This window comes from Tachypleus tridentatus, chromosome 8 (assembly GCF_004210375.1).
Source record: "Tachypleus tridentatus isolate NWPU-2018 chromosome 8, ASM421037v1, whole genome shotgun sequence".
Classification (NCBI taxonomy): Eukaryota; Metazoa; Arthropoda; class Merostomata; order Xiphosura; family Limulidae; genus Tachypleus; species Tachypleus tridentatus.
The window spans coordinates 134,788,966-134,861,054 of NC_134832.1; the positions used below are offsets into that span (position 1 = coordinate 134,788,966).

Sequence of the window (72,089 nt, forward strand, 5' to 3'; positions counted from 1 at the left end):
CGGTATTGAAAAAAAAATAATTACTTTTCAAAACACATCCATAAATGCACGAGCCATTTTACCCCCTTTGATGGCAATTGCTGTCTCATTCCATCAGAATTTTGTCTAAGTCAGTGGTTCTTTACCTTCTTAACCTTAATTCGACAAACTAACCTTTCTTTAACCTTTCACTGAGGGGTAAATCTAAAATGGACACTACTTACTAATTACATACAATATTATCTACAAAAAATATATTGAGAGATTTTTTTCCGGAAAAAAAAAAAACTCCAAATGACTCAGTCCTCAGATTGAGGGCATATAACAGTTAAATTGTGAGTTTGATACTCGCAGTAAACTCATATAAATATATTTCATTTTGTAACTTTGCATATAAAATAGAGGTTTTATTAATTAACTAGTATAAGGTGCCTATTTATAAGTCACTAAATATGAGATTGATTTCTCAATTCTTTTCAAAAAGTTTTTATTTGTTTGCTTATTCCATAGAGCAAAACCACATTGGGCTAGCTGCCGTGTCCACTGCGCAGAATTAAACTCCAAATGTTAAGGTTGTAAGTCCGAAAGCTTAACATTGACCCATCGAGGGAAGCAAATGCATTTTAACAACAAAAAATGTTAATTAACGAAATGATCAGATATTTTCAGAGATATCCGACTGTTTATGATTATGAAGTGCAATGATCCACTTCAGTATTTCCCAACATTTTTCTGTTGCTGCCGCAGCGCCCCCTTGAGCAAACATGAACTGCTCATGCTCCATTTTGATTCTTTTTAGACCATTAAGATATTTTACAAAAGTGAAAACTCTAAGGCAATAATAGTCCATAGCATCTTTTAAAATATTTTATTGGAGTGATAGTAGAGAACGACATAAAACAACATTATTGTAACACGGAAGTGACGTCAATAAAGATATGCCTAATGAATGGACGAGAAACACTGGGGAAGGCGTCGGTTGCCACAAACACAACCACAAATTGATTTTTGCTCAAACATGTTGAAAGAAAAATCCATATTTCTCACAGTTTAATTTTAACAAATATGACTTTGAAACCCTCAAAAGTTTTCCCTCCGTCTAAAGTTTATTGTCCCTTGAATTTTAAAAAATGTACACTTTGGTTTATTTGCTTTTGTTTTGGTTTTTGAATTTTGCGTAAAGCTACACGAGGACAATTTGCGCTAACCATCCCCAATTTAGCAGTGTAAGACTAGATGGTTGGCAGTTAGCCATCACCACCCAACGCCAACTCTTGGGCTACTCTTTTACCAACGAATAGAGGGATTGATTGCCACATTATAACGTCCAAACGGCTGAAAGGGCGAGTACGTTTAGTGTTACGGGGATTCGAACTTGCGACGCTCGGATTACGAATCGAGTGCCTTAACCACCTGGCCATGCCGAGCCAGTTTCAGTGTAGCGCGAGTGTTAAATGTACTTAATTTGGAAGCAACAGTTTATGGTAGGTCTGTGTTATGTCACTGTTTTGGAATCTTACGTTGTGTTGTTCAACTGTTGTGAGTTTGTGATTCTTGTATTATTGTGTCATATTACTAGAACCTTCAACCTTTTTCTTGTTCTTTTAATGGATTATTATTGCATAATATCTTGTAGTGTGTACTTGGATGGTTGGCGTTTTTTGGCGCAAGGCAACTAGGCTATCTGCGCCAAATAACCGGTAAAACATTAAAAATAAAAGTAAAATTATTAAAATATGTAAAAATAAATAATGTTAAAACAAAACAAAGGCCAATTTTCGAATTATAAACTTAAATAGAATTTAAAATGCCAATGGTTCTTAATTTTTTTAAATACAACTGAAGTGAACAGTGTCACCATCGTCAATAACACTGTCCAATGTCTGAGGTGAATCCATAGTAAAAACATGTCTAAAATGGTGCCGTCACTCACGGTCGTAACGACAGCACCACAGTAAAATTGTGCTTTTGTGACTTAGTATCACACAGACCACACATTGGTGCATCAGTCCCAGATCAAAGAAAACGATGAGTTAAAAAGTGTGACCAATGCGTAAGCCTAGCTAGAGCAACCTGCTCCTTTCGATCTTTACGGAAACAAAACGGTCAATGAGCAACAGATTAATTGATCTGGGAAATGTTGTCATCACGTGGCCCGGTATGGCCAAGTGGGTTCAGGCGTTCGACTCCTAATATGATGGTCGTGGGTTCGAATAGGAATGGAAGGATGGTTGTTGCCAAATTATTGAAGAGATTACAACCATGCTATACAACCACGTTGACTAACTTTTAGAAGTGGATAGAGAGGAGCGAGCAATTTTGGCTCAAGGATGGTGATCTACTAGAGTTTGTTAAACATCAACAAGAATGAGAACCAGAGAGAGATAAGAGGAGTATCGACTAAGAAAGAGGAAGAAAGACAGAAAAAATGAAGGTAGAAAGAGGAAGAGAAGAGACTAGTAATACAGAGTACAAACTGAAACTACCAAGCTCAGCTAATGGCAAGATGGAGGATTTAAGAATGACAATGGGGTCAGGGTCAACTGACCCAAGCTGCTCAAATTTGATTAAAAGTAATATGACATGCTTTCCTGGTGAGGTATGAAAGATTCGCTCAACGTCATAACTGGAAAAAGATGAGTCGGCAGTCTTTCTTAGTCCCATCTCATAGATAATGGCCTACAAGTGTATATAGGCATGACATCAGAAAATGTCATTACTATGACAAATTAAAAGTGGCCTTGCTGAAGCACTTATGACCTTACTGAATAAGGTTTTTACTGGAAGTTCAGAAAAATCAACCCTGACATTTGTTTATTTCTTTCTTGAATTTTGTGCAAAGCTATACGAGCGCCATTTGCACCAGTCGTCCCTAATTTAACAGTATAAGACTAAACGGAAGGCAACTAGTCATCACCATCAACTTTTGGGCTACTATTTTACCAACGAATAATGGAATTGGCCAGCACATTATAACGCCTCCATGGCTGAAAGAGCAAGCATGTTTGGTGTAACGGAGGTTCGAACCAGCGACGTTCAGATTAACATGATAGTTCTGACACAGTAGAAACTGTAAGTTTGTGGCACGTCTACATCAACAGTTCATAAAGTAAACTGACATTGCCAAATGTGAAGATAGGTTTGAAGAACTGACACATTTACTAATACGTGAATAGTTCATGATCACGTGTTCCACTAACATTTCACTGCTTCGAAAAGAGAGAGCATTAAAAGATGTAGACGAAATGATTAAACTAGCATTTCAGTATATGGAAGCCCATGGAAGGTGTATAACTAAGAAGTCTAAGAATAACCAGTTAATCTCGAAACCAGGGGTGGTTGATCCGAAGGAGAATAAAACAAAGATGACAAGAAGTCAACAGACAGAAACCAGAAGAGATACTATGCTTGCTATAAAATGTGGCACACTGAATGTGAGTGTAAGTCCTTCACTGACAAGCTATTGCAAGAAATCCCAAACTAAAACAGTTGGAGCTACTAGCAAAAATGGTTCTGGCAAGAAACAAGAAAAGGGTGACTGTTACCATGGATGATGCTGCCAGAAGAAACAGAATAGAGACAATAATCAGATTCACAAGAAGAAAGAAGTGCTATCACCTTAATTTAATAGTTTATTATTGATGGTCAACACAAGATTACAAACAGGTTAACTGTTTCTGTGGTGATTGGAATATGTGACAAATATTGAGAGATGCCAACAAATCGCAATGTGCCAGTAGGTGAATGCTATGTCAGAGACAATAATATAAAAGTCCTATCAAACACTGGATGCAACAGTGAGAACCATTTTAGTATCTGACGGCCATATGTTGAGAATGGTACATCAGTGTGTGCTGATTGATGGGATAGTGGAACATTTGCTATAGCAAGAATAAATGTAGGCACTCCATATTACGTGGGAGACTTTAAGAACATGTGTATGAAAGTACCCATCTACAGCTTAGTGACAAATATACCAAACAGTATAAGCTTGGAGGAGCCAGACGGAAAAGAGGCAGGGGTATTTTCAGTCACCAAAAGAGCTCAAAAAAGAGAAGAAAGCAAGAAATCCCACCTTGAAAGTCTCGAAAGGTAACATCCCGAATGTAGGTTAATGGGAAGTGAAGGAAGCACAGAATAAAGACTACTCACTACAGATACTTTGGAACAACGGTTGAGAGAAAGTTGAGCATAGAATAAATGGGAAAGAGACTTACAGAATAGAGGACAAGAAGGGCAGTTATTCTGGAGAAATTAAATAGATCATAGTACCAACAGAATACTGGACTCAGCTGATGAAATTGACTCATTAGTTGATTATGGAAGGGAACCTAGGAAGGAAAAAGACAGCAAGCAAAATCACCGGCAACTTTTATTGGTTGGGGTCTTTAGTGATGTGACCAGATTATACAGGTCGTGTGACACCTGCTAAAGAAGAGTACCTGAAGGGAAGGTAGCTAAAGTGTAATTGGGTGAGATGCTTCTCATGAAAGAACCATTCAGTAAAGTAGCTATGGACATGATTGGACCACTAACACCTGTGTCTGACAGGAGAAACCAGGGAATGCTGAAGGTAATCAGCTATGCAATGTATTACCAAGAAGCCATAGCATCGCCAATTATAGACGTGGAATGAGTATCAGAAGCCCTATTGGAAGTGTTCTCCAAAGTAGACTTTCCAAAAGAAGTCTTGAGTGAGAGAGGTACCCAGTTTACCTCTCTCGCTGATACAGGAGGTGTGCAGACTTATTAGCACCAGACAGCTCTTTATCATCTTGTACAACCCCAGATGTACTGGACTTTGGGAGAGATTTAACAGAGTCTTAAAGAGCATGTTAAGGAATGTATGTCAGGAGAGACCACGTGACTGGGACAGGTATCTGCAGCAGTATTATCTGTTTACCGAGAAGTCCAAAAGCAAGCATAGAATTTTCCCTCTTTGAGTTACTGTATAGAAGAACAGTACGAGGTGTGATGCAGATATTGAAATAACTGTGGACAGAAAAATAAGAGTCAAAAGTGAGAAACACATACCAGTACGTGTTAGGTATAAGAAATCGATTAATAGAAACTTCTTAACACACTCAAGAGTTTGTATGCAACGTTAGGCAATCAGAAGCACTTTTATGATAAGAAGGCCAAGGACAGACACTTCATGGTTGACCAGAATATCTTAGTTCTACTACCAACAGCAAACAACAAATTCATCTGACAATACAGAGGACCTATGAAGTGGTTAACAGAGTGAATTATAAAGTGAAAATTAAAGGAAGTCCAAGATCTACTATGCAATCTGTTGAAAAAGTACTTTGGTGAGAAAGAAGATCTAATAGATGCAGCTATTAAGACAGATCTTTTCTGGTGTGAGTAGAATACTATAGGAAGTTAATCTCAAACTACGCTGAAGTTATTGCACTACTGACTAACCTGACCAAGAAAAATCAACCCACTAAGGTGAAGTGGAAACAACCACAGCAGACGGAAGTTGAAGAATATCAATCCTCAGAATGACAGACTTCAACAAACCATTCATTGTTGAGGCCAATGCATCAGACACTAGAATTTAATCATATTTGCCGTCCAGAAATTTCAGAACTACTTCCACAGGAAGAAGGTCATCATATAGATGCACCTTTAAGTTCTTACATAGATTTTGCAGTGAAAAATCGATAATGGGAGAAGCGTGATGTATAGATTGTACCTCCAACACTTTTGGTTCAACCTTGAAACCATCAAGGAAATTTCCAATATTGGTGCAGATTGTATGAGTAGATTTTGTGCATAAACTCTGAATGTAGTATAAATATATTGTAAATATTTTTTTTTGAAGAAAGGCATGTTGCTAGAAATGCACGACTGTTTAAGTTTAATGCGTTCATGATTTAAACAGTTTGAGTAGAGCTCGAGTGTTAAATTTACTCATTTTTTAAAGTAATAGTTTATCGCAGGTTTGTTTATGGAAGCGTCTTTGAATCTTATGTTGCATAGTTCAAATGTTATGTATTGACAATTGTTGTATTATTTTGCCATACTACTAGAACCTTCCATGTTTGTATCAATATTTTTATTGATAATATCCCTGAGTATGTATAACATTCTAGGCCTCTGTCAGGCTACAAATACGGGTCCGAAATGTAGTAACAGACTGTGTAATTAAGAGTTTAGCAATGAAGGACGTATTGTGATGGTTTTAAAAGTGAAATTATCATCGATTGTATTGTAATAATAGAGCAGAGAAGAATAATCCATCTTGTCAAATTGTTTTATAGAATAACTGAACCACCCTGTGTGGACTTTGACGAAAAAGAGACAATTATTTAGAGCTCCAGATAAAGTGAGATAACCACCAGTATAACCAACAATTATATATATATATATATATTTCACTTGTTTTAGTATATTGTTTTAAAGCTAGTGGACTGTGTGTTATTTGTTTATTATTGAAAGTTATTACCAATAAATCACAGACATCTATTGTGAAGAATACAGCCCATACTTAAAACCTAATAAATATTTTAAACCAACGATTATAATTTACCATGAGTATTGTGGAATAAAAATGAAATAAATAAATGAATGAATATATCTCACAACGAATCAGTGAGCACCCTGACTTGCGTGTAAGAACTTCTCTTTTAAATAGAATGTAAATGCACTGCCTATGTACACTTGAGCGTAGTTAGTTTAAAATAATCCTGAATATTCGCTACATTTTCGTCTACTTATAGACTAGGTATTTGTTAGATATATAAGACTGTTCAGTCCAAGTGTTATTATTTAGTTTTCATAAAAAGAATGTTAAAAGTTAGTTATTCTTTAACAGATTGTTAGATCTGAAAATAAAAGGCAGAAGACTTTCAAAACTTCGTCCTCCATACTTGTTTTTCTACAAGTTTTTGTTCAGATAGGGTTCGTTTGGCTTTTTTTTTTTAATTTTGCGCAAAAAACACGAGGACTATCTGCGCTAGCCGTCCCTAATTTTGTAGTATAAGATTACAGGAAAGGCAGCTGGTCATCATCACCCACTACTAACTCTTGAGCTACTCTTTTGCCAACGTATAGTGGGATTGACTGTCACATTATAATGCTCCCACGGCTGAAAGGGCGAGTATGTTTGGTGTGACTGTGATTCGAACCCGCGACCTCAGATTACGAGTCGAGTGCCTTAACCATCTTGCCATGCCAGGTCCTGTTCAGATAGAGATAACAAATTAAGTAAGTTAGTAAAAAGTGAAATTAAAAATGAACTTAGATGCGTGGTTGTCAATTTAGCCATAGAATAATTGTCTTGTGAAAGAGTGTTCGAAAATAATTGAACCCCCCTGTGTGAACTTTGATATAAAGGGTACAATAATTTAAAACTCTGGATACAACTGTGTTAATCAACAGTTATAGTAAGAATTTTGAAGTGAGTTACATAGCTTGTATTGTAACAAGAGAGATGGAGACAATTCGTTTTGTTAATTGAGTTATAAAGTAACTGAATCAGCCTGTATGAGCTTTGACCGAAAGAAGACAATTATTTAAAACTTTGGAAATAACTGTATTAATCAACATTTACAGTGGTGATTTTAAATTGAATTTCATAGCTTGTATTGTAATGACAGAGGTAGAGAAGGATAATTTGCCTTGTCATTTGAATTATAAAATAACTGAATCAAACTGGGTGTAATTTTGACGAATACAGCTCTGGGTACAAGTATGATAACCAGCATTGCTCTGACAAGACGTATTCAGCGTTTAATTATTTTTAATGGTAAAATTCTGCATAACATGTAATGACTAAGATATAATTAAATACACTTAAGTGCCTAACTACTAGAGAGAACGTAATGTCTGTTACATGAAAATTATAATTAAGCTGTAAAGAGGACTTGACACTTATCTTGTGCTTGAATATACTTAATCAGTAGACGGTAAGAATGAATTCCTTATGCACGGTCACAGTAAACTTTTACGCAGTACCTAATGTCCGTATTATATCCGATTACAGACCAAAGATAATATCTATTAGGTTGAGGCATAATTCGTGAGCGTTTTTAAATAATTTCATTCAAGCATTACATGCAATACTATACAATACTTCAATGCATGAACACATTACACCCAAAACAGTTATTATGATACTTTATTTCATGTAATACCTAGGTATATAGTATGCATTGTTTTAAACGAAATTGCAAGAAATTAAATGCGAAAAGCAGATGGTGTCGAAAATGCTCGATTTTGTCCACTTGACAGTCCATTTAATGAGCTGAAAATGAAAGCAAAAATTAAAGACATATGAAAATCAAACACACCATCTATTAGAGCAAAAAATTATCTACCAAATGACATGAAATATTTTGCGAAAGCGTTTCATTTATAAATATATTTGTTTAACTTGAAAAAACGCTCACGAATTATTCCTCAACCCAATATGTTACGCTGTACTACAGTTGTCTACGTAATGTTTGTATTACACTTACTATGAGAGCAGTGAAAGAGGGCCAGTTGCCTTGATCCAGCTTCCACCGGGACACACATAGACCACGGCCAGTCTCTCTCAAAATTATAGGAAAATGATCATTACCTCGTGAATTATTCTCAACCCTCCATGAAAAATGGGAGAATAGTGAAGGGGTGCAAACTGAGAGATCAACAGCAGTAAAGGACTGACTAGGTGGTGAAAATAAATAGAAGAACCAGTACCGAAAAGAGAAAGATTGTGATCAGAGAGTATACGCTCTATGAAGCGACTCCTCCCATCGATATCAATACCTCCCCAGAAGGGATTATGTCCATTAAAATCTCCCAGGATTAAAAAGGGAGATGGCAACTGCTCAACGAGAGCATCAAGGTCTGATTGATCATAGGTCTCTTAAGGAGTCAGGTAGAGAGAACAAACAGTGACGGTATGACCAAAGGAAACACGTGTGGTTACAGCCTCCAAGGATGTGTCGAGTGGCAAAGACAGAATGAGCACATGCTGATCAACCAATCACACAGCCTGTCATTGTTGTACAAAGAAAACTGTCGAAAGGTGATTGTATCGGCATGTTTCAGAAATGTTTCCTGTAAGGAAAGACATACAGGATGACAGGAAGCAATCAGTGTTTTGATGTCATCCAGATTAAAACGTAAACATCGAGAGTTCAATTGTATCACAGTGGCCATTTTTATTTATGTGTAGGCGAATTAGGTGGAAAACCCTTCTGTTCATGACTGTGTCTTTTTTCTTTACTGTCTTTATTTGGATTCTGCCCGGGGTCGATTGGGCAGGTCTTTGTCGTTGGAAGAGGATTGCAGCGACTGATGACGTAAACTAATTATGGTTTTGCATCTTAGGGCAAAAGAAGATTATGTACCAGAGGAAATAACCATACCCGGAACCAAAAGAAGTGGATCTTGGGGTTTTCTGGAATGAAAGTTAGGGACAGAGATGGGTGTTGACGTTGATTCGTCAACGTTTATAACCATGGATCTAAAAATAGTTTTCATATGGTTTGAGAACGATTATTTTGGAGGCATAGAGAGATCCGTCTGTACTCCCACTGTTGAAAGAAAATGTAATATAAAATATGAGGTACAGGTGTTACAGATGTTGAAGATTGCTGCTCACAATTTTCAAGACGTGGTCGTTTACCTACGGACTATTTTTTCACTATTTTATTTAAGTTTTTATTTGGAGGATCCATAATAAAAAATAATGTTTCGGCGCCCACTGACCCACTCATCATGAAGCCCTACGACGGAACACACTACAATGCCAAACAAGGACACTCTACCAATGCTAAGGTTTCGTGAGCACTATACCCAAACACCAGCATCAGATACAATGCCCACAACACCTGTTGAGAACATCCAACACTGATACTTGGTTGATCTTAGCCCAAGTGGACCAGCCAACAGCACCTGTAGCCACCCATCTACAGTAATTCAAGACCAAAGTGGTGAGTTTTGGTTGGACCTCTCAACCACCATGATCCTCTCCTCCCCTTCACAGGTTGAAACACATGGCAAACACGTGGGTGGATGTTTAGATCCCAGAGGAGGTAAGCTGAAAGAACAGAACCTTCCCTGGGAGGTCCCCTCACCACGTACAGGAATCCACACCGAGGGGAAATTCGTTAAAAGGAATTTCGTCATAAACGAAGGTTTTATTCAGTCTCTTTTATAACCACTTTTAACTGAAAAGAAATTAACGAGAAATATAAACATCTTTAGTGACCTATCAATTGAACACAGTTTTCGTGAAAACTCGGTGCCAGACTTATTTTTCAGCAGTCAAATAAAAAAATCCCAAATAAACGTTTGTTTACTTTCTACATTAATAAAGCCATCTTGTAAAATTAATTACAACATAACATTTTAACTTTGGCAACATATGTTTCAGTTTTGTGACTGTTTAAATTCAGTCAAAACTGCTTTATTATAATATTTCTTTTTATCGTAAAGTTGTTAACTTTCTTCCAGTGACGCCCTTGGTAGCACAGCAGCAAATCTGAAGGCTTACCCCACTAGAAATGGGGTTTTGATATTCATGGTGGACACAGCACAGATAGCCAACTGTGTAACTTTGCCCTTAACTACAAGAAATCGAACAGAAACTCTCAGTTTTCCCCTGGTGGCTCAGCAGTAGCTTTCACGGCTTATAATACTAAAATCAATTTCAATATCTGCGGTTGGCAGCGCACAGATAGCCAATAGTGGAGTTTTGTGATAAATAACACTTAGTCTGTTTTTGAATGTCTGAGTAGTAACAGAGAAGGTAGCGTACGATCTGACAAACATGTACAAGTTGTTATTCTGGTTAATATAAGTTGTTTTGAACATTGGTTCGTCAAAACACACATACAGACCTGTTTTGTAGAAAAAAGGTGTGTCTTTGGTATCACGACCCAGCATGGCCAGATGGCTAAGGCACTCGACTCGTAATCCGAGGGTCGAAAGTTCAAACCCCTGTCACACCAAATATACTTACTCTTTCAGCCGTGGGGGCGTTATAATATGACGGGCAATCCCATTATTCGTTGGTAAAAGAGTAACTCAAAACTAGGCGGTGGGGGGTGATGACTAGCTGCTTTCCCTCTAGTCTTACACTGCTAAATTAGGGACGGCTAGCGTAGAAAGCCCTCGTGTAGCTTTGCGCTAAATTCAAACAAAACCTTTGGTCATTTTTTAAAGAAACAGATCAGTGTTTTTATCTGTACTGGTACAGAGTCATGTTTCACACGTAACAGAAGTTGTATCGCGTCAAATTGTTCGACAGCCCAGGAATGGTATGAAGCCAAAAGACATTCGCAGAACAGTAGGGTACCTCAACTCTACTGTATCTAAAATCCTAGAAAATCCACTGGTAAACGGCGAGAAACCACTGCCAGAGATGACGTGTTTTAATCAGGTTAACACGAGAAAGTCGAAAGAAATCTTGCAACACGTTATTACAGGAATGGCGTGAATATGCTCATTCAAGGTTTTCAAGAAGAACATTGAACAAGAAACTGAACAGATAAGGTTATTTTGTAAAAAGGGCTATCTGCAAACCAATATTAACCAGAATTTATCACTATAATCGTGTTGCTTCATCAAGCCAGCATCCCAATTTGCAGTTAGAACTCTGATATATTTTCAGATGAGTGCTGTTTCCAGCTTGTTAAAGCTGATGATAGGATTCGGGTTCGTCGTTTGCCTAGACAACAGATGATAGAAGACTGTCGTTCCTACATGTGGTTCTCTTTGCTTTTCATATCCTTCAGGGAAATGTTAATGGTATATCCTATGGGCATCACATCAATACGATATTTCTGGGCCAGGCATGGCCAGGTGGTTAAGGCACTCGACTCTGCGTCTAAAAATCAAAATATTTTCTGAAATAAACATGCAAGTTTGTTAAGGCGTACGACTTGTAATCTGAGGGTCGCGGGTTCGCATCCCCGTCGTGCCAAACATGCTCGCCATTTCATCCGTGGGGGCGTTATAGCGTTACGGTCAATCCCACTATTCGTTTGTAAAAGAGTAACCCAAGAGTTGTCGGTGGGTGGTGATGACTAGCTGCCTTCCCTCTAGTTTTACACTGCTAAATTAGGGATGGTTAGCGCAGATAGCCCTCGTGTAGCGTTGCGCGAAATTCAAAACAAACCAAACCAAACGATATTGCTGCCATATGCTGGGGCAGGACTTGGCAATAATTTTGTGTTCCAGGATCACATTACCACTGTACACAATGTGCGTACTGTGCAGGATTATCTCACCCAGGAGAACGTTACGAGCTTTTTATGGGTAGCAAAGTCTCCAGATTGTAATCCCATTGTAAACTGTTGGGCAGAACTGAGCCACACAATTGTTAACCACGACCCCGAAACAGCTATTATTGCTAAGTTGCAGCTTCTTCTGGTGACAATCTGTGATGAAATCACAGTGGATTATATCAGTATCCTCATTGCCACCATGCCAAACCACTTCATGGAAGTTATTGCGTATACGGAAAACCAACATTGTACTAAATATTTAATGTGAACTGATATAAGGCGACAGACGCTTTTAATAAAAATTTAATATTATATTTTGTAATTATATATTATTTGTTAAAGGTTTTGTTCAGAAAGGTGAAATGCTGAGTTATGCATCTTTCTACAAGTGTCTGACAAAACTGTTTGTGTTCTCATTCGTCGTTCCTGATATCTATAAAACCCGTTTTATTATACAAATTACGTATGTATTTAATATAACATACATTTATCAGTTTGACAGCATGAAGTGTATTTGTATTCCATCTGAACAACAATGATCTTATTTGTTACAAAATATGGAAAGATGTTGGCGAATACTATATGTAAACACTTTAAACTTCGTAAAACATTAGCTTTGTCCATTAAAGAGACCTTTCAATAAAACCAGTTGTTAGAACTACAAGTATTTTAAAGGTTGTTTTTTTCTAGACTAAACATGTTACGAATCAAGAGAACAGTTCATTACTAATGACTAACAGCGGACATTTATTTGCTTTTTCTTCAGAGTTTTTCGTGAAGATCTCTCTTAACACCGGAATTCCCTTGCCAAGCATTCAGATTAATGACGAAAGTAGTTTTTCATTTTAGTTCAAAGAAAAGGCAGAACTTAAGAAGTTCAAGGAATACTTGAAGAAGAAAACTACTTTAGAAAAATTGGCTACCACAGCCAAGAACCGACATGACTATAGAAAACCATGACTTAAAGAGAGGTAGAAGTGTTGTTGGAAACGAAGCATCAGAATTCGTTAGAAAACTGTAGTACATAGAAGACTGTAGTAGATGCTGTTAAAAATCCCAGCTAGAGCGTTAATAAAAGAGCTAAGAAATACATTCTGAGGAATTTTGATGAGGTCTAACGTTCTGATACCAGCTTTATACGTTTGTAAAATTTACACGACTGACATCACATAGTGTAACAGTTGGTTCTAAGGTGCATATCATTATGGAAGACCACCTAAAGACTCTGAGAGATAAGCCACAACACTTGTCTCCATGTTGTCAAATACCGAAAACTTCTCCAAACCACAGAACAAAGTATTACTGTAACTGTATACTGAACACCCAATGTGACTGTGTTGACCACTGAACTGTAACTGTACACTGAACACCCAATGTGACTGTGTTGACCACTGAAACTACAGGGTTTATAACAAAGTATTACTGTAACTGTATACTGAACACCCAATGTGACTGTGTTGACCACTGAAACTACAGGGTTTATAACAAAGTATTACTGTAACTGTATACTGAACACCCAATGTGACTGTGTTGACCACTGAAACTACAGGGTTTATAACAAAGTATTACTGTAACTGTATACTGAACACCCAATGTGACTGTGTTGACCACTGAAACTACAGGGTTTATAACAAAGTATTACTGTAACTGTATACTGAACACCCAATGTGACTGTGTTGACCACTGAAACTACAGGGTTTATAACAAAGTATTACTGTAACTGTATACTGAACACCCAATGTGACTGTGTTGACCACTGAAACTACAGGGTTTATAACATCAACTTCACCTTCTCATTTCTCAAGTTCTCAAAGAAATAAGAGGAACTACGACAGAAGGTAATCTGTAACAATATTAAGCAATCTCCCGAAATAATAGATTCAGGCGTTAATTAATCTGTTTGTTTTTATCTTGAAACGAAAATTCAAAATACAGCTGTCACTAACTAACATTAGCCAGAATAACTTCTAAAAAAAGCTTCAGAATTTGCTCAAGGTGTGGGGAGACTCACACAAACTACTGTATTCTGAGTATTTCGAAGGACAATGAACGTATTCGCTCATCGTTAGCTCACCAATACCATTCAAGAATTAGTCATGCATGTTCATAGAATATTCACTCTCCGGTAATCTATTCGACATGATGTGAAACCAAAGGATGCTAATAGACAGCTCACATGCCACCTTTTGAACTTGTTACTTCTTAAAATAGTTGAAATCTACGTGACTCTAAAGAATGAGCCAGATGGTGTCTAAAATTAATCCTCAAATATTAGCGTAATGTTTCGCAAGAAAACAAAAACCTTATCAAAAACGACAGTATAATTGTAGAACACACGCTAATTAGACAAGGAAGTGAATTTCATTTACTGTCTACATGAAAACAACTTTATCATCTGTGTAACACCGAAATAACTAAAGAGCCTAAAGCCTAGATAACAAAACAAAACATGCAGCCTAGGGCACTACTACGTGTGTTGTCCCCGCTCAATCTGTCAATATGGAGCACGTAATTTCACTCATGTATAACATTACTAGTGTATCTATCGTCCCATGTAACTTCAGTCGTGTAGGACTTTACCACAGGAAAATACAAACTGTATCTTTGCAAAGTAATGTAGCTTCAATAAGTCGTTCTGTTGTATTTAGGAATTTTTCTATGATTTTTTCAATCATCCATTGATTCGTTAGCCCGGCATGGCCAGATGGTTGGGGCGCTCGACTATCAAAATCTGATGGTCGTGGTTTCGAATCCCCATCACACCAAACGTGCTCGCCCTTTCACGCGTGAGGGCGATATAACATGACGGTCAAACTCATTATTCATTGATAAAAGAGTAGCCCAAGAGCTGGCTGTGGGTAGTGATGACTAGCTGCCTTCTCTCTAGCCCTACACAAATAGCCATCGTTAAGCTTTTCGCGAAATTCAAAACAAACAAATTAATTCGTTAAGTCATAAGTCAATCTTATAAAAAAAATAATTTATTACTTTTGAAAATACAAATCATATATTGAAATAAAATTAAAAACCTAAAAAAAGCAACCTGAAATGAATTCAGATAACTATATCAGATGTTTATACCTTAATAATTATACAACACAGTCTCTTTTATTTAAAGACACAATATTTTTTATTTACTACATAGTTTTTGGACTAAGGACTGACTTGTTATCAGTTATAATGGTAGGGAATAAACAAACTTCTTTGTGCAAAGTTATACTTGTAGTCCACTGAAGAGTTGAAGAAGTAATTCTTTAACTTATGTTCAAAATGACGGAAGAACTGATAAAGCTTCAATTGTAAAATACATAATAAATATATATATATATCTCATAGTATGTATTTCATATCTACAAAAGTTATAAATTACTCTTAACATCATTGAGGTCATATGCTAATTTCAATCTGAGGCGTTACATTTCGTCACATGGCCAATCGAAGGTTCCATCTGCTGATGACTCGTTTTCTAATTGGTTAACTGCAAAAAAAAAATTGTGTATGGTATATTCAGCTTTTACTTTTTAAGTATACTCATTTCAATCCTTGAAACACCATTATGCGGTCTTGGCACTTTCTCCAAAACAATATTGTAAACATTCCCCATGGAATAACATCTACATCTTACTGAAGAAGCCAAGATTCGCTGATGAAGTTTGTCCATGTGCTAACTCTTTCATCTATCCCTTCTGTCGTTCGTGGGGATTAATTTTTATTTCACATACTATATTTTGTTGTTTTTTTTCGTCTTCGTAATGAAATATCGCACACTGATAAATGGAGAACTGAGATTCTATGTAGACTTCAGACAGGTGAGTGTGGTCATTCTCGTCCACTCACTCCCATTGTCATATGCAGGCAAATAAATGTTTTGATACTTTGGAAGAATCCCTTTGGTTTTGTTTGCTGGATCTCTCCTCTAGCTGCTAACAAGCCAAGCTGTAAGATCAAACCAGAGCTAATGTTATCAACATTCAGATGAACTATAAATGTCTCCATTTAGCTCGGGTACTATTTGCCACAAAACTATGGGAAGCACATTCATAAGAAATCAGTGACTGTAGGATAGAATTACATAATATCTGCCAGTGCCCAACCTTTGATGTATCTAATATTCCCAAGAGTGCTGAGACATGAGATCCTCTCAACTTTGCACAACTCACGTATAGGAGCACCAGGAATTATCTTGCATTACGACTAAATTGCAGAAATGGTATTACCAGTTGCATTCCCATATGATGGTGTAAGCATTATACTTCCATTGTTTTGTTATTATAGCTGAAAGTGAAAAAAAAGCTGATAAAAAATTAGTACGGTAGGTTGTTTATTAGATTAACACTTTTCACGCTGTCAGGTGGAATTTAGTTGTGACACATTTGAACAGTATTTTATGTTATTTACAGAACTGTCAAATGACCTGGAACGTTGGTAGCAGGATAGCAGTTAACAATTGAAATATGTCCGAAAAATGAATATTAACAGACAGACTTGTTGTTTTCATGAAGTTTAATTTTACTTTTCATTAAAAACATATGAAGATGTTACTTCATGGAGAACATTTATTATATTGTTTTGAAGTAAATGCTAAGACTGCATAACGGAGCTTAGCTCTACCTATGCAATGAAATATGTATAGATATGTGAGAGTTTTACCGCTGTAGAACAGTTTCATAAATTCCATGATTGCAATGTGAACTAGTTGTGTTTTTTTACAAGAACGAATTACAGAATGACAATATTTACCTATTGCAATTGTTGTTGAAAGGTTTTGATGCACTGAGTTGTTTACTTTTGCTACGTGTTGGTAGTGTGGGCTAAATATTGCCACACATGATGTTCTATCAAAGTGAACAATTCGAATTTTTAATAACCACTACTTAAATTGTGTTTCAGTTTGTGTTTGAATATTCAGAGTGTTTTGAAACATAACGAAGTATATTGTTCTCATATATAGATCTGAAAGCCATAAAGTTATCTATGGTACTGGTCACTAAGATGTTCAAATGGTCAGTAGAAGAAGTTGACGGCTCATTTATTCACTGTCAAATAAGGAAATAATATAGGTAGTATTGTTTCTCAAATACACACTGTTTATTTTATTAAAGCTTCTGCTACAATAAAACGACTGTAGAATCCTTACAATAATTCTATAACTTTGAATTACCTCTCTTTTATTTTCTTAGGTAACTTAATAATGTGCTATGTAGAGTGTTCTTCTCATAGTAACTGAGAACCAAACAATTGACCTGCAGATTGAAAAAGGCATTAAATCATTTTCTGTCAGTCTACATGGAAATGCTGTTATTTTAGAGTGGTGTAAGACCACCAATATTGCTACATTAAAACTTAACTTGTTTTGGACAGTACACATGAAACCTGCACATTTGATCATGTACTGATAGCCTGCAAAACTTAGTTGAATATATGGAATAAAGATTTTTCTAATCTCAATCTTTCAATGAAACCTGGAATTTGACATCTCTTCTGACAGATTGGTCAGCGATGATATTATTGGTTTCTGACTTTCACTTAAAACATGGCAACAGTTAGAAATTCATACTTGCCTGAGCTTTTGCACAGTGTAAAACTGATAAACTTTTTTTTCGTGCTTTTAAATATTAAAAGCATAGTTTTCTCTGCAATCATGGAAAATGTTTCGATATTGATCTTGCTCATCTTGTAAGGTGTCTGCCAATGATTAAAATACTCAGTGTAGAAAATCGTCCAGCTTCCAACCAATAAATATAGACCTGCCTTTCCCAAACCTTATTATTCAGATCATGAAACCTATGATGGATAAGAGTAAAGATAAAATACTGATAAAGACGAGTGGAGTTTGTTATGTGATCTCCCCAAGCCACCTGTAGTTGTATTTAAAACGTGCATGCTTTGAGCTCTTCTGCTAGCGGTTCAGATCTCACCTCCATTCACATCCAAAATATCTGACCCAATATCACAAAATTTCTATCAAAGAGTAACCATCGAAAGATGTAAAAACATGAACGTATATCATTTGCACATCTAAAGGGTTTCAAAGGAAATGGCAGCGTAGAAGTAAGCTATAGACACACTTTCAGTGGAACCATAATTTGAAATGGCCCACAAAGCCATTTATCAAGCCTCTGAGCAAGAAAATGACTTTCAAGAAAATCCAGTCAAGAAGATACATAAAATTAACAAACCTTCCACGTTAGTAAAGCCATTGTCTTAGGCACGAAAGTCCATAGACCTCAGCTATCACCTCCGTCTTCCTGAAACAATTAATACAACTGTTGGAACAGCTATAGTCCCAGAGGTGACTGTTTTTATTTTTTAAGAGAAATACAACTCGAAGGTTGTGAGATAATAATGACACAACTACCAAGCACAACCAATGAAATTGGTGGCAGCTTGGGAGTTCACTCTCTAGAAAGAATACTGGTAACAAAAGAGGAACTGCAGGGTACTAGACGAACTTTGCAAGACCCAGGCCATGTTAGCTTAATCACAGAAGAAGCTAGTCCAGGTTACAAACCAAGACACAAGTTTGCAGTTAACCACAAAAGACAATGGGCTATCTGCCCTCTGTCTGATTTCTTGCTTTGTAAGTCCGAAGACATACAATTTTGCCACTAGGTGAGGGGTGGGCATGAGGCAACATGAAAGGAAAGAAATAAGTCGATGGAGCCTTGAATAACATTTGTAATAGATTCGAAAGATTCTCGTTATATATGAATGTATTTTGCTTTTCATTCTTTCTTCTCTAGTTTTATGTTTTTGTCATCTGTGTACTAGTAAATGCATATACATAAATATATTTATAATATTCATTTACTTATATTTCCTTTTTTGTGTACATTTATGTACTTTTTTACATACTTTAAGTTGTCACATATAGTTACTCCAGAGGTGTGTTGTTTCTTTACTGTATTCAGTTTATTAGTTTTTAATTCTCCTTCTACACAACTTTTAGAATGTTGTATAATGTTGTGTGTATATATACAGTAATTAATGTATTTCAAAGGGGTTTTCTTCTAAAGTAAGGTGTTTTTACACAGTTGAAAGTTTAAGTTAACGATTTGTGATTTTTGTGGTTATTGTTTTTTGTGGCCGTGCTCGAGTACTGTATATATATATATACATGCACACCATATTCATAGGGTTTTATAAATCGCGTATTTTATTCATAAGTATGATTTTGCATCACTTTTTAATTATTTTCTCAGTTACTTCAGGCCTCGTACTCCAACAAACAAGACAGTACACATGAATCAAGAAAATGCATAACCTAAAAATATAAGATGGACGTAACCTTGAAAACGAGCATTGCAAAAGAAACCAATAGACATCGAAACCAGCTTACTTAAAACCAAGTTTAGAACCTGACTCTCTCAGGTCGTCAAATGACCGAAATCCTGACTGTTTGTTCCTCCTATAAATATTTTCCTTTCTTTTGTTGTAGCCTTTTCTCGCTCCTTCCGTTTCATGCAACAAATTTAATTTACTTTAGTTTTTTCTTTTGTTTTAAAAGAAGTTTTTTTACGCATACGTAAGTTCAAGCAGAGTTTTCATATTGCATTAAATCTATGTGTGCAATTTGAGGATGACCGTTTTATTTCGGGATGATTCCTTTAGTTTGTTACCACATTGAGACATTATGTGATCGTAACTAAAAATCAGGTGTTGTTGTAACATTTCAGTTCGTGTTAAGTTCATATTAAAGTCAGTTTAGGGAAAAGTCTAAGAGGAGGATAAAGGTTGTAGAATGCAAATATTATACATTTCACTCTTTTTTTTATACCAACAAAATTCCAGCTTGACTGATTTCTGGTTTTGGTACGCTATAAACTTGTTAATGTCATAGGCTAAAATTTAAGTTTTCTCTGGCCTTACTTACCATGCAAATAAAGCAAATAAAGAAAAGTACAATATGACTAGCTGAAGGGATTACTAGAGTAACGAAACTTCACCAATAATTCTTGTCTTATTCAAATAAGACAAAGTAGTCTTCTGGAAGATCAGAATAAGTCCCCCCTCCTACTAGCTAAAACTGTATGTATAACAGTCCAAAAGTCCAACAAAAAGAGCAGGTCACATTGTACTTTTCTTTATTTGCTTGTGCGCAATGTAAGAAATAGTTCGCACTGATAATTAGCCATTCTTGTTTTTTGTTGTTTCAACAAATAATTAATGTTTGACTTATCGCAGATCTCAACACTGTGTCATATATGTTTCTCTTGCCCCTCAGTGACTTGGGAGGTAAGCCTGAAGGTATACAACGTTAAAACACGAATTTCGATATTCGTGGCAAGCACAGCATATATATATCGTTGTGTGGTTGTCCCCAGTGTTTCATTTCTAAGTTGTGGCTGGATATATTAAAATGATTATTTTTATATAAACACAGACCCGTTCACTGCGATGTTTAACAATAGCATCCTGTCAATAAAAAAAAAAAAAACAGCGGTTAGACTCTGAGAGATGTGCATTTATTGAAAGCTTACACTCGTGTGTTTGTTTTTGAATTTCGCGCAAAGCTACGCGAGGGCTTTCTGTGCTAACCATCCCCAATTTAGCGGTGTAAGACGAGAGGGAAGGTTCCTAGTCATCACCACCTACCGCCAACTCTTGGGTTACTCTTTTACCAACGAATAGTAGGATTGCCCGTTACATTATAACGTCCCCACGACTAAATATACAAGCATGTTTGGTGTTAGGAGTTTTAGTTTAGTTGGAATTAAGCAAGCTACACAATGAACTATGCTCTGCTAATCACGGGTATCGAAACCCTGTTTTTAACGGTGTGAGTTCATAGACATATCACTGTGCCACTAGGGGCAGATGTGAGAGGGATTCAAACCCGCAACCCTCGAATTGCGAGTCGAGTGCTTTAACCACCTGGCCATGCTGGGCCTACACCTTGGAAACTTTTTTCATGTTAAGAAATAAAACGTTGCATTTGCCATGTGAATAATGTATTGTATTTCCAGTACATACAGTCATGTGAAAAAGTTAGGACACCCTATGAAAGCCTGTGTATTTTTGTAACATTTTTGGATATATAGATATTTAATCTTAATTTTAACAATACTGAGAGATTATAGGAATATAACTAAACAATGAAAACTGAAGAAAAGACTTTTCAAGACCTTCTGTAAATGTAATTCTACAAAATGCATATTCTAACTGAGAAAAAAGTTAGGACACCCTACCCTCTAATAGCTAGTGTTACCCCCCTTTGGCTGAAATAACTGCAGTGAGACGCTTCTTGTAGCCATCTACCAGTCTCTGATATCGGTCTAAAGGAAGTTTGCCCCACTCCTCAATGCAGAATTCTTTCAGCTGTGAGATGTTTGAGGGGTTTCTTGCATGTACAGTCCGTTTCAAGTCACCCCACAGCATCTCAATGGGATTAAGATCTGGGCTTTGACTCGGCCATTCCAGGACTCTCCATTTCTTAGTTTTCAGCCAGTCCTTGGTGGATTTACTGGTATGTTTTGGGTAATTGTCGTCTTGCAGGGTCCAGTCCGTTTTAGCTTTAATTTTCGTACAGATGGGATCACATGATCCTCAAGCACCCTCTGATACACAGTAGAATTCATGGTGGATTCTATGATTGTGAGCTGTCCAGGTCCTGCTGCAGCAAAGCAGCCCCAAACCATGACACTTCCACCTCCATGCTTCACAGTTGGTATGAGGTTCTTTTCCTGGAATGCTGTATTTGGTTTACGCCAAACATGTCCTCTATTCATAATTCAATTTTGGACTCATCTGTTCAAAGAACATTATTCCAGAAGTCCTGGTCTTTGTCTACATTATCTCTGACAAACTTCAGTTTGGCCTTGATGTTTCTCTTAGAAAGCAAAGGTTTCCTTCTTGCACACCTCCCATGCAAGTTAAACTTGTGCAGTCTCTTTCTGATTGAAGAGGCATGCACTTTCACATTAACAGTAGCCAGAGCTTACTGTAGGTCCCATGATGGCATGTTAGGGTGTTTGGAGACCTCTTTTAGCATCTTATGGTCTGCTCTCGGGGTGAACTTGCTTGGACGACCAGACCTGGGCATGTTGGCAGTTGTTTTGAAAGCCCTCCACTTGTTGGCTATTTTCCGGACAGTGGAATGGCTGATTTCAAAATCTGTTGGGATCTTTTTCAAATCCCTTACGAGACTCATAAGCTGCTACAATTTTCTTTCTGAAGGCCTCAGACAGCTCTTTTAAGTGGTGCTCGCTCTCACTTCAACCGTCAGGAGCACACCAAACTAAATATCTGAGGTTTAAATAGGGTAAGCCTCATTCAAAATGCTGATTAACGATCTTCTAATCATGTGCACCTGGTGTGATACACTTCTGTGTGAGTTGAGCCATTTTAAGTGGGAATAAATGTGGGGGTGTCCTAACTTTTTCCTCAGTTATAATATGCATTTTTGTAAAAGTATATTTACAGAAGATCTTGAAAAGTCTTTTTTTTTTCAGTTTTAATTGTTTAATTATATTCCTATAATCTCTCAGTATTGTTGAAATTGAGATTAAATATCTTTATATCCAAAATGTTAGAAAAATACACAGGCTTTCATAGGGTGTCCTAACTTTTTCACATAACTGTATACGAGGGCTGTTCAAAAAATACGCGGACTGACGTCATAAAACAAAACGTACTTTATTTAGAAGTTACAGGTCTGGGGCCCCTTCAAAGTACTCTCCTCCCCAACGCACACACTTATCCCAACGGTGTTTCCACTTATTGAAACAGTCCTGGTACGCTTCTTTTGTAATGTCCTCCAGCTCCTTCGTCGCATTTGCCTTAATCTCAGGAATCGTCTCAAATCTTCTTCCTTTCAAGGGTCTTTTGAGTTTGGGAACAAGAAAATATCTCAAGGAGCAAGGTCAGGTGAGTAGGGGGGTGGGTAAGAACAGTGATCGAGTGTTTGGCCAAAAACTCACGAGTTCTGAGGCACAAATTTCGCAGCAATGCGGTGCATCTTCATTTTTCGGTCAAAATCTTGTAACAAGATCCAACTGATATCCCACACTCTTCAGCAAGCTCCTGACAGTCAGACGTCGATTTGCCCGCACCAGGGTGTTGATTTTGTCGACGTGTGGGTCGTCAGTTGATGTCGAAGGACGTCCAGGACGCTCATCATCTTCAATGGACTTTCGACCATCCTTAAAACGCTCATGCCACTTGAAACATGCCGTACGATTCATAACAACATCACCGTAAGCCGTGTTAAGCATAGCAAAAGTTTCAGTCGCAAAGTTTCCAAGTTTAACACAAAATTTCACAGTGAGTCGTTGCTCCTTCAGGTCATTCATTCTGAAATCCGCCAAACGGAAAAATCGCACTTCACTTAAAACCGCGTAGCTAATACACAAATGAAGATATCTGCAATCGGGAAATGGCGTCCTAATCAGCTGATATGTGCGAACCTAGCGACACCAAGCGGATTTCCCTGGAACCAACTGGAGCCGCGCAATTCAAACAGTCCGCGTATTTTTTGAACAGCCCTCGTATTAAAGCAAATACTTATAGCTCCAAATTATCCACATCTAATTCGCCATCATATTCCGTTACAACGCAAAGGGCCCGGCATGGCCAAGCGCGTAAGCTGTGCGACTCGTAATCCGAGGGTCGCGGGTTCGAACCCGCGTCGCGCCAAACATGCTCGCCCTCCCAGCCGTGGGGGCGTTATAATGTTACGATCAATCCCACTATTCGTTGGTAAAAGAGTAGCCCAAGAGTTGGCGGTGGGTGGTGATGACTAGCTGTCTTCCCTCTAGTCTTACACTGCTAAATTAGAGACGGCTTGCACAGATAGCCCTCGAGTAGCTTTGTGCGAAATTCAAAAACAAAACAAAACTTATAACGCAAAAATAAATAATTTTAAAAAACCAGCAAAATTGCCATTATAACTTTAGGTCTAGATTAAATGGAAACTAACTAAGTCATTTCTGTTTAAAACCATGTTATACCAATGTAATTCAAATCCCTCTAGCAATTTCTTCTTTGCTCTCGACCCGGCATGGCCAGGTGGTTAAGGCACTTGACTCGTAATCTGAGGGTCGTGTGTTCGAATCCCCGTCATACCAAACTTGATCGCCCTTTCAGCCGTGGAGGCGTTGCAATGTGAAGGTCAATTCGTTGGTAAAAGAGTAGTCCAAGAGTTGGCGGTTGGTGGTGATGACCAGCTGCCTTCCCTTTAATCTTGCACTGCTAAATTAGGGACGGCTTGCGTAAATAGATCTCGTGTAGCTTTACCCGAAATTCAAAACAAAACCAATCTCTGCTCTCTCTCTTCGTGACTTTTGTAAAATATTGATTACAATTGATACACTATTGTTGTTTAGTTGTTCGAATTTCAAAAACAAAGAGGGCACTTTGATTTATCGGATAATACTTTGAAATAAACAGATTTAATAGGACATCATATGCAGTTCGTTAACTCTAACTTTAATATAAAAGCGTTTCAAACAGGTTTCTAATAAAGGGCGTGTGCGTATAGATAGTTACAAATGAGAAAATTTGGTGTAGTGCCTTTACTTTTAATAACTGTGTCGAGATAAATTGTTGATATAAGGATACGCTCTTTAATTCCTTTGGAGAAGCAGGGTCTTCAACAAATATAACAAAAGATAGACCAATTATGAGTTTGTGGTATTTTAACAATCAGCGAGGAAATTTAATAATAGGTGGAGCAACATTTTTCTAAAATTTTACCAGATTAACCTGAAATAAGTTGACTGTATTTTACCAGATTAAGCTGAAATACGTTGACTGTATTTTACCAGATTAACCTGAAATAAGTTGACTGTATTTTACCAGATTAAGCTGAAATACGTTGACTGTATTTTATCAGATTAAGCTGAAATAAGTTGACTGTATTTTACCAGATTAAGCTGAAATAAGTTGATTGTATTTTACCAGATTAAGCTGAAATAAGTTGATTGTATTTTACTAGATTAAGCTGAAATAAGTTGACTGTTGTTTTGATTGGCATAAAATATTTAAATAAAGAACATTTTGGGTAAAGTTGACGCATTCTAGAAATTTCAAGTAAGATTATAAGTTGAATGACACAAAAGTGTGTTAGTAGATATTAAATCTTGTATATCCTGTCATTTATGTTTTCAAGTACACCTACTAGCTTCTTCCACTGTCACAGTAACATGCAGGCTCGGCATGGCCAGGTGGTTAAGGCGATCGACTAGTAATATGGGGTTACGGGTTCGAATCCCCGTCACACCAAAAATGCTCGCCCTTTCAGCCGTGGAGGCGTTATAATGTGGCGGTCAATCCCACTATTCGTTGGTAAAAGAGCAGCCCAAGAGTTGGTGGTGGTGGTAATGACTAGCTGCCTTCCCTTTAGTATTACACTGCTAAATTACGGACGGCTAGCGCAGATAGCCCTCGTGTAGCTTTGTGCATGTCACTGCATACGCATAAATAATTGTTGTACGTATGTTAATCCACAACCTGATGTTTTACCACTTACATTAGTTCTGTTTAACGCTAGATTCTAATCATGTGAGGCATATCAATTCTGTGTCACACTAGATTTTACTCATGCGAAGCACATTAGTTCTGTTTCACGCTAAGTTTTACTCATTTGTTAGTTTGTTCGTTTTTGAATTTTGCGCAAAGCTACACGAGGGCTATCTGCACTAGCCATCCGTAATTTAACAGTGTAAGACTAGAGGGAAGGCAGCTAGTCATCATCACCCACCACCAACTCTTGAGCTACTCTTTTATTAAAGAACAATGGGATTGACCGTCACATTATTACGATCCCCATTCTGAAAGGGTGAGCATGTTTAGTGCGACGGGAATTCGAATCCGCGACCCTCATATTACGAGTCGAGTGCCTTAAACACATTGCCATGCCGGGCCCTTACTCATGTGAAGCACATCTGTTCTGTTTCACACTATGTTCTACTAATGTGGAACATGCTATTTCTGTTTCAGGCTTGATTCCACTCATGTGCAGCACCCTCTACCGAGATGATCTTACAGATTCAACAGGTAGATCAAAAGTATGAATGTTTCTACACTTCTGCATTTCCTGATGTCAGATGCCATTTGAATTCGTTAGTACAAAACATGTCATTTCATCAATGCTCGGCAAAGCCATTACTGAATGCACAATTTGGAGGAGTGTGTTTTGTGTTTTTTTCTTATAGCAAAGCCAAATCGGGCTATCTGCTGAGCCCACCGAAGGAAATCGAACTCTTGATTTTGCAATTTGGAAGATAAGTTCTAATTGTGTCAAAAAAGATAAAAAAAAGAGGACTCGGTTGATTTTAAAAGTTATAAGTTAAACAATTTGTTTCTGATACAAAAATTCGTTAAAATAAACTTCATGTTTTTATCAAAAAGATTCAACTTTTTCACTAATGCATATTCAGGATCAGTTACGAACTTTTGTTTTTAAAATCAGTTTTAAATAAAATTGATAGTACACGGTATCGTTTTGAAGCAGATAAACATTTTCAACACTATTCTCATATTAATATTATCCATTAACACTTAATAATTCTCACACACAGAGCAAGCAAGCAAGCAATCCAATTTTAAATATTTTTTTTTTGTAACACCACTATCGCACAATATATAGTTACTACGTGTACCATTTACTGGTGAATAAACTTAGATTTTAGTTAATCTAAAAATAATCTCACTACATCGTGAAAATATACTCTTACAAAGGATTTATTTAACAAGTGCTTTGAGAAACACAACAAAATGTCCTTGCAGAGGTGTATTATAATGAAGCAAATGATCTTGAACTAGTCGAGACAAAGTAGTTTATGACAAACGTTCCTTCGACACAGCCCACTTGTTAAATTTTAGTTTGTCTTACTGGGTTGTGTATGAAAGTGGTTCTCAAGAATACTCATTCATACACGTTCTAGCAGTATAATAAGATCTCCTTTATCTCCTACACTTTTGTCAAAGAATGATGTTTAGTTGCTATATTTTCATACTGTAGCTCCTATACACATTTCACATTGAATGTTTCCAATAGCTTATGAATCACAAAACCAGACATATACGTATGAACGTAGTATGTTAATATTAATAAAGCTTTCACTGTGACGTTGGATCCACGACCGTATTTATTACTTCAAACGTTAACACTTTCGTCTGTAGTTGTTTCACGTAGTCTCACATTATACATGTCTTCCAAAGTGGCGTGCAATAAGTTTCATTCGTTCGTTTTTGAATTTCGCGCAAAGCTACACGAGGGCTATCTGCGGTAGCCGTCCCTAATTTAGCAGTACAAGACTAGAAGGAAGGCAGACCGAAGAAGGTCGAAACGTTGTTCGCTCCTCTACGTAAAATATTTTCTCAACCCAGACGAGCCGTTTTACATATATACTTCTCTACAAGTGGGTTTTCTCGACATCACTGAACCTCTAATTATGTTTGTGGTATTCATATTGTTAAACCTTGACTGTTACAGTAAGTCAACTCTATTATATGTTTTCCGTAATAATGAGATCTAATCACGCCCTCTACATTCCTACATTCATTAAAACAACCGCCTTCAAACATGTGGTCAGCTATCGCTCAGTTACCTCTTTCTTTCTTTGTGAACCTGACGATGACCGAAGAAGGTCGAAACGTTGTTCGCTCCTCTACATAGTGTTTTCTCTATCCATACCAGCCGTTTTGTACATATATGTTTTATTAAATGGAATACAGTAAAACTGTGGTGACTGTCAAAAAACTCTCACAAACATATGTATTTCACAAAATAATTTATTTTCATTTTTGTGATATATCCACTATAGCGTAGCAATTCATATACACAGGATTTCTTAAACTATATGCCAGTGTTAAGAATGGATTTGCATCTCCCTCACCGCAAAACATATTAAAACATCAAATAAGTTTTAATATTATTTTTCTCAAGTTCAGTAGTCGTATATTTAGAGTTACTCAGGAGAGAGAAAAAATTACACTATAAATGTGACAGCAAAACGAATACATGGCTTCCCTAATAATAAACATTCAGGCCAGATATTTGAGCAAAACATCGTGTTTCCACTAAGTTGACACCTCACCCCACAATATAAACATATCGAAAGGGGTGCGTAGAGACGAAACCCCAAAGCACAAAGTGTACAAAGACAAAAAAAATAAACAATACCAATATCCCCTGATATAAATTCTGTAATATATATATAGATATATATATATAGATATACATACGAGTTGTTTTTTATTTTACAAATTTACTTATATGTAGAACACATTATTGCTGTTGAAACATATGGTTTTACTATCACATCATGACAGTATTTTCACACACCGAAACTGAAACCTAGTTTATACTATTACATAAACAGTTAATCAAAATCATTACACAAACTGAAATTTTAGTTAACTTGAAGAAAAGGAAATGTTGAGACAAAAATAAACTGATATTCACTCCTTAAAAGTCCCTATTAATCAGGTAATTTATTTCATTTTCTTAAGCCAACTTTTAACAGTTTTCTAACAACGTTTGTTTCATCTTTTACCATTTAAGAATCAAAACAGAACTGTTGTTAAAATAGTTAACATTTACTTTAGATATTTTAGATTTTGCAACCGCAAGAAATATCAGAGTAACTAAAATCACAAATGCTTAGGATATAGTACAGATAACTTTGTTTTGTTTTTGTTATATGCTGAGGAATTAAAAAAAGCTATTGCAAATATATATTATTATTCATAGTTGCTAATTGTATAAATACATACAACTACAGCTCGCATGACCTTTACGACCCTAAACTTCGCCAAGCTTTCCAAAAAGCGTATTTACATTAAAGTTGTACAGAACTATGAGTACATATGGCCACAGATGTTACCACGAAGTTACGAATGTAGAGCAAAAATGAAAGTTCAGAACAGTCAATAAACAATGTGTAACATACTAGTAGAACGTTAAAATGTTCTCGCATGATTCTCCTACGTAAGTAGGTCGAACGGGAACATAGTTGAAGGGGCCAATGATATATATGCACACATACGTATATTTCACTCGGCCATTACATTTATACTGAACACACGCTTTGACATTCATTATTACTGCTAACAATAACTTCATTGTCATAGAGTATATCCAATAATTGCTAATATATTTGTGTGTACGTTTTAGCTCAGCTTGCAGTAAGAGGGTTGGTTTTTATTATGTCTATACAATGTGCTATCTGTGCCTTGCTACTTCTGGTATTGAATCAAGACTCTTAGAGACACAAACCCTCAGATTTAGCGATGGGAAGGTAGGCGAAGGGGTTGGCCAAAACAGAAACAAATAAGAAAACTTCGTTGGCCTTAAATGCAGTATTATTCCACTACATTTATAGCTACCCTAGTTCAAGAAATCAGAGGGAGTGGGGGTGGAGTAATACCAGTGTAAACCCTCATCGATCGAGATCTGTTAAAGGGGGATGACATTAAAACATGATGACGAAGCAACTAATAAACACAGATGTTTAGCTTGTGGTCTTCACGTACACAGCCATTTCGAAATGTTCCTCCCATTAATAACACACAGGAATAAAGCTAACGGTAGAGTAGAATCCTTTGATATAAAAAAAGAGTAGTGTGTCATTCTCGTGTCAAATTTCGAATAGCTAATGTAGGTAAGTACATTTACTGGAACCGTTACGAAGCACTGTCAGTTTTTATCATAGTTATCTCTCAAAATAAATAAACAACACTTCTTTTAGTAACAATTGGAAATGATCGCCTTAAAATATTTGGAAAAAAATAATTTAACAGCCTCAGAGGCCTCTCATTATTGTTATTTTAACTATGAGGTCCGTCAGAAATAGCGGTCTTCAAATCTACAACGTGCTTCAACTTGTGGTGTAACAATGTCAACAGTTTCTTAAAGCTGTCAGATATCACCAAGACAACCGTGTAATGATGTGAAAAATATGTAAATTGACGTAAAGTAAAAGTTACTGTTAACCAGAAAACAGAAGTCAGATGAAATCTTATAATTCATCAAGTCTATTTTTCTCGCTGTTAACCTTAATCCGGTTTAATGTTAAACTTTACAGACAGCCCCACAAAACAAATTATACATCTATAGACGTTAAAATTACATCAACCTCGCTCGTGCCTTCCGAGCAGCGAGATATGAAACATTTTAAACAAGGGCGTAGGTGTTGAATTATGAATTTTTTTTTTAGTAAACTGAAGGATCTTACACCATGTGATTTTGCCAAACATACAAAATGATTTTTTTAACTTGATGCCATTTGTACGACTACGATCGAGGTGAATCAGTCAGGCAGTAATAAAGTATTTCAATTTATTTCCTGCTGAATTAAAACATCTACAAGCTACCTACTACGCCTAACTTTACATCTCAAACCTTCACCGAAAAGCAAATACTTTTTAATAACGTTTTATAGCTTTCATTTAATACTCCTACGAAAAGTGGGGCCTAATAGGCCCCAGAGCAACTTGAAAGGTTATTAATATTAGGCTAATAATTTTGTATTTAAATGAAATTGCCATTTAAATCCATTAATGAATGGATTAACGAGATTCCCACTGTCTCTACCTACTATCTAGCGAAACCACAGCCAGGGGAACGGGCTTGGAGAAATCAGGACTAGAAACGTCTTTTCGTAGGAGTGTTAACCCTAAAATTACCGACTTGTTTTTGCGCCACGCACTGCAAGGGTGACCACATAATACATATTACCAAATAACTTACGTTTCTGCCTCTAGACAAATGGGAGAAATCACATTTATGTGAAATGCACAGACAACCCATCCAGTAACTAATTGGATTACCTGCAATATTTGTTATATTTTACGTGTTTGTGTGGCTTGCATGTTATTAGGAACCCTGTAAACAAACAAAGGGACAGAGTACTAGTAACTTGTTGCATAAATACTTTCGAAAAATGTTTAAAAAGCCAATGAGGTATGGACCCCATCAATATTTATCGGGGTTAATCGTGATTTTGGACACATTCAGTGTATAAGGCTCTGTTAGTTACCGGTCTTTATCACTATACTGTTAAGAGTAAAGTGAACTGTTAATAAGGCGTATTATATTAGAAAAACAAAACTATCAACTCAATAAAAAAGGCCAACAAGAAAAGCTAGACACCTTGAATTTTCTATAAAATAAGTATGTAAAAAAGTTCTATACACTTGCGTATGATATCACTGAGTTGAAACATTAACACTGATAATAAATCCTATCTTTTACAGTTTGGATGGGCTACCCAATCTAATTTTCATCCAGCGTCGGTGTCGTGTTGATCGCTTTGATTGGATAGTCGAGTATGTTTTACTACGGTAAAGTCAACCGTCTTGCTCTTTGAAAAAAAAAATCGACACGTTAGTTTTACGATGTCACTATAAGAAACTTAAGCCGAACTAAGTTCGATATCTTGACTTGTGTTTCATGAAAAAGGCATTATATTTCGAAATAGTGGTTTTTTTTTTCATGTAAAAACTGAAAACTGTGTTTTGGCTTCAGTTTGTAGTGGGTGGGATTTTTTGTAACCGATGCAAAGCGAAAATTACTGATGAATTGTGGACCTAATTTTCTACATTCCACATTATCACCTTTGTACACGAGGTGTGATAATATATACGATAGAGAATACGGAAAGTTGAATTAATTTGTGTTACTTGCACTGATATAATGAATTAAGTTCATTTACTGATACCGTTTTCTTCGCAGCTTTACGTAAATAGTTAAACTTAAAAATATATTAGGGTTAACAACCAACTCAGTGGTCGATTATAAGAATATTTAACATATAATCGCTAGGTAACCGGTTAAGAATTTTGAGTGTGTGTTTTGACCACATACAGTTTTAGCTGATGGAATGCAGGGCACCATATAATTGTCACATGGTAAAGAATCTTGACCACATATAAATACAATATTTTGTTTGATGAGAATGAAGTACACTTGAACAACAAATAAAAATTTCCGTAGGGCTTGTAAACCTTACACATGCATCGCAATCTATCACGAATAGCGACATTCCAATAATAACCATTTTGTCACAAATGTTCTGTCCGTTCTTTATTACTGGGTTTTTATAGTTTTATCTTTGATAAAATTAAACTGCCGTCCTACGGATGAAGCTAAAACTAACCTTGTCTCTGCATCATCTACACTAGCTGCGTAGTAATCAGTTCAATAACAAGTGGTTAAAACTGTACATGTTTGGTACGCGTACAATACGGTTGTTTTGGCTAGTACTCACATGAACGCAAATAATTCGAAGAAATAGAAACATGTTCGTAATTCTAGAAATATAATATTATTCAACACAAAAATAGTGTCAATCGTTTTAGTGGATCGTATACTACATAACCTTTAAAAATTATTACCACGAAGTTTGGTAGCTTATTAAGATATAAACACGTAAATATCAGTATAGACATTCCATCCAATCTGACATTTTTTTTTAAACTTGTTGCATTCTTCAAATTAAACGCCTAGAGAAGAAGCCAACTAGACAGTACTGTTAAAGATCGAGTCATTTTTTTTTTTTTGAAGACGATGACCATAAAAAGCGAACTTTAGCTTAATTAGAAATACGATGGAACTTCACTCGGCAAAAAAACACAGCGGCAGCGATGTGAAATCAAATTTTTTTACAAAGGTGCACGTGTGAAAATATTGTATTTTTGTGCGTGCATGCAGGCGTGCGTGGAGTGGCGATTCTTCAGCTCGGCACATTAATAATGTATTTGTACTGGAACACATTTATTTCCATAGTATTAAAACAATGCATCTCATTTAAATTAAATGAACTAAAGTGAACTCCTACGAAAGGGAAAAGTGAGATATCCTACCTTAACACACCATCTTAGTGTCAGTGAAACTACAAAATAGGGAAAGTGAATCAGAGTTACGTATTTTCATGTGAAAACATTGTTTTGCTCTACGCTGTACATTGTCCTTGGGGTTGAATACTCCAACTAACCTAATTGTAGAATGACGTTCCTACAGAGTTACGCGACAAACAACATAGGAAGCAGCTATACCGGTTTCCGCGCACCGTTGGCATTTCTTAAACTATTTGGGACATTTTTAGATTTGCTTTCTCCATTTTTCTTACTGAAAGCTTTCTTACAACACTTAAAAAAAAAAAATAACAGACCGTTTCAAATTAGATACCATCACAAGGGTATTTCCCTTCGTGCTGAGGTTGTTGATCTAATTTGCCACAAATTTATATTATTCATATAATGCCAGAAGGAGTCGTATCAGATAAGTTTTATTCTAGTTTTAGTCCTAAGTAAAACAACGATGTCTTCTTGAACTGAATGAATCAGATTGCGTGCGATTAAAGGAACTTAACGTAAATATGACAAAAAATGTATTGCTTTGCACTAAAGGGTATTTCATCGAATAGTAATTACTAGATCCTGTTACCTTGTGAATTTATAACTGTATAATATTTGGACTGTTCGGTAACGAAGTTTCAATTATCAGGCAAAGAAAAAATCGTGTTTTATCATATCTAGAAAAAGAATGACGCTCAAGCACATCATTTAAAAAAACAATCTCACCAAATGACTGAAAAAACATTGTTTTTATACGGCCGGTTTAGCTTGAGTACCCTAAAAGTTTCACCTAGGTTCGTACTCAACTTAGCATTTCTAAAAAAAAACAATTTCATAACACGTACAAGTTCTACGTTGAGTAAGAAAGTTTTTGATTTTGACGAGGCGCATTAGAAAATTAAATATTTTGGTAATTGTACGGCAGAATAATTATCTATTTAAACTATTGAAAACATTTTAATATAATAAAAGCGTTATGGAATGTTGGGACTAGCCTTAAGAATAACAAGTAACAGCTATACCCAATATATTTAGATAATACATTTTACATGTTTCTTAGATACACGCTGAGTGACAACCGAACACTGTGCAATCACGAGCAGCACTATAGGATTCTTTAAGCTAAACATTAAATCTGGTAGTTGTGAAGGGTGATAAAAAGCCAGTCGTACTTAGCATAAAATACGTTACGAAGAAAAGGTGACCTCGACTATGGTTTGTGTGTGTGTAACAAAGGTATCGATGTTAACTTTAAAATAGTTGAAGTCCCCATAGACTTACTACCCTCTTAAAATACATGATTCACTGAACGAAACTAGGTCAAACCTTAGAAATTAACGGTCAAGTGAGCAGCAGTGGTTATACAACTGTTACAGACACGTATTCAGTTCTACGGTCTATTGTAACAAATAAAGCAAGGCCGTCTGAAAACACAAGTTTTGTTTGCGAATAGAAACTACATGAACTGTCGCTGAACCGATATCTTTATTGACAGAAGTTGTTAAAATTATCACAAATATACATTTTTTTCTTCATAGCTAAATAAAGGACTATATATTTTGAGATTCTGACAACATACTGTTACAAAATACTGCTTTCGTTCTCAGGAACAATGAATGTCCACCAAAACACGAGGCCGACAAATTTCAATAGGTTTAAGTTAGCAGCGAAAGCAACATGTGCATTTTTTCTGTAAACCATTGAACATAAAATAAAGTTTCATACGCTAATATTAGATTACTCGAAAGAAACAAAACAAACAAGAAACAACCTAACATATCTAATAAAGAACTTAACTGTTGAAATATAAAAGTAATTTTATTATCAACTTTCAAATTCATTCGATATGTCACTTTTCTGGTAATGCTTTATACAGTTTCTCAACTTTGTATAGCCAATTACAAAAAAGAAATAAAAATAACCTTGACCAAGGTCATACAGCATACATACTGCAATAAGGTTCAAAGTCAATGAAACCAGTTTTTTCCAATTTTTTTCTAAGTTTCTCTTCACGTATAACATCACACAAAAATACAATTAACAAATATTAAAGGTGTAATTAACACTTTCCACACTCGGTACATAGCAAATGTTGAAATCCTTTCATAGAAATGCTAAACGAAATATTTTGAAATTAAAACAAAACACATGAATACTTTTTCCACTTTAAGAGTTTGTTTGAACACATTTCTTACAAGAATTTTCCTACAGTATTTTCTTAACGGACAAAATTTAAAAATTATGAGTATGATACCACTTAGCCTAATAGGAATAATATGGCCTAGTTAACAAGTCTCGTGAAGCACGATTCTTTGCACTTCGAGTTGCAAATTATTACAGCCGTTGGCGATTAAAAGTGATACTTAATAGAGCCTTAAATACTAATTAAAACATTAGTGAATAAAAGCTACACAAGGATATAGTCGTTGTAGTCTAACAACAATAATAGTAACTTTATATTTCATACAAACTGCAGGATTGCGAACACTTTATTATACAATGAGGTGGAATATACAACGTCTTCATCTTACAAGTTTGTGTTCATTTCCGATTAATCCAGACAGGTTATAAAACCATTCGTTGTACATTAAATGATTAACGCAACGCTCGCTACACATTGCACACTTCACCTTTTTGAGTTTTTCTTAAAACACAAAATACTTTAGTTTTTTTTTTTTATGCGAATATTGATAACTATGGTAATATTTTGTTGATCTTTTGTGAAGGTCCAATCACGTAGTAAATTTGAATAACGCGATAGATTCCATTACCAGACAATGTTAAAACATTGCTACGATTGGTCTAACAATAAAGTAAACATAGTTAACATGGTTCTGATCAGAATATCTACCACTTGTGTAGCCATACAAGTTACCATGAAGAAAGTCTTAAAATATTTATAATAATCTAATTTTCTTCTTTAAACTAGGTTATACATAATACAAAGTACCACCAAATAAAACTCCCACAAATTTATTTTTCATGTCTAAATCCTAAAAATGTGAATTTCTAAACGCACCATTCTGCTATCATTTAAACTAAATAAACTTAAAAAGAGTGACTTATCGCAAAAACTAACGAACTACAATAGGGATATTATTAAACACACAGTTATTAGGAAAATGCAGTTAAAATATAACAAAACAATGAATTCATGGTCTTCGCCAATTTCACCCAAAGTCAAACTCAAAAGTCTCAGGTCAATAAAAATACGTAATCCATTTTCACTTCAACAACCAAGTTCTAGAGCCACAAAATAAACAGTTAAACTTTAAAAGCTAGAATAATTATATCCTTCCTTTTCTAAATTGTAGCCAACCTTTCGATATCTGCACCACAGCATCCAAATTAACGCCGCGATTTGAGAATAATATGTTATCAACACTGCATTATTGATTTAAGCCTAATCTATTTGTATAAATATCGTCCTTGACAGCTCTCAACGTTTTCACAAACACGGCACTTAAAAATAATATGAAACCAGCTTTTATATTTTTTAATTTTATGAATAGAATTATGAATTAATCCCCTTTACTTACGTGGTTAAAATTCTCCTAGAAATGATGGAAACAAATTTCTAGCTTAGCTTTCTACCCATAATGTATAAAATATCGATTTTTAAATAATCAGAATCCGACACCGTGAAAATCGTTAACTTGGCAAAGAAAGCTTCCACTTTCCTACAGAGAACTTCTATCATCACAGAACCGCATTTCCATCTTACCGGAACCTCCCCAGTGGAAGATCACGCACAGGGCAACCACCCACAGGGGTAGCAGGTGGTGACATATGGTGAGAAAAAGAAGCCGTTACCAAACACAACTTGATGTCCTGGGGATGTCAAATCATATGGAGAAAGTTGCGTTTTGGCTAACGCTAGGCTCTGTTCTTGAAAGTACACTTGATAGGCCAACTGTTCGATCAATGTCAGAGTTTGCCGCCGTTCGTGCCCCATGAGACACACTGTACTTTCGTCCACAACCCTGTGTAGGATCATCAAATAGTCATATTTGTTATGGTCGTCACCGATAAAGTGATTTGCAAGGTAGCTCTCAAGTTTATTTTGCTGTTGTCCGACGTCGCTGAAGTCTATAAAAAACCTCGAACACATGTACCTCTCCAGGGACTTTATGTCTTCTGGCAATGCAGGTTTGTAATCTCGAACCAGAAGGTTACAGTATTTCAGTAACCCTCCACCGCGGATTTCTTCTGGATTGCGGGTAGAAATTAACTTCTTGTGAAGGTGGTAAAGAGCCTCTTGGAAGTCTCCGTACACGCTTTCTGCAACAATGGTAGGATAGAAAGTGTCATCCATTGGCATTTGGGCGCAATCGTAGAACAACAACAGAGAGTCCAGAATAATCTGGAACGAATCCACGCTAAACTCAAATTGCCGCTTCATGTAAGTAACAAACTTAAGTTCCATATTCCGCCCTCTGTTGTTACTAAGAGATATTAGGCTCCAACGGTCACTGTCCGCAACTTTAACCATTTTATGAACGTATGCTTCTTTCAAACTGCAACTGCTTATTCGAGTTTTACTAACTCCTTCCGGTAGGAAATCCAGCAACGAATCTAATACAGCTCCTTTTACTCTCTCAAAATCCCGCTGAGTTGACAGTTCAACGGCAAAAATCAAATCCAAATCGTTGTAAGAGGAATTTCCGGGACTTAGTACGTGACTCGCAGCCCCACCATTAAGCCTTATATCTTTCACGTGTACAGCATCTTGTTCCAGCTTCGCCCGAACAACCCGCACGAGTTCCTTCAGCTTTATCTCCAGGGTGGGAAAGTTACCCCTTCCGTGAATGGGTACTACCTCGTCCATAATGTCGTGAAGTCGCTTGACTTGTTCGTAGCTTAATACAGCAAACCGCTGGCCATCGGTCGATATTGTACTCAAAGTATCCATTCTTAAACGATGACAAAGATAATCTGATTGAACAACAAGGCTTCCCCACTACAATGTGCAAGAGAGAAAAATACAGATTTCAGTTAACGTACACTGACACAGTACTTTCCTACTCTACACACCGTTAACCACACAACTGAATGCTAGAAAGTTTGGCGTGGAGCCTGATTTTGGTCTGTGGTGCTGAGTGCTTACAGCGCCGCCGGTGGCAGGTTCACTTCACTCAGGTCTAAACTATTTCGTTTTCTAGGGATTTATGGGCAACTCTTAATACCTCTAGTCTAATATTTCGTAAAAAATATATGATTTACCAGTAACATATAAAACTTCTGTTTGTTTTTGCCAAAATGGCAAAATATGTAGATATATATATATATATGCATATGCAACAGCAAAAGAAATAATAAAAAAACTGTTACACTCGCATACAATAAATACATTTATACTCGGTACGCGTGCCAATTCATTGGAAACTTGTTAAACAGCCAGTTGTTGCTTAGCGATACTTACGTCAATCGTTGTGACAATTTCGCCGTCAGAGAAAATACATGCAAAGGAGTCGGCAGCTCTACACACCCGATATGTATGAGTTTTTGTTTGCTTTTAGTTCTACAGGGTGGCCCGTAAGTCCTTACCCATTCACATATCTTATGTATCCAGTGTATCTGTGTGCTGTCCCTCATTCTCGCTGCGCTCATGTACCCACGTACTTGTCACAATACGCTCTTCAAGTGTAAGTAGACTTACATCGGCCATATGTCTCTGAAAAAAAAAAAAGAATCAAATTTATAATACATGCGTAATTGAATATAACATAATAACATATGGATGGGTAGGGACTTACGGGCCACCCTGTAGATTACTTCCTTTATTTTTGTATTAGGTTACGCTACAGATTAGTGAAACTGCAAGAAATACTCCAATCTTACAATTGTCCCGAGACTTATGAACAGCCAATAGCTCTCAAACGCATTTCTACCAAAAACAGTATACATTATTTATAATTAACACTGTGCTCTAAAAAAATAATAATAATACGATAAAACATTAGAATAATTGCGAACGACTCGAAGTTACGACATTCACACATAGTGGTAGAAGTTAACTATCTGTATTAAACTGTGATAGGCTACTGGATACATTCGTGTTTACTGTGGTCTTACCTGTACACCACGTGTGTACAAGGCCAGACTAAGGGCTTTACTGATCCTAGGCTTTTCAACTTATAGAGGTCCCCTCGCGACAGAACCTTTACGTGCAATAATTTATAGTCATAGCTCGAGGCCCTCTAATTACTGTGAAGCCCTGGACTTCAGCCCAATAAGCCCATGCCTTAATCTAGGGTTGCTTCTGTGCATGCATATCTGTAACAAAAAACGTTTTGAAGTTGATATAACGGTAAACAATTCTGAACTTTCCGCATTTTTTATGTTATTCAACCATTAATTTTACTCAATATTTGTAAATGTTTTAAATTAATTTTTAAATTTAAGAAGAATATTAAAGTTTTAAAAAACAACAGAGTATTTTAAAAAATGCTAACTTGGAATTTATAATAATTCAAACCAAACCATTTAATAATGTATTAATAAGCACTATACTTACTGAAGTTGTGAGAACCGAAAAATCTGGTGAATACGCATGTATATTTAACGTTTTATTAAATAAAAGAAGCGGCCTGGCATGTCCAAGCGCGTAAGGCGTGCGACTCGTAATCCGAGGGGCGCGGGTTCGCGCCCGCATCGCGCTAAACATGCTCGCCCCTTTCAGCCGTGGGGGTGTTATAATGTGACGGTCAATCCCACTATTCGTTGGTAAAAGAGTAGCCCAAGAGTTGGCGGTGGGTGGTGATGACTAGCTGCCTTCCCTCTAGTCTTACACTGCTAAATTAGGGACGGCTAGCACAGATAGCCTTCGAGTAGCTTTGTGCGAAATTCAAAAAAAAAAAATAAAATAAAAGCCTGGTGGTTAGGGTGTTCGACTCCCAGTATGCAGGATCGCAACCGTTACCGAATATGTTCGCCCTTTCAGAAGTTGTGGCGTTATAATGTCTTATTCAATTACACTAGTCGTTGATAAAGAGAAACCCAAGAGTAGTATTGTCTTACCTTCTGTTTCAAGACCAAGAATGGCTAATGTAGCTTTCCATGAAACTCGAGATAAAAGTAAGGGTTAAAGAAACCCTCTCGCCATCTAGTGTCCATTTTCCAAATCAAAAAAATCTACGAAAACTACTTTCCACGAGTTCTTATGCACTTATTCTTAAAATTGGTATACAAAAACCTTGAATTATTCAATACCTTATTATATCGAGTACTTGAATTTAAATTTATAGAAGCAGGAGTGTGCCAATAGAAACCTTCCATATAGATTTGAGTTTTTGTTCGTTTACAGTCGATGTGCGGTCGTTATAGCAAATTGTTCAAAATTAAATGAGGATCGGAGGCGGACCTAAGCAAAATGGGAGAACTTTGGTATTCGGCGCCCCTGCTTCTGTAAAATTGACAAAAGCTGCTAATTAGAATGTTGGGTTTGGCATCTCTTGGGTTGTGGCCATGTGTGAAAGCATATTTTGCTCACCAGAAGGGCCGGCCCCGGTTAGGACGGGTCGTATTTTTCTGTTCTGGTACAAAATATGTTAATAATATTTCAATGTTGAGCAATTTAAATATGTTAAAAGATTAATAGGATCGTTTCTTCAAGGCAGACTTGCCTCAACAAACCCAATTGAACATATCTGTTGTTTATAGATTAATCTTAATATTAAAGTATTTTGTGAACGACATACATGACAGCAAATCCGGTTTGTTTGTCTTGGAAATTCGCACAAAGCTACTCGAGGGCTACTGTGTTAGCCATCCCTAATTTTGCGGTGCAAGACTAGAGGGAAGGCAGCTAGTCATCACCACCCACCGCCAACTCTTGGGCTACTCTTTTACCAACAAATAGTGGAATTTACCGTTACATTATAACGCCCCCACGGCTGAAAGGGCGAGCATGTTTGGCGCGAAGGGGATGCGAATCTGCGACCCTTAGATTACAAGTCGCACGCCTTAACACGTTTGGCCATGCCGGGCCTGTAAATCAGAAGGACAGCTACAAGTTTTGAAGGCTTTGTTTTATTGACACACACAGAAAGTTTTTGAAAACCCAAACGATTTACAACATAATAGATTATTTATGCTAAGAGCCAAAATAAAAATACAACAACAATAGTTCAATATTCACTTTATGCTTGATTTATTTGTTAGTTTATTCTTCTTTTCTTCTAGTCATATCAATACAAGAAATCATTATTCACTATATATATATCACGTGATTTCCGCACACATACGCAGTCGTCATGGTAATATATCAAACACTGGAGTCGACTAGTAACGACCGGATTTTAAGTACCGTATTCTTAACTTTGTTCTTGACAAAACCAACTGATAAAAGTTTCCGAATTATTAGCATAATAATCGGTTTATAGCCATCTGAAGATAAACAGTTATGTTAAATGTCTCTCGAGAATAAATCAACTTATACAGAAGTAGACCAATAAACAACGTTCTAGGCTACTAAGGCTATTGGTGACCAGCCTTAATTTTGAACTAGCAGCCAAAACGAAGACACCTAAACAGTAGTATTTTACCGCTCACTATGCATGCTAAAGCACTGACTGTCACTTTTATTAGGCACCAAAGGCTTAAAGTGCAGGTAATATTTATTGTCGTCACGTGGATTCGAACATGGTTTCTCAGTTCTGAAATACAGGGTTCTACCATAAGGCTAGAAAAGTCAACCACTAACTTTACACATAAGAAAAGCAGAATAATTAAACAATCGTTTAAGTGTGCTTCTGTTGTGTATACATAAACAAAAAACAGGAAATCTCTTATCCGTAGCCTTCCTTTTGCACATAACTTTATAAACAGAGAATTCAAGCAAGTTAGTTGGAAAACAAAAAGGAGGAATTCTGGAACATAATAGTATGTGCTCAACGTTTCGTCTTTACACCTTCGTATGGAGTGTACAATTTTCGAAACGAACTTTATTATCCAAACTAACACTTATGTAAGCCTTGATTACAGTGATAGAGTTCATTATAGAAACTGTGTTCCTGATGAAGGCTTATAGGTCAAACGTTGAGTAAGTGAAACAACTTGTAAGGTTCTATGAAGTTCATGGTCGTTTCGTTTACTTGTAATTATGTGTAACATGCTTCTGTAAGCATTAAACAAATTTTTAAAATTGTAAAAATTGTTCAAATGTTTCTCTACAACACCTTAATTGCTGCAGTAAAGCCACTGTTATAAAATTAGAAGACTCTACGAAATAGTTCATGAATAAATACTTTGATTTCATGGTTCAATTTAAAACACTAGAGAAATTGTTAAAGTCTCTGCAATTTATCTCTTTCTAATGGAAAATAATTAAACGGAGCAATACTTTTATGTTTTAGAAAATATAATATAGTTGCAAATACGTCATGAGGAACATGCGTATAGGTTTATTTGTTGTTGTTTTTTAATTTCGCGCAAAACTAATCAAGGGCTATCTGCATTAGCAGTCCCCAATTTAGCAGATAAGACTAGAGGGAAGGCAGCTAATCATCACCACCCAACGCTAATTATTGAGCTAGTCTTCTACCATAGATTGGCCGTCACATTATAACACCTCCATAGCTGAAAAGGAGAGCATGGTGGATAACGAAAGTGACATTTCTAATATTATAAAGAACATACTAAGACAATAATTAATAGCAACTCAAACTGTAGGCAATTCTAATGTTATAACGAACCAACTAATTACGTTAACAGCTTATAAAATAGTAGATACTGAGAGGTTCATTTCTAATGTTAAAGTGAGCATAGTACGAGAATGGTTAACTGATATTAAAGTGAGCATAGTAAGAAAATGCTAAATAGTAAATGGGGAATTTCTAATGTTAAAGTGAATATACTAAGAGAATGGTTAAGGTTTTAACAATGTGATTAATGAAGCAACACAGGAGGTCATATTAACAGTGGCATTTCTTTTGTCTTAATAAACATACTAATAGAATTAATGTTAATATTAAAACTAGCATAGTAAGAGTGTCTGTGGTATTGCCATAAGGTATGCATTAGTATCAGTGTTAAAACTAGCATAGTATGAAGAACAGTACTAGTGTCATTAAAAACATACTAACTAGTTTAATGTTAGTATTAACACTAATATAGTGTCATAAGGTATGCATTAAAAGAGTAATAGTAGTATTACAACTAATATAGTGTCATAAGGTATGCATTAAAAGATTAATAGTAGTATTACAACTAATATAGTGTCATAAGGTATGCATTAAAATTTTAATAGTAGTATTACAACTAATATAGTGTCATAAGGTATGCATTAAAAGATTAATAGTAGTATTACAACTAATATACAGTCAAACATCGATATAAGGCGCTAGTTGGGGTCCAAAAAATTCGACCGCGTTGTATCTGATTGCGCCTTATACCGATTTGATTATATATTTTTTTGACCCTCGGGGTGAGCGATAATGCAAAATTTACGCGTTTTGTAGTGAAATAAAGAAAAACAAACAAAACTACTTACACCAATGATATAGCATTTCTTTTTTATTTATTTTTATTTATTAAACTCAATTTTAAGACTGAAATTAAATGTAAAAAGCAGAATTCTAAAGAAATTTATCGAATTCATTACTTTGATGGGGGCTGATATTCTAAAAGTAGTTCCGTCAGAGCAATCATGTGATCGTTTTTACGATTAGACGCTGATTAAAATTAGTTCAATTTTAAAAGTTAATACATATAGTAATTAATTTTGATAATTTATTTACTAATTATTAAAATCTAAGTACAAACTGAAGTCAAATAATTACCAGATAAAAAAATGTCATGGCAAAGTTTAAAATACGAATTCAGTACTGAAACAAAAACGGATTTTTCAAAAAATTTAATAACAATAAAATATAGTAAGCACATAAAACAAGTTGAAATGCACAAATTTATAGTTACTCAGTAGTCTTCTTTCTTTCAAAAGCCTCCAAAAGTGTCTGTTGTCTTCATCCTTGGTTCCGCATCCTCTTCGCAGTTCTCATTAGGTCCTGGATCTGTAGTATCTTGCAAATTCCTAGATTGTGGTGTTCTGCCCAATATAGAAGTTGTTCTGTGTACTGTACTGCCTGAGTTGAGGTGATGCAATTCCTGAGTTCTTCTGGAATGGGGTCATCTTCTTCTTCTTCATCTGGAGTGGTAAAATCTGTGGGTGCTGCCGCTGGGTTCTCTATTACTTTCTGGATCTCTTCATCTGTGAGGGGTGGCAGGGTAACTGGTGCTACTTCGTCAATCTCGGCCCACTGCTTCACAAGGGGAGTCAAGGGGAGTCCATCCTGGTAGTCTACAAACTTCCTTTCTGCCTCTGCTACTTCTTCTGCTGTAAATCCATGGAAAATGTTATCTTTTTCTTCTATTGGTTCTGATTGTGGTTCTGGTGCTGCTTCTTTGAGTCCTTTATTCCAACAAATGATGATAGTGCTCTGGCTTATCTTGTTCCATGCTATGCTGCTCATGTAGATGGCGTCCTTGATGGTCATCTTCTTCAAGAACTCTGGTACGTTGCTGATATCATCGACTATGGCCTTGACCAGTTGAGCTCTGTATTCTCTCTTGAAGCTGGCGATGATCCCTTGGTCAAGTGGTTGAATCTTGCTGGTGGTGTTTTTGGGTAAGTAGAGTACGGTAATCTTTCCATCTCTGCTGGTGAGGTTCTCTGCCGGCGGGTGTGCTGGGCAATTATCCAATAGTAGTACGGCCTTCTCTTCTTTCTTCTGTGTTCTGAGGTGCTTCCTGACCGCTGGGACGAATTCCTGATGAAACCATTCTTCAAAGATTGTTGCTGTCTTGCAACATGCAGGCCGGGATTTGATCACAATATGCGGCGTGAAAACCATACAAAAGGATTGAAGTGGATTTGGTTTTTGATTTTTGATCACATTAACCGGCTGATTACATTAAGCAGTGGTAATATTAAGCGGCGGCCTCTGTAGAAACCCCAAAAAATTTGGGGCCTAAGACCCCATCGCGCCCAACTGATTATCGCGCTTTATCGATGCGTTTTATATCGATGTTTACCTGTACTATCATAAGGTATGAATTAAAAGATTAATAGTAGTATTACAACTAATATAGTGTCATAAGGTATGCATTAAGAAGATTAACAGCAGTATTACAACTAATATAGTATCATAAGGTATGCATTAAAAGATTAATAGTAATATTACAACTAATATAGTGTTATAAGGTATGCATTAAGAAGATTAATAATAGTATTACAACTAATATACTGTCATAAGGTATGCATTAAAAGATTAATAGTAGTATTACAACTAATATAATCTCAAAAGATATGCATTAAAAGATTAATAGTAGTATTACAACTAATATAGAATCATAAGGTATGCATTAAAAGATTAACAGTAGTATTACAACTAATATAATGTCATAAGGTATGCATTAAGAAGATTAATAGTAGTATTACAACTAATAACGTGTAATAAGATATGCATTAAAAGATTAATTGTAGCATTACAACTAATATAGTGTCATGAGATATGCATTAAAAGATTAATAGTAGTATTACAACTAATATAGTGTCATAATATATGCATTAAAAGATTAACAGTAGTATTACAACTAATATAGTGTCATAAGGTATGCATTAAGAAGATTAACAGTAGTATTACAACTAATATAGTGTCATAAGGTATGCATTAAAAGATTAATAGTAGTATTACAACTAATATAGTGTCATAAGGTATGCATTAAAAGATTAATAGTAGTATTACAACTAATATAGTATCATAAGGTATGCATTAAAAGATTAATAGTAGTATTACAACTAATATAGTGTCATAACGTATGCATTAAAAGATTAATAGTAGTATTACAACTAATATAGTGTCAGAAGGAATGCATTAAGAAGATTAATAGTAGTATTACAACTAATATAGTGTTATAAGGTATGCATTAAAAGATCAATAGTAGTATTACAACTAGTATAGTATCATAAGGTATGCATGAAAGGATTAATAGTAGTATTACAACTAATATAGTGTAATAAGATATGCATTAAGAAAATTAACAGTAGTATGACAACTAATACAGTCTCATAAGGTATGCATTAAAAGATTAATAGTAGTATTACAACTAATATAGTGTAATAAGATATGCTTTAAAAGATTAATTGCAGTATTACAACAAATATAGTGTCATAAGGTATGCATTAAAAGATTAATAGTAGTATTACAACTAATATAGTGCCATAAGATATGCATTAAAAGATTAATAGTAGTATTACAACTAATATAGTGTCATAAGATATGCATTAAAAGATTAATTGTAGTATTACAACTAATATAATGTCATAAGGTATGCATTAAGAAGATTAATAGTAGTATTACAACTAGTATAGTGTCACAAGGTATGCATTAAGAAGATTAAAAGTAGTATTACAACTAAAATATTAAAGGGAACAGTGCTAGTGTCATAACAAAAATTATTAAGTTAATATTAGAAATCATGATGAAACGAAATGGTGGTAATAAAAATCGTTCATTTAAAACTACTTTTAAAATTTCACAGAACCAGCTGAGTAAAATTCCATTTTATCGTGCTTATAAAGTTAACTAAAGTGCCGTAAATAATTGTCGTCGTTACCCACATTGCTCTAAGCTTACCAGATATCATTATACACCTAATCCACATTGCTCTAACTTACCAGACATCATTATACACTTTATCCACATTGCTGTAAGCTTACCAGACATCATTTTACACTATATCCACATTGCTCTAAGCTTACCAGACATCATTTTACACTTTATCTACATTACTCTAGACTTACCAGACATCATTATACACTTTATCCACTTAAATCTAGGCTACCAAAATTCATTATACACCTTATCCACATTGCTCTAAGCTTACCAGACATCATTTTACACTTTATCCACATTACTCTAGGCTTACCAGACATCATTATACACTTTATCAATATTACTCTATGCTTACCAGACATCATTATACACCTTATCCACATTACTCTAGGCTTACCATACATCATTTTACACTTTATCCACATTACTCTAGGCTTACAAGACATCATTATATACTTTATCCACATTACTCTAGGCTTACCAGACATCATTATACACTTTATCAATATTACTCTAGGCTTACCAGAGATCATTATACACTATATCCACATTACTCTAGGCTTACCAGACATCATTATACACCTTATCCACATTGCTCTAACTTAACAAACATCATTATACACTTTATCCACATTGCTCTTAGGTTACCAGACATCATTATACACTTTATCCACTTTACTCTAGGCTACCAGACATCATTATACACTTTATCCACATTGTTCTAAGCTTACCAGACATCATTTTACACTTTATCCACTTTACACTAGGCTACCAGATATCATTATACACCTTATCCACATTGCTCTAACTTACCAAACATCATTATACACTTTATCCACATTGCTCTTAGGTTACCAGACATCATTATACACTTTATCCACTTTACTCTAGGCTACCAGACATCATTATACACTTTATCCGCATTGTTCTAAGCTTACCAGACATCATTTTACACTTTATCCACATTGCTCTTAGGTTACCAGACATCATTATACACTTTATCCACTTTACTCTAGGCTACCAGACATCATTATACACCTTATCCACATTGCTCTAAGCTTACCAGACATCATTATACACTTTATCAACATTGCTCTGAGCTTACCAGACATCATTATACACTTTATCCACATTGTTCTAAGCTTACCAGACATCATTTTACACTTTATCCACTTTACACTAGGCTACCAGACATCATTATACACCTTATCCACATTGCTCTAACTTACCAGACATCATTACACACTTTATCAACATTGCTCTAAGCTTACCAGACATCATTTTACACTTTATCCACATTGCTCTAAGCTTACCAGACATCATTTTACAGTTTATTCACATTACTCTAGGCTTACCAGACATCATTACACACTTTATCAACATTGCTCTAAGCTTACCAGACATCATTTTACAGTTTATTCACATTACTCTAGGCTTACCAGACATCATTATACACTTTATCCACATTACTCTAGGTTACCAGACATCATTATACATCTTATCCACATTGCTCTTAGCTTACCAGACATCATTTTACACTTGATCCACATTACTCTAGGCTTACCAAACATCATTATACACTTTATCCACATTACTCTAGGCTTACCAGATATCATTATACACTTTATCCATATTAATCTAGGCTTACCAGACATCATTATACACCTTATCGACATTACTCTAAACTTACCAGACATCATTACACACTTTATCCATATTACTCTAGGCTTACCAGATATCATTATATACTTTATCCATATTACTCTAGGCTTACCAGACATCATTATACACTTTATCCACATTGCTCTTAGGTTACCAGACATCATTATACACTTTATCCACTTTACTCTAGGCTACCAGACATCATTATACACTTTATCCACATTGTTCTAAGCTTACCAGACATCATTTTACACTTTATCCACTTTACACTAGGCTACCAGACATCATTATACACCTTATCCACATTGCTCTAAACTTACCAGACATCATTTTACACTTTATCCACATTGCTCTAAGCTTACCAGATATCATTTTACACTTTATCCACTTTACACTAGGCTACCAGACATCATTATACACCTTATCCACATTGCTCAAAACTTACCAGACATCATTTTACACTTTATCCACATTGCTCTAAGCTTACCAGATATCATTTTACAGTTTATTCACATTACTCTAGGCTTACCAGACATCATTATACACTTTATCCACATTACTCTAGGCTACCAGACATCATTATACACCTTATCCACATTACTCTAGGCTTACCAGACATCATTATACACTTTATCCATATTACTCTAGGCTTACCAGATATCATTATACACTTTATCCATATTACTCTAGGCTTACCAGACATCATTATACACCTTATCGACATTACTCTAAACTTACCAGACATCATTACACACTTTATCCATATTACTCTAGGCTTACCAGATATCATTATACACTTTATCCATATTACTCTAGGCTTACCAGACATCATTATACACTTTATCCACATTACTCTATGCTTACCAGACATCATTATACACTTTATCCACATTACTCTAGGCTACCAGACATCATTATACACCTTATCCACATTGTTCTAACTTACCAGACATCATTATACACTTTATCCACATTGCTCTTAGCTTACCAAACATCATTATACACTTTATCCACTTTACTCTAGGCTACCAGACATCATTAAACACCTTATCCACATTACTCTAACTTACCAGACATCATTATACACTTTATCCATATTACTCTAGGCTTACCAGATATCATTATACACTTTATCCATATTACTCTAGGCTTACCAGACATCATTATACACTTTATCCACATTTCTCTAAACTTACCAGACATCATTACACACTTTATCCACTTTACTCTAGGCTACCAGACATCATTATACACCTTATCCACATTACTCTAGGCTTACCATACATCATTTTACACTTTATCCACATTACTCTAGGCTTACAAGACATCATTATATACTTTATCCACATTACTCTAGGCTTACCAGACATCATTATACACTTTATCAATATTACTCTAGGCTTACCAGAGATCATTATACACTATATCCACATTACTCTAGGCTTACCAGACATCATTATACACCTTATCCACATTGCTCTAACTTAACAAACATCATTATATACTTTATCCATATTACTCTAGGCTTACCAGACATCATTATACACTTTATCAATATTACTCTAGGCTTACCAGAGATCATTATACACTATATCCACATTACTCTAGGCTTACCAGACATCATTATACACCTTATCCACATTGCTCTAACTTAACAAACATCATTATACACTTTATCCACATTGCTCTTAGGTTACCAGACATCATTATACACTTTATCCACTTTACTCTAGGCTACCAGACATCATTATACACTTTATCCACATTGTTCTAAGCTTACCAGACATCATTTTACACTTTATCCACTTTACACTAGGCTACCAGACATCATTATACACCTTATCCACATTGCTCTAACTTACCAAACATCATTATACACTTTATCCACATTGCTCTTAGGTTACCAGACATCATTATACACTTTATCCACTTTACTCTAGGCTACCAGACATCATTATACACCTTATCCACATTGCTCTAACCTTACCAGACATCATTATACACTTTATCAACATTGCTCTAAACTACCAGACATCATTATACACTTTATCCACATTGTTCTAAGCTTACCAGACATCATTTTACACTTTATCCACTTTACACTAGGCTACCAGACATCATTATACACCTTATCCACATTGCTCCAACTTACCAGACATCATTACACACTTTATCAACATTGCTCTAAGCTTACCAGACATCATTTTACACTTTATCCACATTGCTCTAAGCTTACCAGAAATCATTTTACAGTTTATTCACATTACTCTAGGCTTACCAGACATCATTATACACTTTATCCACATTACTCTAGGTTACCAGACATCATTATACATCTTATCCACATTGCTCTTAGCTTACCAGACATCATTTTACACTTGATCCACATTACTCTAGGCTTACCAAACATCATTATACACTTTATCCACATTACTCTAGGCTATCAGAAATCATTATACACATTATCCACATTGCTCTAACTTACCAGACATGATTATACACTTTATCCACATTGCTCTTAGGTTACCAGACATCATTATACACTTTATCCACTTTACTCTAGGCTACCAGACATCATTATACACTTTATCCACATTGTTCTAAGCTTACCAGACATCATTTTACACTTTATCCACTTTACACTAGGCTACCAGACATCATTATACACCTTATCCACATTGCTCTAAACTTACCAGACATCATTTTACACTTTATCCACATTGTTCTAAGCTTACCAGACACCATTATACACTTTATCCATATTACTCTAGGCTTACCAGATATCATTATACACTTTATCCATATTACTCTAGGCTTACCAGACATCATTATACACCTTATCGACATTACTCTAAACTTACCAGACATCATTACACACTTTATCCATATTACTCTAGGCTTACCAGATATCATTATACACTTTATCCATATTACTCTAGGCTTACCAGACATCATTATACACTTTATCCACATTGCTCTTAGGTTACCAGACATCATTATACACTTTATCCATATTACTCTAGGCTTACCAGATATTATTATACACTTTATCCATATTACTCTAGGCTTACCAGACATCATTATACACCTTATCGACATTACTCTAAACTTACCAGACATCATTACACACTTTATCCATATTACTCTAGGCTTACCAGATATCATTATACACTTTATCCATATTACTCTAGGCTTACCAGACATCATTATACACTTTATCCACATTGCTCTTAGGTTACCAGACATCATTATACACTTTATCCACTTTACTCTAGGCTACCAGACATCATTATACACTTTATCCACATTGTTCTAAGCTTACCAGACATCATTTTACACTTTATCCACTTTACACTAGGCTACCAGACATCATTATACACCTTATCCACATTGCTCTAAACTTACCAGACATCATTTTACACTTTATCCACATTGCTCTAAGCTACCAGATATCATTTTACAGTTTATTCACATTACTCTAGGCTTACCAGACATCATTATACACTTTATCCACATTACTCTAGGCTACCAGACATCATTATACACCTTATCCACATTACTCTAGGCTTACCAGACATCATTATACACTTTATCCATATTACTCTAGGCTTACCAGACATCATTATACACCTTATCGACATTACTCTAAACTTACCAGACATCATTACACACTTTATCCATATTACTCTAGGCTTACCAGATATCATTATACACTTTATCCATATTACTCTAGGCTTACCAGACATCATTATACACTTTATCCACATTACTCTATGCTTACCAGACATCATTATACACTTTATCCACATTACTCTAGGCTACCAGACATCATTATACACCTTATCCACATTGTTCTAACTTACCAGACATCATTATACACTTTATCCACATTGCTCTTAGCTTACCAAACATCATTATACACTTTATCCACTTTACTCTAGGCTACCAGACATCATTAAACACCTTATCCACATTACTCTAACTTACCAGACATCATTATACACTTTATCCACATTTCTCTAAGCTTCCCAGACATCATTTTACACTTTAGCTACATTACTCTAGGCTTACCAGACATCATTATACACCTTATCCACATTACTCTAGGCTTACCAAACATCATTATACACCTTATCCACATTACTCTAGGCTTACCAGACATCATTATACACTTTATCCATATTACTCTAGGCTTACCAGATATCATTATACACTTTATCCATATTACTCTAGGCTTACCAGACATCATTATACACTTTATTCACATTTCTCTAAACTTACCAGACATCATTACACACTTTATCCACTTTACTCTAGGCTACCAGACATCATTATACACTTTATCCACATTACTCTATGCTTACCAGACATCATTATACACTTTATCCACATTACTCTAGGCTACCAGACATCATTATACACCTTATCCACATTGTTCTAACTTACCAGACATCATTATACACTTTATCCATATTACTCTAGGCTTACCAGATATCATTATACACTTTATCCATATTACTCTAGGCTTACCAGACATCATTATACACTTTATCCACATTGCTCTTAGGTTACCAGACATCATTATCCACTTTATCCACTTTACTCTAGGCTACCAGATATCATTATACACTTTATCCATATTACTCTAGGCTTACCAGACATCATTATACACTTTATTCACATTTCTCTAAACTTACCAGACATCATTACACACTTTATCCACTTTACTCTAGGCTACCAGACATCATTATACACTTTATCCACATTACTCTATGCTTACCAGACATCATTATACACCTTATCCACATTACTCTAGGCTTACCAGACATCATTATACACTTTATCCATATTACTCTAGGCTTACCAGATATCATTATACACTTTATCCATATTACTCTAGGCTTACCAGACATCATTATACACTTTATCCACATTGCTCTTAGGTTACCAGACATCATTATCCACTTTATCCACTTTACTCTAGGCTACCAGACATCATTATACACTTTATCCACATTGTTCTAAGCTTACCAGACATCATTTTACACTTTATCCACATTGCTCTTAGGTTACCAGACATCATTATACACTCTATCCACTTTACTCTAGGCTACCAGACATCATTATACACCTTATCCACATTTCTCTAAGCTTACCAGACATCATTATACACTTTATCAACATTGCTCTAAGCTTACCAGACATCATTATACACTTTATCCACATTGTTCTAAGCTTACCAGACATCATTTTACACTTTATCCACTTTACACAAGGCTACCAGACATCATTATACACCTTATCCACATTGCTCTAACTTACCAGACATCATTACACACTTTATCAACATTGCTCTAAGCTTACCAGACATCATTTTACACTTTATCCACATTGCTCTAAGCTTACCAGACATCATTTTACAGTTTATTCACATTACTCTAGGCTTATCAGACATCATTACACACTTTATCAACATTGCTCTAAGCTTACCAGACATCATTTTACACTTTATCCACATTGCTCTAAGCTTACCAGAAATCATTTTACAGTTTATTCACATTACTCTAGGCTTACCAGACATCATTATACACTTTATCCACATTACTCTAGGTTACCAGACATCATTATACATCTTATCCACATTGCTCTTAGCTTACCAGACATCATTTTACACTTGATCCACATTACTCTAGGCTTACCAAACATCATTATACACTTTATCCACATTACTCTAGGCTATCAGAAATCATTATACACATTATCCACATTGCTCTAACTTACCAGACATGATTATACACTTTATCCACATTGCTCTTAGGCTACCAGACATCATTATACACTTTATCCACATTGTTCTAAGCTTACCAGACATCATTTTACACTTTATCCACTTTACACTAGGCTACCAGACATCATTATACACCTTATCCACATTGCTCTAAACTTACTAGACATCATTTTACACTTTATCCACATTGTTCTAAGCTTACCAGACATCATTTTACACTTTATCCACTTTACACTAGGCTACCAGACATCATTATACACCTTATCCACATTGCTCTAAACTTACCAGACATCATTTTACACTTTATCCACATTGCTCTAAGCTTACCAGATATCATTTTACAGTTTATTCACATTACTCTAGGCTTACCAGACATCATTATACACTTTATCCACATTACTCTAGGCTACCAGACATCATTATACACCTTATCCACATTACTCTAGGCTTACCAGACACCATTATACACTTTATCCATATTACTCTAGGCTTACCAGATATCATTATACACTTTATCCATATTACTCTAGGCTTACCAGACATCATTATACACCTTATCGACATTACTCTAAACTTACCAGACATCATTACACACTTTATCCATATTACTCTAGGCTTACCAGATATCATTATACACTTTATCCATATTACTCTAGGCTTACCAGACATCATTATACACTTTATCCACATTGCTCTTAGGTTACCAGACATCATTATACACTTTATCCATATTACTCTAGGCTTACCAGATATCATTATACTCTTTATCCATATTACTCTAGGCTTACCAGACATCATTATACACCTTATCGACATTACTCTAAACTTACCAGACATCATTACACACTTTATCCATATTACTCTAGGCTTACCAGATATCATTATACACTTTATCCATATTACTCTAGGCTTACCAGACATCATTATACACTTTATCCACATTGCTCTTAGGTTACCAGACATCATTATACACTTTATCCATATTACTCTAGGCTTACCAGATATCATTATACACTTTATCCATATTACTCTAGGCTTACCAGACATCATTATACACTTTATCCACATTGCTCTTAGGTTACCAGACATCATTATACACTTTATCCACTTTACTCTAGGCTACCAGACATCATTATACACTTTATCCACATTGTTCTAAGCTTACCAGACATCATTATACACTTTATCCACATTGCTCTTAGGTTACCAGACATCATTATACACTTTATCCACTTTACACTAGGCTACCAGACATCATTATACACCTTATCCACATTGCTCTAAACTTACCAGACATCATTTTACACTTTATCCACATTGCTCTAAGCTTACCAGATATCATTTTACAGTTTATTCACATTACTCTAGGCTTACCAGACATCATTATACACTTTATCCACATTACTCTAGGCTACCAGACATCATTATACACCTTATCCACATTACTCTAGGCTTACCAGACATCATTATACACTTTATCCATATTACTCTAGGCTTACCAGATATCATTATACACTTTATCCATATTACTCTAGGCTTACCAGACATCATTATACACCTTATCGACATTACTCTAAACTTACCAGACATCATTACACACTTTATCCATATTACTCTAGGCTTACCAGATATCATTATACACTTTATCCATATTACTCTAGGCTTACCAGACATCATTATACACTTTATCCACATTACTCTATGCTTACCAGACATCATTATACACTTTACCCACATTACTCTAGGCTACCAGACATCATTATACACCTTATCCACATTACTCTAGGCTTACCAGACATCATTATGCACTTTATCCATATTACTCTAGGCTTACCAGATATCATTATACACTTTATCCATATTACTCTAGGCTTACCAGACATCATTATACACCTTATCGACATTACTCTAAACTTACCAGACATCATTACACACTTTATCCATATTACTCTAGGCTTACCAGATATCATTATACACTTTATCCATATTACTCTAGGCTTACCAGACATCATTATACACTTTATCCACATTACTCTATGCTTACCAGACATCATTATACACTTTATCCACATTACTCTAGGCTACCAGACATCATTATACACCTTATCCACATTGTTCTAACTTACCAGACATCATTATACACTTTATCCACATTGCTCTTAGCTTACCAGACATCATTATACACTTTATCCACTTTACTCTAGGCTACCAGACATCATTAAACACCTTATCCACATTACTCTAACTTACCAGACATCATTATACACTTTATCCACATTTCTCTAAGCTTCCCAGACATCATTTTACACTTTAGCTACATTACTCTAGGCTTACCAGACATCATTATACACCTTATCCACATTACTCTAGGCTTACCAAACATCATTATACACCTTATCCACATTACTCTAGGCTTACCAGACATCATTATACACTTTATCCATATTACTCTAGGCTTACCAGATATCATTATACACTTTATCCATATTACTCTAGGCTTACCAGACATCATTATACACTTTATCCACATTTCTCTAAACTTACCAGACATCATTACACACTTTATCCACTTTACTCTAGGCTACCAGACATCATTATACACTTTATCCACATTACTCTATGCTTACCAGACATCATTATACACTTTATCCACATTACTCTAGGCTACCAGACATCATTATACACCTTATCCACATTGTTCTAACTTACCAGACATCATTATACACTTTATCCACATTGCTCTTAGCTTACCAAACATCATTATACACTTTATCCACTTTACTCTAGGCTACCAGACATCATTAAACACCTTATCCACATTACTCTAACTTACCAGACATCATTATACACTTTATCCATATTACTCTAGGCTTACCAGATATCATTATACACTTTATCCATATTACTCTAGGCTACCAGACATCATTATACACCTTATCCACATTACTCTAGGCTTACCAGACACCATTATACACTTTATCCACATTGCTCTTAGGTTACCAGACATCATTATACACTTTATCCATATTACTCTAGGCTTACCAGATATCATTATACACTTTATCCATATTACTCTAGGCTTACCAGACATCATTATACACTTTATCCACATTGCTCTTAGGTTACCAGACATCATTATACACTTTATCCACTTTACTCTAGGCTACCAGACATCATTATACACTTTATCCACATTGTTCTAAGCTTACCAGACATCATTATACACTTTATCCACATTGCTCTTAGGTTACCAGACATCATTATACACTTTATCCACTTTACACTAGGCTACCAGACATCATTATACACCTTATCCACATTGCTCTAAACTTACCAGACATCATTTTACACTTTATCCACATTGCTCTAAGCTTACCAGATATCATTTTACAGTTTATTCACATTACTCTAGGCTTACCAGACATCATTATACACTTTATCCACATTACTCTAGGCTACCAGACATCATTATACACCTTATCCACATTACTCTAGGCTTACCAGACATCATTATACACTTTATCCATATTACTCTAGGCTTACCAGATATCATTATACACTTTATCCATATTACTCTAGGCTTACCAGACATCATTATACACCTTATCGACATTACTCTAAACTTACCAGACATCATTACACACTTTATCCATATTACTCTAGGCTTACCGGATATCATTATACACTTTATCCATATTACTCTAGGCTTACCAGACATCATTATACACTTTATCCACATTACTCTATGCTTACCAGACATCATTATACACTTTATCCACATTACTCTAGGCTACCGGACATCATTATACACCTTATCCACATTACTCTAGGCTTACCAGACATCATTATACACTTTATCCATATTACTCTAGGCTTACCAGATATCATTATACACTTTATCCATATTACTCTGGGCTTACCAGACATCATTATACACCTTATCGACATTACTCTAAACTTACCAGACATCATTACACACTTTATCCATATTACTCTAGGCTTACCAGATATCATTATACACTTTATCCATATTACTCTAGGCTTACCAGACATCATTATACACTTTATCCACATTACTCTATGCTTACCAGACATCATTATACACTTTATCCACATTACTCTGGGCTACCAGACATCATTATACACCTTATCCACATTGTTCTAACTTACCGGACATCATTATACACTTTATCCACATTGCTCTTAGCTTACCAAACATCATTATACACTTTATCCACTTTTACTCTAGGCTACCAGACATCATTAAACACCTTATCCACATTACTCTAACTTACCAGACATCATTATACACTTTATCCACATTTCTCTAAGCTTCCCAGACATCATTTTACACTTTAGCTACATTACTCTAGGCTTACCAGACATCATTATACACCTTATCCACATTACTCTAGGCTTACCAAACATCATTATACACCTTATCCACATTACTCTGGCTTACCAGACATCATTATACACTTTATCCATATTACTCTAGGCTTACCAGATATCATTATACACTTTATCCATATTACTCTAGGCTTACCAGACATCATTATACACTTTATCCACATTTCTCTAAACTTACCAGACATCATTACACACTTTATCCACTTTACTCTAGGCTACCAGACATCATTATACACTTTATCCACATTACTCTATGCTTACAAGACATCATTATACACTTTATCCACATTACTCTAGGCTACCAGACATCATTATACACCTTATCCACATTGTTCTAACTTACCAGACATCATTATACACTTTATCCACATTGCTCTTAGCTTACCAAACATCATTATACACTTTATCCACTTTACTCTAGGCTACCAGACATCATTAAACACCTTATCCACATTACTCTAACTTACCAGACATCATTATACACTTTATCCACATTTCTCTAAGCTTCCCAGACATCATTTTACACTTTAGCTACATTACTCTAGGCTTACCAGACATCATTATACACCTTATCCACATTACTCTAGGCTACCAGACATCATTATACACTTTATCCACATTTCACTAAGCTTCCCAGACATCATTTTACACTTTATCCACATTGCTCTAAGCTTACCAGACAACATTTTACACTTTATCCACATTGCTCTAACTTACCTAACATCATTATACACTTTATCCACATTGCTCTTAGGTTACCAGACATCATTATACACTTTATCCACTCTACTCTAGGCTACCAGACATCATTATACACTTTATCCACATTGTTCTAAGCTTACCAGACATCATTTTACACTTTATCCACTTTACACTAGGCTTACCAGACATCATTATACACCTTATCCACATTGCTCTAACTTACCAAACATCATTATACACTTTATCCACATTGCTCTTAGGTTACCAGACATCATTATACACTTTATCCACATTACTCTAGGCTACCAGACATCATTATACACTTTATCCACATTGCTCTAAGCTTACCAGAATCATTTTACATTTTATCCACATTACTCTAGACTTACCAGACATCATTATACACTTGATCCACTTTACTCTAGGCTACCAGACATCATTATACACCTTATCCCCATTGCTCTAACATACCAGAAATTATTATACACTTTATCCACATTACTCTAAGCTTACCAGACATCATTATACACTTTATCCACAAGAAAAACTGTAATTAGTCAGAGACATCGCTGTTTAAAGTTTGTAAAACACTGAGTTAATGCAAGTATTTACCTCACATCAATAAACTGTAACGTTACATACTGTACCAATTTAACCTTGACTCAGGTAGTGTTTCTTTTAAACTTTATATCAAGTTTACGTAACCATTTCACTCATAACTATAACCACCTGTCACGTTGTTGTAACCTTTTATGTTCGATCAATAAAAAATAACCCAAGTGTGATGTTGACTGAACCTTATACTATCATTGACTTATCTCATTGTTAAGCCATACATCATAATAATGTAGCCATGCTTTACACCGTTCTAAACTTATCATACTGTATAATACATAGATATGAACATCATGATAAAGTGGGCCTACTGCAGTAGGCTACACTTTTCTTAATTTCAACACTCTTATTGACGAATTTAATGTCGCGTGATAAGCAATGTGGCTCAACGTCTAGAAATATCTTCAGGCATAGTAGTTGCTATAACACGCTGGTTGTGCCTGGATAGCTAACCATATATGTATTTCTTTTCCCCCAGTGAAAAAGCGTTAAGTCTTTGGATTTACACTGCTAAGGTCAAAGGTTCGATTCCCCTCGGTGGACACAGTACATAGCCTGATGCGGCTTTGTTATACGAAATTTTCTGGTAGTTAAATCATTGACAAGCTGTTAAGGCAGGTGTCATCTATTTTCAATACTATTCAATTTGTCTTTTTTTTTTCTTTTGCAATTCTCTGTTGAATAGTAAACTTAATTTATCTTGGGTTTAGTATTGGACAGCCTCCTCGCTTAGACACTTTACTTACTATATTCCTTCTGTTCTCTTGACCATGTTTCCGTGGCAAAGAGGGCACTTAACTTTGACTAACAGGTATTACAAATCATATATATTTGATCTGTTTCTTTATTTGTTTGTTTTTTTTAGTTTCGCACGAAGATACTCGAGGGCTATCTGCGCTAGCCGTCCCTAATTTGATATTGTAAGACTAGAGGGAAGGCAGCTAGTCATCACCACCCACCGCCAACTCTTGGGCTACTCTTCTACCAACGAATAGTTGGCTTAACCATCACATTATAACGTCCCCACGGCTGAAAGGGCGAGCATGTTTGGTGTAACGAGGATTCGAACCCGCGACCCTCAGATTACGAGTCGATCGCCTTAACCCACCTGGCCATGCCAGGCCTATATTTGATCTATGCACAAGTTTTACTAACATACAAAATACAGACAGGAGGTAAAAATTGTTCCTTAACTATGTAAATTACAAGAACAATAAACACGTAAAAGATAATATTAAACCATGGAAGCAAAGGGTAAAACAGAAAGAAAACAGATAAATAAAAACGATTAAACAAACAAACTTGATTTACTTTATCAGTCTTGAAAACTAGAAGACACGATGTTATTTTGTATCGACAGAATTTACTAACTTGCATATTTAGCCATATTATCGAACAAAAGTACTGTTTGAATTGTTCTCATTTTAACAATGTATTGGAAAATTGTCTTCCATAATTCTTGATGACGAGAAACCCACTTGAAATACAAATGTATCTCAAAATGGTTGGTATGGGTATTAACACTTTTATTGACAAGGAATGAACAACGTTTCGACCTTCCTAGGTCATCTTCAGGTTAAGCCACTCTGAGAAACAAGTTTGTCTTCCATAGTTTTTTTTTTCTGTCGTCGTACCTATGATGCTGCCTGTCAGCATCAACTACAGAACAATGTAGATTTAAACTGTTAACTATAGAGCATAACAGTACAAAGACTGGAACTGTTAGCTGCACAAAATAACATACACGGACTGTTGATCACTTAACACAAAAGATTGGAATTATTGATAACAGAATACAAACAGAAGGAAACAGTTACTACAGCACACCTCAAACTGAAATTGTTGGTTACAGAGAGACTAGAATAGTTGATTACAGAACACAATAAACCATTATTAACACAGCAGAATAAACTTCAACTTTTATCTGGAAAACACAAAAGTCTAGAACATTTGATTATAAAACACAACAAACTTGAACTGTTGCCTACAGTATGTAACTGATCGGAGCTACTGACAACAGAATACAACAAGTGTAACTGTGGACTGCAGAACACAACAAACTAGAACTGCTGACTAAAGAACATAACAAGTTATAATAGTTTAACATAAGAGAGCATATCAGAATGGCATTGTTTGCTAGAATATACAACAATCTCTAATTATTGCCTGAGAACAAAACAAACTGGACTTGTCAACTACAGAATACAACAGATTGGAACTTTTAGCTATAGACTACAGACCGAAAATTTAGGCCACAGAATATAAAAACTTGAAATGCTGAATATACAAAACAAAAGCAGAACCGTTGACTGCACTACAGAATTAACTACATCTGTTAAACAGATACAAAAGAAAATTTGAAATTACTGACTATAGAAAAAAAAATGAAATGTTTTCTACTCACTATTCACTAGAAAATTCACCAAATTCAAACCGTTATTTAGAATTAATAACAACCTGTAATTATTGAATAAAAAGAACACAATCAGGAACTGTTAAGTAGAGAACAGACAGGAACTGTTAACTAAACAATAGAACAATTTAGAAACGTTAACCACAGAAACCGTCACTGGAACTGCTGACTCAACAACACAAAAGGCTGTAACTGTTAACTACACAATAAAATATGCTGTAACCATTTGCAACAAAATATAACATATTGGAACTGTTAACTACAGAACAGACACGTACTGTTAACTACACAATAAAATATGCTGTAACTATTAACAACAAAATATAACATATTGAAACTGTTAACTACAGAACAGACACGTACTGTTAACTACACAATAAAATATGCTGTAACCATTTGCAACAAAATATAACATATTGGAACTGTTAACTACAGAACAGACACGTACTGTTAACTACACAACAAAATAAACTGTAACTATTAACAACAAAATATAACAGATTGGAACTGATGTCTACACAACACAACATAACAGAACTATGCACTTCATAATACAATAACCAGGAATTTGTGATTACAAAACACAACAGACTGAATATATTGATTACAGTGCGCTATACGCCAAATCTGTTGACTATAGAACACAATAATCTGAGTTGTTAAAGCATAACACTATGGGCCGTAACTGTTAACTACAGAACATAAAAAGACTGGAATTATTAATTAGAGAATACAAATATTTGGACCTATTGACTCTAAGACGCAACAGGGTTTTTGAGTACAGAACACTACAGATTGAAAATCTTTTCTGCCTAACGTTACAACATGGAAATTCTAACTAAATAATGTAACAAAATGGAATTGTTAACTACAGGACAATATGAACTGCAGCTATTTACTAGAAAACACTGAAATTTGGAACGTTTAGCTAAGACCACAATAGACTCGAATTGTTGACTACAGAATTCGACACCCTGAAACTGTTAACTAAGAACACGACAGACTAGGACTGTTGGCTACATAATACAACAGACTGCAACTGTCGGCTATAGAGCACAAAAAAATTAGAACTGATGGAGTTACAACACAATAAACTAGAATTACCAACTACAATAAAGAATTTACTACATCTGTTAACCACAAAACATGACAATCTGAAATCATTGACTACACAATACAACAGACTGCAACTGTTTACTCAAGAATACATGTTGAAACTGTTCTGTGTAGTACAATAACCTGAAAACGTTAGTTATAGAACACATCATATTGGAACCATTGACTACAGAATACGATAAACTGGTTACAGAACACAAAAGACTGGAACTATTAACTAGAGTAAACAAAAATCTGAAATTGTTGACAGAGAACAAAACAAAGTGAAATTGTTCACTACTGAACAAAACTGACCACATGATAAAACATTGTAGATATATTGACTTTAGTACACTATAGAGCGAAACTGTTGAACACAAGTCAAGAATATTAGTCATAGAAAATAAACTAAATCTGTTGACTACATAATTAAACAGTCTGGAATTTGTGACTTTAGTATAAAACAGACTGGAAATGTTGACTATATAACATAATAGACTGGAAATGTTGACTATATAACACAACAGACTGGAAATGTTGACCATATAACACAACGTACTGGAAATGTTGACCATATAACACAACAGACGGGATTTGTTGACTATATAACACAACGGACTAGAAATATTGACTATATAACTCAGAAGACTAGATTTGTTGACCATATAACACAACAGACTGGATTTGTTGATTACACAACACAACATATTGGATTTGTTGACTATATAACACAAAACACTGGATTTGTTGACTGTATAACCCAACAGACTGAATTTGTTGACTATATAATACGACAGATTGGATTTGTTGACTATATAATACGACAGACTGCATTTGTTGACTTCAGTGTGCTGAAAATCAGAATGGTTAACTAGCGAACAAGATAAACTGGAACTGTTAGCAAGAGAACACAACATTTCAAAATTTTGACAACAGAACACAATAACAGGAACTGTTTGCTATACAATACAATAACTTAAAACTATTAACTGCAGATTATAAAAAACTAGTGCTGGTAAATAAAAATACAACAAATTGTAATTATTGAGTACAAAAACACGACAGAATGAAACTCTTGTTAACAGTACAAAAAAGACTGAAGCGTTTGGTTTCAAAGTGCAACAGACTGAAATTGAAACAGAACATAAAAGTTCGATGTGTTGACTGCAGAACACAACATACTGTAACTGCTGCCTAAAGTCCAATATATATACTGGAAGTTTGACCTACAAAACATAACAGACTATATACACAATTAGCATGAGACACAAAAAATATATTAGTAACATCTTTAAAAATATATTATGTACGTTAACGGTGCTTCACAATGAAAAAGATAGTGCTAACAACACAAAATATATATTAGCTGTATGTCTAAAGTTTATTTGGATGTGCGATAAAAGTGGTTCTAAACTTTCCAGTAAGATCTAGTTGATAAGATGACAAAACTCTCTCTCTCTTTACTGATCAATATACTTTTAAGAACACCACTACCTTGTAACTTTGTCAGATAAATGTATAATTTCATTTGAATACTAAAAAACATTCATATTAATTTTACAAAATAATGATGAATAATTGTACCTGCATCGTGAATTTTCTCGGTTTTGTGGATGATATCGTATTTCTTTCTGTAATATTTCGCAAGATTTTTCCGCAGTGTATCAACCAATTTTAGCGTACCACCACTACCAACACATTCGCCAGACTCGTATTTTCTCACTAAATTAATTCTGAAATACTGAAAGACTTGAAAATGAAAGTATTAAATCATTAAAACGGAAGCCTAATTAGGACTGACAATGAAAAGTGAGGTTCGTTAAATCAATGCTGCCGAATTTAGCATAGCTTGCCCTAACGAGGCACGAAATTGCGTTCAATAGACTGGAGAGAAACGTTCACGAAAAGCCGCTGTCTGTGTTACTGACGTCACAGCGACAGAATAGATAGCGTGAAAGTAAGGATCTTCTCAATAATATTAATAATTATTATTATTTGGGGAATTTAAGCTAAATAAGTATCCAGTAGCTACTAAGCAAATAAATCAAGTTTTCTCTAGTTCGTTTAGATAAAGTTTTGAAAAATTGTTTGAAAACTGTACTTTTTTTTTCTGTTAAATGCCAAGGCCACTAGAATTAAAATATCCCACTAACGATGTGGTGTATGTTCTAGTTGATACACCTTAATTATATTACGTGGTTCTAAAGATGTGTTGATGCAGACGTTGAGGCCACACACGTGGAGGCATTTTGTACAGGATCAATGACCTGTTTTTTATCAGGAGGAAAAATAGGGGAAGTTTCTGTATCACAAATTCTCCATGAGGCTTATGTTTCAGAGAAGGCAGTATCAGGATTAGAAAATAACACATTTCATTATTTCCTTCTAAACTGGAACATCTGCCAAAACAGCTGTCGTTTAATAGTGACTGAGGTTTTGTTATATGTAGCAGTAAAACCTACACTGGCGTACGGCCTCTGCTTACTTTAATATTAAATAACGTAATTACAACGGTTGTATTTCTGCTGCTTGAAGCATTGAAACTTACAGCTATGTTTTTACACTACTCGTCAAACAATGGTCGAACTATACAAGAATAAGAAATCAAGCAGTTGTTTAAAAAATGACACGGATTGAGAATGTTGGCGTTACGTCAATTTTAACTGTTAGATAATTCTGCTCGAAGCAAAAGTGAACATAAGATTTACAAGGAAAAACTTAGCATTTCTTTTTTCCTTCAAGTGGCAAGCACTGATAATGTGAGTGGTTAAAGAAGTGTAAATAATATAAATAAAAACTTGAAATTTCACTGATATTCACCCCCCTCTAAGTAAGCATATCGTTTAACTTGTAACATACAAGTGTCTTAAAACCATTTAAGTAATTGTTATCAAACAATCTATTGATCAACTAATATGGTAACAAATATAAGTAATTACTTGCAATAAATGTACACAACATAACGTAATTCCTAAATGGCTTAAGGATAAACTACCTATCAACAAATAAAGACGCCATAGAAACTTAATCAACTCATACTCCAAGATAGAATCAAACAGCACCATATATATAATAACACGTAAGAACATTAACAACTTATATCAGAAGACAGATGATGAGACCTGGCAACATAGACTTTATCAAGACAAATGAACACAAGACGCAGGATACAAGAAAGGTTCATATCTGCAGATAGTATTATACATCAAGATACACTCACTTATCCAGACTTTATTCCATCACACACTCGCATATTCTAAAATAATTTATATAAAGAAACTATTTCAATCGTTGGCTGTAAAAATAGCAAACCTCCTGACACATACAGAAATACTTAAATGCACAATAATTTATTTGTTTATTTTTTAATTTCGCGCAAAGCCACACAAGGGCTATCTGCGCTAGCCGGGACGACAGTGTAAGACTAGAAGGAAAACAGCTAATCATCACTACCCACTGCCAACTCTTGGGCTACTCTTTTACCAACGAATAGTGGGATTGACCGTACCATTATAACGCCCCCACGGATGAAAGGGCGAGCATGTTTGGTGCGACCGGGATTCGAACCCGCGACTCTCAGATTACGAGTTGAACGCCTTAACACGCTTGGCCATATGTCGGGCCCAAGACTAGAGGGAAGATAGCTGATCATTACCACTCCAGCCAACTCTTGGGATACACTTTTGCCAACGAATAGTGTAAGTGACAATCATATAATAGAGCCTCTACAGCTGAAAGTGAGAACATGTTTGGCGTGACGGAAATTCAAACCCACGAGCCTCTGACTCCGAGTTCGCTGTAACCACCTGGCCATGCACAAGAGTACACTTGAGAGAATGACCATTCACAGAAATTGTGCTAAGTATACTGAGTTTGTTCATTGGATTTTGCTTTGTGCAGGGTTACTCGAGGGCAAACTGGGCTAGCTTTCCAAAATTAATCATTGGTAGAAGGAGGAAGGCTAGTCGTCACCACTCACTACCACCTCTTGAATTACTCTTTGCCGAAGAATAACCGTCACATTGTAACGCCCTCACGTCTAAAAGGGCAGTCGTATTTGATGATTGCAACTGCAATTTGGACGTCTAACCACCAGGCCAAGCCAGACCCCTTGAACTAAGTAAATGGCTGAATTACGCCCTAACACACACACACACACACACACATCATAATAAAGTTACTGAAATGGAAAAACAAGTTGAAAAAGATCACAAAATCTCATATGTTGTTGCCCTCAACCAGCCTGAACTCATGGAGTTTAACAGAGATCTCCTGGCTATTACATTTAGCCAAAAATGTAAAGATGGTTCATGAATACTTAAAAATACGTCTACATCTTCTACTGCCCGGTGAATGTTTTCCGAACGAACAAAAGCCTCGTATACACTCTTGTTCATACAAAAGCTAACTATACCGTGCCATGGAATACATGCTTCCCGTGTAATAAAGTTAGATTTTGGGCTTGTAAGTTTATAAAACCTGTCAGAAGTTTCTATAGCGAACATATAAAACTCACTACACTCTTTACGAATACAGTTGCTTGTCAAAAATCAAAACACGATATGTCTTACAGTGCAAAAAAACAAACAAACAAGCAAAGACAATCATCAAAATGTTGGACAAACCCAGAATGCCGTTAGGTATACATTGTGGTATAGTAACAATAAATATTCCATCAAAACTTTCTAGTTTCCCTAAATATTAACCATCCCGATCACTCCATCAATGGCATGGTTTTCTTTGGTATTGAAACCGTATTTAAACCAAAAGCCAACAGTTAAACATAAGTATCTTAAACACTGTTACCATACATAGTAAGTAGCATGACCATTGACTCCAATAACGGCTATAGATAGGCGGGGAATAACTCCCCGAAATTTCACCTGTTCTAAGAAAAAAAAGAGGTAGATAGAAGGAGAGGAGGGTCAACTTGCAAATCAATCAGAGTTCACTTTTCCAGAAAATGTTTTTTTAATGAGGTATTTTTTTAGGCATACCTTTCCCAGAACCACTTCCTGGCTATGGCTTGAACCATTTATTTGACTGTCTTTGTCATTTAACTCAAAGTCTTTATTGGAAATCTCAGAAAATCTTTTTAACAAATTTCTCTATTACTTCATCATTAACGTTTCGACTTGCACCCCTTTGTTAAAGTTTTATTTATGTTTGTATTACAGTTTTTATTTAATAGCATTTACGTTCTCATTTATATAAACATATTATTATATTCTATTTCTTAAATTTCAATTAATATTTCTCTCTTCTATTTCCTGTATAACTGTTATTTTCCTCACAAATCTCCCAGTTGTACAAATACACATTTCTATAAGTTGTTTTTATTTAGAAACTACTTTTTCTTTATGTTTCTCATTATTTATATAATACGTGCGGTTCTACTTCACAGTTTACGTCATATTATTATAAGCCAATAACATGTCTCATTCCGGTACAACGACCCTAATAGTTATTACCCAACCCCGCTAAAGGAAAGTCCACTTTCCGAAAGTTCTTGATTTATTGATTTTTTGTTACGTCGGTTCTAAGAACTTACAAGTAAAAGTAAAGAAGAAACGTGGAGAAATATGTCAAATACACTAATCTGCTATACGTAGTGCCGACGAGAGCCGTTTGTCCAATACTAGTGCTCGTCAACACGGTTAAGATGTGACTGAAATGTTATTTACATTACTAAACTGCATGAGGAACAGCTGTTACGCTGTGAGCTACATTAAGATGGTGTAGTGTAACTTTTCCTCACTCTTATGTGAGCCATTTACCAATCAGAATTAGGGCAAGGATTATTACACAATATTATTATTTATTACAACGCTAATTATTAATAATTAACTTTTACTTAAAGCTTACTCGTCATTCAGAAGGACTGACGAATCAGAGAGCTAGTCTTATTGGTCCAGTAGCGGGTCCACCACCCAGAGCGTCAACACATGACAAAATACCCATGCAGGATGTACCTACAATCACAGCGTTAACACAACAAATACCCACACAGGATATACCTACAATCACAGCATAACCACAACAAAATGCCCACACAGGATGTACCTACAACCACGAAAGGCACAATTTACAACTACCAAAATAAGAACTTCAGAGCCAAGGTAAATATGATATTACAAAAAGCTACAAGTACAATACCACTCTTATATAAAAATAAAACTGCCCTTCGAAACTTAATGAAAAATCACAACAAAATAACTCTTCCAGCAGACAAATGTGATCCCACTGTTATAATAAACAAAGGCTTCAAATTCTAGTAAAATAAAAAATAACCAAGACCTCAAGAAATATAAAAAAGATCGTACACCGTACAAATCTGTGGTCTACCCAAGGTATCAAAAGTCAAATTCCCACAGTCATTCAGTCATTCCTCATGTCAGTCCATAGCTATATGTCTTATAGGTATGTTATCGTCCCCAATAATGTAAAACCTTCCACAAGCTGGAAAAGCAGTCCTCACTTTGTAAGTATTGTAAACTCAACCACTAGAACCCCACAAGGCAGAATGGGTAGATTCTGTCTTGCATTATGTCCATCCTCTTCATTAACATACCAAACCTTGTAACACTGCAGATAGTCCTCCAACTGTCTAAGAATGACCACTCCCGTCAGTCTCCACGATAGTAGTATAGCTTACGACCTTTTGTACAACATGGCATATATTCAGCATGAAGATCAGGGCTTCTAATAAGACAAAGACCAAGTCATCAGCTCACACCTACTACCAGTACTCAATAATTTTGAAGTTGGAACATTACACAAATAACGTCCCCCAAAACAGTCACTTGATATACTTGGTAGATATATTAACGATACGTTCGTTGTATGGGTACACACTGCAGAAAGGGTTCCATAGTTCACGAACCACTTAAATACAAGACATCCTGTAATACAGCTCACAATTTAGTATAAGAAGCCCCTTTCTTAAACATGGTTTTCACCAATACTTATAACTCATTTACCACAGAAGTTGACAGAGAACCCACATATATTGGTAAAAACCTCGACTGTAAATCAAATCACCACAACAATGTGAATACGGGCATCATAGACTGTCCACTCTACAAAATGAACAAATATTTGTAGTATAAAAGAAGCTAAGAAGGTAGTAAACACCTCACTAGAAACATTACTCGGCATTAGATACCAAAAAACACTTGATGAAAAATAAAATAAACTCCAACAATTAAAAACATACAACCACATTCCCTTATATCATAGGTTTTACTAAAACATACCGTTGATGTCTGAAGAGCATAAAATTAGAACAATATTCAGAAGCACAACATAATACGATCACAGTTAGTTCACACTATACCACCTAAAGACCTATGGAGAGGATAAAATACTTTTTATAATCTCTCCTATTAATATGGCTCAAAACACATTGAAAAAACAATTAGGCTAACGAATTGAGGAATGTATTGCACATTGAAGACTCTTTAATACCTACTTATGTGTACTGCGTATTTATTTACAATAGCTCATGACGTCAGAGAACGAGACCATAAAATAAAATGAAATAAGAACAACACACTTAAACAATAAATATAAAAATATTCTACACCAATCTATATTATAACACATATTCAACCTGCCACAAATATACCCACATAACTGATAACACACCTAGTGAACCTAGCACAAGTATAGCCACCAAACTGATAACACACCTAGTGAACCTAGCACAAGTATAGCCACCAAACTGACAACACACCTAGTGAACCTAGCACAAATATAGCCACCAAACTGACAACACACCTAGTGAACCTAGGACAAGTATAGCCACCAAATTGATAACACACCTAGTGAACCTAGCACAAGTATAGCCACCAAAATGATAACACACCTAGTGAACCTAGCACAAGTATAGCCACCAAACTGATAACACACCTAGTGAACCTAGCACAAGTATATCCACCAAACTGATAACACACCTAGTGAACCTAGCACAAGTATAGCCACCAAACTGATAACACACCTAGTGAACCTAGCACAAGTATAGTCACCAAACTGATAACACACCTAGTGAACCTAGCACAAGTATAGCCACCAAACTAACAACACACCTAGTGAACCTAGCACAAGTATAGCCACCAAACTGACAACATATCTAGTGAACCTAGCACAAGTATAGCCACCAAACTGATAACACACCTAGTGAACCTAGCACAAGTATAGCCACCAAACTGACAACACACCTAGTGAACCTAGGACAAGTATAGCCACCAAATTGATAACACACCTAGTGAACCTAGCACAAGTATAGCCACCAAAATGATAACACACCTAGTGAACCTAGCACAAGTATAGCCACCAAACTGATAACACACCTAGTGAACCTAGCACAAGTATAGCCACCAAACTGATAACACACCTAGTGAACCTAGCACAAGTATAGCCACCAAACTGATAACACACCTAGTGAACCTAGCACAAGTATAGTCACCAAACTGATAACACACCTAGTGAACCTAGCACAAGTATAGCCACCAAACTAACAACACACCTAGTGAACCTAGCACAAGTATAGCCACCAAACTGACAACACACCTAATGAACCTAGCACAAGTATAGCCACCAAACTGACAACACACCTAGTGAACCTAGCACAAGTATAGCCACCAAACTGATAACACACCTAGTGAACCTAGCACAAGTATAGCCACCAAACTGATAACACACCTAGTGAATCTAGCACAAGTATAGCCACCAAACTGATAACACACCTAGTGAACCTAGCACAAGTATAGCCACCA

At 35.6% G+C, this 72,089-nt stretch overlaps 1 protein-coding gene across 1 annotated transcript; it reads right to left on the reverse strand.

Annotated features, from left to right (window-relative positions):
- Positions 1–27,926: 27,926 nt before the first annotated feature.
- Positions 27,927–38,085, reverse strand: LOC143223552 (terminal nucleotidyltransferase 5C-like). The gene has a single exon (XM_076451652.1). The coding sequence runs from the start codon at positions 37,921–37,923 to the stop codon at positions 36,757–36,759; it is 1,167 nt and encodes a 388-aa protein (XP_076307767.1). The 5' UTR covers positions 37,924–38,085; the 3' UTR covers positions 27,927–36,756.
- Between the last annotated feature and the right edge of the window lie 34,004 nt (positions 38,086–72,089).

Excerpts from the sequence above, each read along its gene's own strand:
- LOC143223552 (XM_076451652.1), bottom strand. The coding sequence starts at position 37,923 with ATGGATACTTTGAGTACAATATCGACCGATGGCCAGCGGTTTGCTGTA.